General features: G+C 46.1%; 1 protein-coding gene across 1 annotated transcript; it reads left to right on the forward strand.

Annotated features, from left to right (window-relative positions):
• Positions 1–8,874: 8,874 nt before the first annotated feature.
• On the forward strand, positions 8,875–51,761 carry TAPT1 (transmembrane anterior posterior transformation 1). Its single transcript, XM_066573256.1, has 14 exons — positions 8,875–9,105; positions 14,198–14,328; positions 29,577–29,695; positions 30,604–30,766; positions 31,686–31,821; positions 33,433–33,530; positions 33,908–33,977; positions 35,207–35,287; positions 38,525–38,634; positions 41,473–41,532; positions 41,772–41,840; positions 42,462–42,538; positions 49,966–50,126; positions 51,265–51,761. The coding sequence occupies exons 1-14, from the start codon at positions 8,955–8,957 to the stop codon at positions 51,486–51,488; spliced, it is 1,650 nt and encodes a 549-aa protein (XP_066429353.1). The 5' UTR covers positions 8,875–8,954; the 3' UTR covers positions 51,489–51,761.
• Positions 51,762–72,089: the final 20,328 nt, after the last annotated feature.

Here is a 72,089-nt window from a genome sequence, read left to right on the forward strand (position 1 = left end):
TGTTATATTAGCTGAGTTGAGCTATTTAAATTGTTCTTGATTGGTATTTTGCAAACAGCTGAAAGCTTGTACATTTAGCAAATAAACCCAATTTGCAATGCTGCTGAATAATTTTGATAGTAACTATAGGTAATAAGTAACTCCAGAATACGTTGGCGCTAGACAAATAAAGGTTATTATTATTATTATCTTCCTTTAATTTGGCCAATCTGGTTTGCTAGACTGATGCCTGTTCATTGTTAATACTGCTATCAGGGATTCCCCTAGCCTTTCTGCTGCCTCAGGTGACTAGCAAAATGGCGCATATGTATTAAAGCAATCATTAATACTAGAACAGTGCATTACATAAATACCGCACTAGCACCAAGCTCAGTACATGAATACAGCACCAGAACCGAGCTCAGTACATAGATACAGTGCCAGAACCAAGATCAAGAAAAGGATAAGCTGAAAAGTGAAAACAACCCCTGCCATTTAATTTTGTACTTCCCAATACGACCTAAAAAATGGCAACGTGTAATGTGAGTTGTCAGTAAACAAACAAGAATGCTACTATCCATCATCACTCTACAGGCCATACATTCACTGCAGGACTGATCAGAGGCAGCCAGTAACTGAATAAACAACCATATTGTGACTCACACATGACATCATATCTAATAAGCATTGTTGTTTTCTTCTCCATCCAGTCCAGATTGACATAGTAATATAGTATGTTAGGCTGAAGGGAGACAATGTCCATCTAGTTCAGCCTGTTTCCACCTCCCTTGTTGATCCAGAGGAAGGCAAGAAAAAAAACAATGAGGCAGAAGCCAATTTAGCCTATTTGGGAAAAAAATTTCTTCCCAACTACATGATGGCAGTCAGAATAATCCCTGGATCCATATTTTGAAAGTTCCTACCTGACTGTAAGACCTGGATTAATAACCCTGCTGGTTATGTAATATCTATATCCTATATCTAGTCCCCTCTTAAACCACTCTATGGATTTTGCCATCACCACTTCCTCAGGCAGAGAGTTCCACAGTCTAACTGCTCTTACAGTAAGGAACCCCCTTCTGTGTTGGTGATGAAACCTGCTTTCTTCTAGACGTAGAGGATGCCCTCTTGTTACTGTCGCAGTCCTGGGTATAAACAGATCATGGGAGAGATCCTTGTATTGTTCCCTCATGTATTTACAGATAGTTATTTGGTCGCCCCTCAGCCGTCTTATTTCCAGGGTGAATAATCCACCTCTCTGGGTATTGCAGTCCTCCCATTCCGTTTATTAATTTAGTTGCCCTTCTTTGAACCCGCTCCAGCACTGCAACATCTTTCCTGAGCACCGGTGACCAGAACTGTATACAGTATTCCACGTGAGGCCTGACAAGTCCCTTATATAGTAGAACAATAATGTTCTCGTCCCTCGCCCCTATACCTCTTTTAATGCACCCCAAGACTTTATTAGCTTTTGCAGCTGCTGACTGGTATTGATTGCTATAGTTAAGTCTACAATCCACTAGTACCCCCAGGTCTTTTCCATCTCACCTTTCCCTAGCAGTACCCCATTTAGTGTATATTGGTGACATCCATTTCTCCTGCCCATGTGCATAACCTTACATTTATCAACATTGAACTTCATTTGCCATTTTTCTACCCAAGCCCCCAGTTTATCTAAGTCCATGTGCTGTACATTGTTCTCCGTTGTATTGTCTCTACTAAAGTTTAGGTTTTTTGTCGCTCCCTGATAAGGCTACCTATTGAATGACAACTGGAAACTAATTATATTGTGGTCACTATTTCCCAAGTGTCCTTGAACCTGCACCTCCATGATCCTGTCTGATGTGTTAGTTAATAATAAGTTCAGAATGTCCCTCCCTCTAGTTGGCTCACACTCAAGTTGAGTAAGGTAGTTATCTTTAATTGTTCTCCAGAATTTGCAGGTTTCATCTTCCCATATTATATCTGGATAATTAAAGTCTCCCATAATAATTACTTCATTGCGATTTAACAGTTCTTCTATTCGTCTTATTAATAAGTTTTCAGTTTCTTCTTTTATCTTCTTTTATAGAAAACCCCTATCAGGATTTTGTTATTTTTCCCTCCCTGTATTTCTACCCACAGAGATTCCACATGTTCATTACCTACACCTATATCTTCTCGTAGCCTCGGCATTAAGTAAGATTTAACGTACAGACATACCCCTCCCCCTTTCTGGTTCCCATTGTCTTTTTCTGAAGAGATTATAACCCTGTAAATTCACTGCCTAATCGCACTTATCATCAAGCCATGTTTCCGTTATTCCTACTATGTCATAATTTTCTTTAGACATTCTCGATTCAAGCTCGCCCACTTTGATGATCAGACTTCTTGCATATTGCCGTTCAATTTATGTGGTTGTTGTTATTCTTTATATTCATTTTGCTACTAATGGTCCTATTATATGTCCTGTCAGTTCTAACTGCACTAACCCCACCTCCTCGCTTGACCTTCATTCCCAATACTTCGTCCCAGGTTACTGCCTACACTGTCTTACCCCCTATTTCTCTTTTTCTCCTCCCCCAGTCCCTAGTTTAAACAGTCCTCCAACCTTCTAGCCATCTTTTCCCCCAGCACAGCTGCACCCTACCCATTGAGATGCAGCCCATCCCTACTGTAGGGCCTGTAGCTGACAGCTAAGTCAGCCCAGTTCTCCAAGAACCTGAGGTCCTCCTTCTTACACCAACTCTGGAGCCACTTCTTTACCTCCCTAAGCTCCCGTAATGCAATGCTCACTCAGTGCTCAGGGAATGTAAGTGAGCAGGATAAACAATAAAATAGCTCATTAAGGGGTCAGTTATAGTTCATTGTGGCTTACACCTAGGCAAGGTAATTGCCCCAAAAAGGGTGGCCCCATTTGGGAACCTGGCCCTTATAAAGACTAAAAAACCATAACAAAGACAGGTTCCCATGAAAAACTGGCATACCATTCTTTGTTCAAGGCAGTGTTCCTAGGCAAAATTTTGAGTGAGCCCACTCCCTTGGATGAAAAGCAACCCAACACATGAATGGTCTTAGGATGCTTTACTGTTGGCATGATACAGGACTCATTGTAGCACTCAAGCAGTCCCCCCTTCCCTCCCACTCAGCTGCTTTCTGCCTGCGTTTGCAATGAGAGGGGGCGGGGCACAGCTGGGGCGGAGCTAGACTGTATTAACAGTCAAGAGAAAAACTAAGTACACCTTCTTATGGTTTTGAGTATCAGGGTATAATAAAAAAAGCATGTGGTACTTAGAGGGTCCTAAAATTAAATAAATAGAACCTCAGATAAACAGCAACACATGACAAATTATGCTGTCATTATTTCTTTTACGAAAACTGGGCCAAAAAAAACAGTATGTTAAAAATTAAGTACAGTACACTTCTATTGCTTCCATAGGAATAAGGAGGGTCAGTAGCAGCCAGATACTGCTAATCAACTTCCTTTTATTAATTGATCATCAGCAAGTGTGACTACTTCTAAAAAAGCAGACGTTTTGTCAGTTTGCTGGTTTGGAGCATTCAGGCATGTAAGAGGAATGCAGAGGAAGAAAGACATCAGCAATGATCTTAGATAAGCAATTGTTGTTGCCAATGCATCTTGGAAGGGTTATAAGATCATTTCCAAATAGTTTGGAGTCCATCATTCTACAGTGAGAAAAATTATTCACAAGTGGAAAAATTCAAGACAGTTGACAATCATCAAGAAGTGGATGCCCCAGCAAATTCCCCCCAAGGTCATATTGTATAGAGAAATTGCAAGAAACCCAAGAGCTAGATCTCAGGCTCTAAAGGCCTCAGTCAGAATGTAAAATGTTCAAATGCCTGATAGTGCCATTATAAAAAGACTGAACAAGTATGGTTTGTTTTGAAGAGTTACCTTATTTCTAAATAGAACATGGCAACACGGCTAAAGTCTGCAAAGTTGCATCTGAACGAACCAGAAGACTTCTGGGACAATGTCCAGCGTCAGCCAATCACAGCCAGCGCTTCCAGGAGGTGGGGATTTTCCAATCCCCGGCCAGAAGATGATGCAGAGAAACAATGCCGGGACCCGGGGAGAAGACACGGCCAGGCTAACAGCACTTCTAAGGTGATGTATGTGTATTTTTTAAATTTTTTTCCTGCAGCTAGGGCTTAGATTAGAGCTTTGACAATAGGATTTCCTACTGTCAAAGTTGCATCGCACCGCGCGACAATGACGTTCTCGTGCGATGCAACAGAGAAGGCTCCATAGAGAAACATGGGCTACAAAACCTCACGAATTGCGGGCATATCGCCAGACCCGCAAAGTTTTTGTTTTGGGTTGTTGCATGCTACAGAACATCGCACCTGTGAAGGAACCCATAGAAAGCATGGGCTTCACATACCTGTGATTTGTAGCATTGTAGCAGCGCGACAAAATCGCCCGTGTGAAGGAGGCCTTAGGCCGGCTGCACACGGCTGTGACGGGCTCCGCCGCGGAATATTCCGCAGCGAAGCCCGTCACGGCGCCCCCCAGAGACTCCATACTTACCAGCGGATCCGGCGTTCTCGCTCCCGCATCACGCTTCCCCGCCCACCGCCGCCGCGTCATGTAACACGCCGGCCGCGTCACATGACGCGCCCACCGCGTCACATGACGCGGCCGGCCATGTCATGTGACGCGCCTGCCGCGTCATATGACGCGGCGGCGGTAGGCGGGGATTCGTTTTCACGCTAACTTCGGAAGATAGCGTTAACGGACGGCTTCCATTGACTGCAATGGGAGCCGGCCGCGCGTAAACCCGTGGCAAATAGAGCATGCTGCGGGTGAGGACGGGTGAATTCACGGTGCGGAATTCCGCGGTAGAATTCCGCACCGTGTGTCCTGAGCTATTAGGTTCAATAGAACCTAATAGCAGCGGGCAACGCAGCGGATTTGCGCCGCGAATTACATGGCGGAAATCCGTTCGTGGGAAGGAGGCCTAAAGGTTCAGATTTGACCACGTTTTCACGTGCAGAACAGCTGTGGAAAGTCCATCCTTGTACTTTAAAGGCTGAATTCCACAGCACGATTCCATAGCATAAGTAGACATGTTGCAGAATTACAATTCGCAGTTTTTTATAAAAACACTGCAAAGTCGTTGCAGAAATTCCCTGCATCACGTGAGGGGGATTTTTAAAAATCCCTTACACATGACTTGTACTGTAAACGCTAGCAGAAATTTTGCAGCAGATCCTGCCCGTGTGAAGGCGGCCATGAGGTCCAAGACCCCACTCTGGCCAGGGATTTTGTGCATAAAAGAGCCGGTATCCAGATATAGACCTCTCCATAGTACTTGGTCTTTTACAGTCTTTACCATGCTGATGATCCAGCAGCACAATCTAAGTCGCTGACATTTAAAATGGGGTATAATGGAACAAACAGCAATTCTGCCATTGTGTTATGAGTTTTGTTCTTATGACATTCACTGAGCGATAAAAAAAACATGTTATCTTTATTCTCCGGCTCAATACCAAATTTATATAGCTTTTCTATATTTAACTAGCAAAATAAAGCTTTGTAATCCATGTGGTAAGGTTAGCAAAAGGTTCATTGAGCTCCTTAGAAAGTATGAATATACCGTTTAGGCTCAGCTGCCAATGATTGTCCGCGGTATGAGTTGTAGACATCAGTGTGCTGCGCTCCTTCAGCTAACATGTGGGGTTTACTGAGACATGAAAAGGCTTTTTGGCAGCAGAAAAACAGGGAAGCTATTTGGGAATCATTGTGGTCCATTGAGGAGTGGGCCCCCTGAATCTATTGAGGAGTAGGCCCCCTGAATCTACTAAGGAGTGGTCCTCCTGAATCCATTGAGGATGGGCCCCCTGAATTCATTGAGGAGTGATCTCCCTGAATCCATTGAGGAGCAGGCCCCCTGAATCCATTGAGGAGTGGGCCCCCTGAATCCATTGAGGAGTGCCCCCTGAATCCATTGAGGAGTGGGCCCCCTGAATCTATTGAGAAGTAGACCCCCTGAATCCATTGATAGTGGGCCCCCTGAATCCATTGAGGAGTGGGCACCCTGAATCCATTGAGAAGTGGGCCCCCTGAATCCATTGAGAAGTGAGCCCCCTGAATCCATTGAGGAGTAGGCCCCTTGAATCTATTGGGAGTGGGCCCCCTAAATCTATTATGGAGTAGGCCCCCTGAATCCATTGAGGAGTAGGCCCCCATGAATCCATTGAGGAGTGTGCCTCCTGAATCCATTGAGGAATGGGCTCCCTGAATCCATGGAGGAGTGGGCCCCCTGAATCCATTGAGGAGTGGGCCCTCTGAATCCATTGAGAAGTGAGCCCCCCTGAATCCATTGAGGAGTGAGCCCCCTGAATCTACTAAGGAGTGGTCCTCCTGAATCCATTGAGGATGCCCCCCCTGATTTCATTGAGTAGGTCCCCTGAATCCATTAAGAAGTAGGCCCCCTGATCCCATTGAGGAGTGAGCCCCCTGAATCTATTAAGGAGTGCCCCCCCCCCCTGAATCCATTAAGAAGTAGACCCCCTGAATCCATTGAGTAGGCCCCCTGAATCCATTGAGAGTGGGTCCCCTGAATCCATTGAGGAGTGGGCCACCTGAATCCATTGAGGAGTGGGCCACCTGAATCCATTGAGGAATGGGCCCCCTGAATCCATTGAGGAGTGGAGCACAGAGGAGCCAATATTACTTGGGGGAGGCACAGAGGAACCGCTGTTACTTGGTGTCAGACGCACAGCAAGACCACTATTTCAACTATCATCTGTCAGCGCTCCCCGACACCTGGAAGTGAGCACAGCACCGCTGGTCAGGAGATGTGGAAGGGGTATCACCTGACGAGCAGTGCTGCACTTATTTCGGGCCACCAGGGAGCTCTGACAGCCTGTGGACTCCCCAGGCTTAGCAGCCCAATTGCACATGCAACCCTGGCGACTCCTATAGCGACACCACTACTTTAAGTCCCTGTGACCGAGCTATAACTATACAAGACCCTGGAAAGCACTACTACTTTGTTTATTCCCCACCCAGATGCCATAGTCAGTAGTGACCATGGCATCTAGGTGGTTGGAAAGAGAGAGGGAATTTTTTTCACCTCCCTCGTGCCCTGGGATGTCGGTTTGCTATGGCAACTAAAAGTCGATCTGCCATGGCTACATGCCGATTAGGCCATGCCAAACACACACCCTTATACATTGCCTGTCGGATTTTTTTCTGTAAATAGGGGCATGTTCTGACTGGCAGTCTAAAAGGGCTCCATCTGATTTATAGATGGGGTATCATGATTCATCACTCCATAGAACGTTCTTCTATTGCCCAACTGTCCAATGACGACGCTCCTTGTGTCAGAGGCAATAGAGCGCTGCAGGTATATTTTTGTGTCCCAAATCACGGTTAGTACGAGCTGCTCAGAGAATCACAGGTCACACAGCGTTTGTATAAATGATTCAGTTTATTTGTTAACCAGCCATAGACTTTATAGTGCTTTAAGACAAATACACTGAGAGCGAGACTAATGGTCACTCGGTTTATCATAGGTAGAACTTGTTACACCTCTTTATTACTGATTAGTAAACTTAGCATGTGCACTGACGTCGGTCTCTGGGGAAACCTCTCGTTGCGTGCTGTCTGAGATCGTTAATTGGTAATCTATAAGTATTTCTAAGCTTAGTTAAGGTTTATATATGTATAGGAGATCTAATAAAGTAAAACAGATGATAGAGTTGTATTTGCTAGTACATTTCTAAGACAAAGTCCATATCTAGTCAGCTGTCTGGCTACACATTTGTGTGAGCGAAGGTCAATCGAGGCTTTTTCTTCTTCTTCAGGTCTTGCAATCTTCTGAACAAAAATATCTAAATAGTGTGTCAAATAAGAAAGAAAATGGAAGGAAAACAAGATGGTGTTCAACAAACACTATGGTTTATCTCACACTTCCACTATTGTAGACGGGCCGATGCCTTGTGCTTTTATGATGGATGGCTTATGTGCGGTGACACAACCCATAAATCCAATAGCGTGCAGTTCCTGCCACACCTGTAGGTGACATCTCCAGGAATCTGCATCTTAGGCCTCTTTCACACGAGCGTTACTTTAACTCTATGTTAGTCGTGTCAAAAAACTGCGACCATCAGAGCAACAAATTGCATGAACGAAGAATAGCCGTGACCAACTCACGGCTGTTATTCGTGATTTTATTGTCCATCTATATAGCTGTGAAATAACACCGTAGTCCCGAAATCCCGCTGTCGGCAGAACTACTTTAAATAACTTTTAAATGCCTCAACTAGAGACACCTGTCAGTGTTTAGCAGCGCTCGTCACTGCTAGACTCCCTCGCCCTCTCTTTCTCGGACGGCTCCCATAGACTCCCATAGGCGTCTATAGAGCCTCCTGTGTTCTGCGGTTCTAAGATAGGATAAGACCTATCTTTTACTGCACAAGGAAATTTCAGGCGTTGAAATAACACGCACATGTCCTTATTTTGCAGTGTGTTTTTTTTTTGGGCGCGTCAAAAAAAACATCCGTCTGAAGGACATTGGTTCTAATGGACGTGATTTTTTGACGCGCCTTCTTAGCGTCAAAATGACACTTGTGTGAACACGTAACGTGCTAATAAGGCAGGATCCATCTACTGATAAGGGGTCCGAATACTTTTGGGAGGATAGCATACCTCAAGCTTAGATATTTCTGGTTAGACTTTTTGTAACAACTTGACAGAACACCGACCAAAAAATGTTGTCACACACATAATGAGGCCATTTTGGTCAGAACCCAATTTCCCCAATGAGGTTTTTGCCCTGAGAATAGACAAAACCTTTTACCCTTGAGGGCATTCTACCCTCATCCAAGATGGCGCCGGCGTCCTCCAGGCTCCACCCGCCTTCTAAGCGCAGTCATCACTCTCCCCGGCGGTGTCGCCTGGTGATGACGTGAGGTGTTTGGTGAGACGCTCAGTTCGGGGCTACTGGCCGCCGCGGCAGGGGATGGCGGACGCGGCGGCTATCAGTGGAGAAGAGAAGGAGGAGGATGGAGGGAAGAAGACGACGAGCGGCGCTGCGGGCCCAGCCGAGACACTGGGCTTCTATGAGAGGAGCGACAACCCGCGGCCGGAGGGGAAGAAGCGCGACCTGTCAGGTGACCGGGGGGAATGGACGGGCGGCTGACAGATGGGGGGGGATGACTGACACCTGGAGGGGGGTTAACCCTCTACTGCCCGGCAGTGTAACAGCCGCTGTTGTCCTCCAAGGGAGTGGCGGTTGCACCTGCCAGCCTGTGCCCGGAGCTGCCAGCCTGTGCCCGGGGGCCTCATTGACCGCACCACAGCCAGCAGCAGCTTGTGTGCAGCTCTAGGTGTGAGTGGAGTCAGACCTGTTATTCCCATAGGTAACCTTGTATAACTAGTGCCTCCCCAGCTGAGCTGTGCCCACGGTGGGTGAGGTGCCCACTCGGGGCACAAGAGCTGGCAGTTGGCGGGGTTCTGTCACAGCTGCCTGCTCTTGTAACCATAAGCAGCAGCTGGCACCCCCAATATAGTAGCAGGCCGTAAGAGGTGGCAGCGCAGCCCTGGCATGGGGGCACGGGAAATGCCCAGTCCATGCCACTTTATTTTTTTTTCTCACTACATCATTACACATTAAAAAATAAAATAAAACCTCGGCGCGCGCCACGTAGGAGCGCAAGCGTGTCTGCACGCACCTCAGCGCTGTTTTTGCGGGCTGAACAATATTTTTTGCACCCGTATCGCAGTAATTCGCCGTACCTCGCGCCCCAGAAGGCGGCCCGAAACACACCGACAGGAACGGCTGGTGACCTCCAGATGTGTTCTTTTTCCCAGTTCTGCAACGTTTCGCGCATCTCCTTGCGCACATTTATGCCCCCTCATTGACTTCTATCGGCACCTTAGGTGCGCAATTGTGCAGAAAAATAGTGTTTTTGTTTTTCTTTTTCCATGGGTTCTATTTTTTTCGGATGTGGATTTCAAATCCTCGTGCAAAACAATCTGAGTGGCGTGCAGAGTGCGGTGCTTCCTGCCGCTGACTGTAACGGGACGCGGGCGGCCGCAGACTCTGTCCCACGGGGCCGGCTGCTCTTAGGCCGTGTTCACACCCGACAGACTTGCTGCAGTTATTCCGTGCAGAAAATGTGCACCAAATCTGCGGTTACTATTGCGCCCGTGCGGCATGCTTTGGTGCCTGTATTGTAGTGGCCACGCTCCGCTGGTATAGCCGGCGCGCTGCACATCCCAATGTCTGCAGCAGATTTTCACTGCAGCTGGTAGACGAAATTGTGACAATCCCCTCTGCGCTGCTGCAGATGCTGCCAATTCTGCCTGTTGAAAATCTTGTGCAAATCCGCCTTGTGTGAACATGGCGCTAGAGATCCCCCGGACACAAGTAACATATGTACACTGGCATGACTTTAGTGGTGTATATACCCGGATGGCGCCCATATGACCAAGGTTATGGGACGCTCTAATTCTAGAAACAGCGCCCCTCTCGTCCGTGGGCTATGCCTGGTATTGTAGCCCAGTGTAACGGGTCCTGTAGAGGCCGGTATACAACCTGTCCTCGGTGCTGAGGGGGAGAGTCGACTTTTTGTTTCCTCTGGAGGGTCCAAGGTGCCGCCTCTGATTCTGAGAGCAGTCGGGGTAAATAGACCTGCGGCTCCGATATCAAATCTGCGCCGGTTTGTACTGCAGACGTCTCCCTTTGTTACACATTTGGAGAATTCCTCAGCAATTCCCATGCAGCACATGCAAAATTTCCGCTGTGTAAAATAGATCCCCGTGTGCAGATACCGGGCTGTATACGATACCCCACATACCGCACATGTATGATATGCCATGACATCACAGATGGCGGCCGTGCTTGGCTCTTGGATGGAAGGCGCCTCTCTCGTCTTAACATATAGACCCTGGAGGCAGCATAATGTGGGACCCTCCTCTATGATGTCTGTATGGACACGGGCCGTCTTCATTCTGGACTGATGAAACCAGTGCAGATACATCTTTGAGACCGGTCTCTCTTTATTTCAGGGGTGATAAACCCCTTTTTTCCCCAAAGATCTGAACTTGAGACGAATCTACGCGGCTGGATATTCTCCTGGGGCGACTTGCATGGCACAGAATACGGATACCCTGTCCGTGTTCAGTGCGATCTGTGGGCCACCGCACGTTTGCATGTACTATTCTGATGAGAGACTCGCACAAAGATAGGGCATGCTGGGATTGTTCCATCTCCCAGCACCGCTGCAAGAAAAGAATCAGCCCATCACAAACTATGGGGTCTATTATCGCTCACATAAAGATGGCCGCAGACCACCTGACACACCCTGGGCATTAGTACGGATCATTGGTCTACATGCCGGCCAGTCAGATCAGCATGTAGTGTCTTTGGCCTGAGGAAGGACCCTGCGTTGGTTCTAAAGCTCACTATAACATCATGTGTTTTTGTTAGCCATTAAAAGCTATCATATCTACAAGGTTACTTGGTTTCTCTTGCTGGGATCAATCACACTTGAGACTACTGACTGATAAATACTAATGCACAGTGTGCTTCAGGTTATCAGAGAAGCAATGTGGCCATCTTTGCTTGTCCAGGACCAGAGGGCCACCGTGGTCATCCTCATTACTGGAAAAACAGGTACGTGGGGTGACCGGCCAGGCTCACAGCTGGAATCCGCTGCGGGTCTCCCACCCCAATGCGAAATCTGTCGAGCCTGGCCTAAGGACGGGTAGAGGGGGATAAAGACCTCGCGTGACCTAGACTCTATGCTTCTCATAATACATCCCAGAATTGTGTTTCCTTTTTTTTTTTGCTTTTGCATCACACTGTTGACTCATGTTCAGTCTGTGATTTATTAGTATACCCAAACTACTATGATACAGGGTTGTATTGTAAGCAGTTTCGTAACACACATCAGAATAAGGCTGCCTATCCACAGGCATAGCGGTATCCTGCGGCAGTTCTCCGCCGGAGGAGCCACCGCCCGGGAGCAGGACCCGTCAGACAGATCTCCGCGGTCAGCCTTATCTGATAGGCTGACTGCGGAGAACCACAGCAAATCGCAGCTTTGCCAGCCACGAGCGGAGAATCGCAATGATTCTCTGCTCGTGGACAGGGGGGAAGCGCTCTCCATAGCAACACTAATGGAGAGCTTGAACTGTTATGGCATCCTGGGCGCTCCGTAGTTTATAATGCAGGCCTGTAGCTTGCGCTATAATATCCTCTTATTCCTACCGATGTGTCGCCATTGATTGTCTGCAGAGGCCGTTGCATTATTCCAGATGATGACTCTCATGAGGTCGCAGCCTTCACTTTGACACCTATATACAGTCCGCCGTGATTCATGTGCTGCTGGACACGCGCCCGCGAGTATTATTACTCAGCGCCACTTCTCAGCGCTTTAATGAATGGCGTTACTAAATAAGCTGCAAGAGGTGACATTGAACTCTTTCCACTATTTGCCAAGAACGTGATAGTAATGCGTAATAACTTGTAGTCTTACTGCAAAACAATGATAATGAGATGGAGCGACGGCGAACAGAGGATCGCACTACCGTTAGTACAAGGTGCCTAAAGCGGTCAATAGGACCCGTCGGCTCCTGACCGCTCTGTGTTAGGAAATATTTGCATTCCCTGTATAGATGCAATGCTAAAGCATCTTTTCTTCTAACGCTGCATTATGTTGTCCCTCTGTTATTCCTCCTGGAAATTTGTGAATAGGGCAATGTAAAAACACTCCCACAACTGGTAACGCTCAGCTATCAATTTTCGTAAAACCTCTTTGGAAAAAAAACTATTTTCTGCCGTCATTACTTATTTTTAATTTTTCCGTCGACCTAGTTGTGCGAGCGCTCGTTTTTTTGCAGGACATCGTGTAGTATTGTGTTGGTACCATATCGGGGTACTTTTTTTTTTTTTTTTTAACGTTTTCTCTTTGAGACGGGGTGACCAAAAAAAAAACCTGCAGTTCTGACTTTTTTTTTTTCTTCTGACAATGCCAGCGTTCCTTTTAAAGATGAGTTATCATACTCGCTAAGGGCAATTACTCGAGCGAGCATTGCCCTTAGCAAGTACCTGCCCGCTCGGAGGAAAAAGATTCGGGTGCCGGCGGGGAGTTGCGGGGGGGAGGAGGGACGGAGGGGAGATCTCTCTCCCCCCTGCTCACTCCCGCAACTCACCGCTTACCCGCGCTGGCACCCAAGTAATTCCCCTTAGCGAGTATGCTCGCTCTACTTACTTTGGTAGATCTGACTTTTAAGGCTGGGTTCACACGGGGCGGATTTGCCGCGGAACTTCCATCTGGAATTTTGCCGCGGCAAATTTGCCTGCGGTCGCTAACCCCGGGATTGGCCCGGCCGCAGCATGTTCATTTTTTACTTCTTCCTCTGCTGCCGCGCTCTCCTCTATGGGAGCGCCGGCCGCAGCGGAAGAGCAAGCGGCCAGGCCGCTTCAAAACCCACGGGTTTTGAAGCAGCGCTTCTCCTGGTGGAAATCTCGCGTTTTTTTCGCTGCGGCCAAACCATGAGATTTCCGCTGGGAATCCGCCTCGTGTGAACCCAGCCTTACAGATACAGCAAAATCAAAGGTTTTGTTTTTTTACTTATTAGAGATGGGAAGTGTTTATTATTTTTTTTTTTACTTATTAGCTTTTATTCTACTTATTAATAAAACCTTTTTTAACAATTTTTTTTTTTTTTTTTTTTTTTAAGTCTTAAACTTTCGATTAAACAGTATAATGTAATCCCATAGTATTACATTATACTCTGATGTGACAGGCAGTCTATCAAGCCACCCCATGGGCATGGCTTCAGTCTCCTGCTGCCATCCCTACCAAATAGTACCCTGCAGTCTTATCAGAGGAGAAAGGGGTTGTGCCATTGGAGAACTGGCAGAGGCGTTTAGCACTCACACTGATAGCGGCCTTTAATCAAGGTTGTTGCAGCCAACACCCGCATTGTATGGAGCAGGATTGACCCCTGACCTCTAGTACAGAACTGTATGTCATGCAGTGTTAAATACTCCTCATCCCTAATTAACTGCTTGACTAGGAAAATTTCCCTTCTGGAGGAGCAAAATTTAAAAAAATAAATAAATTCCGGCCCATTGACTCTTATGTCTTTTTTTTCTTTTGGTTGATTTAACTGTATATAACGTTACATGAGACCTTGCTCTTTCTCGGCAGAGCTGTAGTTTCACCTTCCATGCACTCTTTTGTATTTCAGACCTGTCGTTATTTAGGTTCATCGGTGCAGAGCTCACCCGGGGATATTTCCTGGAACATAATGAGGCGAAGTACAAGGAGAGGCGAGAGCGGGTATATACCTGCTTACGGATACCCCGAGAGCTGGAGAAGGTTAGTGATGGCTTTCATACGATATTCCAATCACTATTCCGGTCTGTGGTTCTAGATGACCCGCATGCGAACAAAGGATTGGACACGTTGGGCTGCTCCCATACACTTCAGATGGGTGGCCGACTTTCCTCTTATGTATTTGGCCATTTTACCCGCATTCACACTTTAGGTCAGTATTTGGCATCTGGATTTGTAAGCCAATATCAGGAGTGGGCTGAAAATATAGAAGAGGTGCAATACTGTCCATCGTAGCTTTTTCCTCTATCTTCTCCTCCTAATACGCAAGTGTGAATGAGGCGTGATCGATCAGATGCTGCCCTCGGACCAGGCAGAAATATTTGCCTCACCGGGACAGTTTAAAGAAATATTACAGTTTCAGCAAATTTGTTATTCACTCTTCTAAAACCATTATGCCGTGGGCAACCTTTATTTGTTGAAACCAGACTTTACCCTTAAATCATGCTTTCTGTCTTGAATCATGACCATGGGATTACAAAGATGGTGTTATCTTCTGTACATATAAAACCTAATTTGACCATTCTGTATGTGCATGTAATTGGAGGGGTATCTGGGCTGGTAGCTGTTGTGTTAAGGCCCTTTTACACGCAACGCTCATCGCTCTAAATTTATTCAAATGGCCGAAAATAAGCGATAGTGGTTACATGTAAATGCGGGCATTGTGCAGTGTTTGAACAATGGATTTTCGCTTCGCATAAAATCCAGCGTTCAGTAGCTGAAAGACTGAGCACATACATCCCATTTGAATGCATTTCACTCATCTTTCAAAAGACTGCATGATACGCAGTGTACTTGTATTTTGCTTAGCATACATAATAAGTACACTGTGTACTCTGCCAGGAGGAGAACAATACACACTGCTGGCAGATGTTTACACGACTCAGCGTGTGTTTAAACATATGCTCAGCAAACAACCCCTGGAGGAAAAAGATTATGATTAAAGGTCATTTTAAATGCAAATGAAGATGATTAAAGTGTTAAATGCCATTAAATCCATTAATACTTTATGCAAGTAAATCACTAAATCTTGCCATTGAAAGATCATCTTTGCAGGTAAAAGGACCTTTAAAGTGACCCTGCAGTTAGGAGCTCCAAATGGACGTGTTGGTCGGTACGTGCAGGGGGGGATTACCTGCGATTTCTTGTCCTTGGCTGCCTTTTAGATCAGCTCTCTTAGGACCGAGCTGTGATATGCAACTATAGTTTCCTACAGAGCCTGATCTGAGGTAGTCTTTGCATCTGTAGCTAAACAGTAGTCACAGATCACAGCTCTGTCTTACTAGATCTGAGCTTTAATGATGGTTGGTTGCCATCTGTCGTGTGTCCGTGGCGCCGTCATCCCTACGATAACGCTGCTTTTAGTTTTTGATAAACCTATATTGGACTTGTAATGGATGTCATTATTTCAGCGTCAGCCCAAACTACGTGACACCAGATTAATGTCTGACTTTGTGATTGAAAAATAATAAAAGCAGGATGGTCCTATCCAAGGTCATATAGCTGCTAAGAAAAAAAATCATACGTTTTTTGAGAGCCTCTGATTGTATTGAGAAAATGTACAGAATAATGTAACTCCAGACACAAATAAAAATATCCCTGTTTCTGAGTTCTCACATGCAGTTTGCCATATGGAAGATGTTTATTGAAGGGTTCCTTACTAATTCTTTGGTTCCCAAAATAGGGCCTTACATCTCACTGCTTCCATCGTCCCTCTGTACCAGTCAGATTAAGTTGCTACTAGTTTTCACACCATAGAAGTACAGAACTTCTAAACCATGTGTAAGGCCCTGGAAGGGCTCGGACTGTGCTGAACTGTGACAAAACTGTGTGTAGGGCCCTGGAAGGGTTTGGACTGTGACACAACTGTGTTTAAGGACCGGAAGGGCTCGGACTCTGCTGAACTGTGGCGCAACTGTATGTAAGGCCCTGGAAAGGCTTGCACTGTGGTGCAACTGTGTGTAAGGCCCTGGAAGGGCTCGGACTCTGCTGAACTGTGGCGCAACTGTGTGTAAGGCCCGGGAAGGGCTCGGACAGTGCTGAACTGTGGCGCAACTGTGTGTAAGGCCCTGGAAGGGCTTGGACTGTGCTGAACTGTGGCGCAACTGTGTGTAAGGCCCCGGAAGGGCTCGGACTGTGCTGAACTGTGGCGCAACTGTGTGTAAGGCCCCGGAAGGGCTCGGACTGTGCTGAACTGTGGCGCAACTGTGTGTAAGGCCCTGGAAGGGCTCGGACTTTGCTGAACTGTGGCGCAACTGTGTGTAAGGCCCCGGAAGGGCTCGGACTGTGCTGAACTGTGGTGCAACTGTGTGTAAGGCCCGGAAGAGCTCGGACTGTGCTGCACTGTGGTGCAACTGTGTGTAAGGCCCCGGAAGGGCTCGGACTGTGCTGAACTGTGGTGCAACTGTGTCTAAGGCCCCGGAAGAGCTCGGACTGTGGTGCAACTGTGTCTAAGGCCCCGGAAGGGCTCGGACTGTGGTGCAACTGTGTCTAAGGCCCCGGAAGGGCTCGGACTGTGGTGCAGCCGTGTGTGTAAGGCCCCGGAAGGGCTCGGACTGTGGTGCAGCCGTGTGTGTAAGGCCCCGGAAGGGCTCGGACTGTGGTGCAGCCGTGTGTGTAAGGCCCCGGAAGGGCTCGGACTGTGGTGCAGCCGTGTGTGTAAGGCCCCGGAAGGGCTCGGACTGTGGTGCAGCCGTGTGTGTAAGGCCCCGGAAGGGCTCGGACTGTGGTGCAGCCGTGTGTGTAAGGCCCCGGAAGGGCTCGGACTGTGGTGCAGCCGTGTGTGTAAGGCCCCGGAAGGGCTCGGACTGTGGTGCAGCCGTGTGTGTAAGGCCCCGGAAGGGCTCGGACTGTGGTGCAGCCGTGTGTGTAAGGCCCCGGAAGGGCTCGGACTGTGGTGCAGCCGTGTGTGTAAGGCCCCGGAAGGGCTCGGACTGTGGTGCAGCCGTGTGTGTAAGGCCCCGGAAGGGCTCGGACTGTGGTGCAGCCGTGTGTGTAAGGCCCCGGAAGGGCTCGGACTGTGGTGCAGCCGTGTGTGTAAGGCCCCGGAAGGGCTCGGACTGTGGTGCAGCCGTGTGTGTAAGGCCCCGGAAGGGCTCGGACTGTGGTGCAGCCGTGTGTGTAAGGCCCCGGAAGGGCTCGGACTGTGGTGCAGCCGTGTGTGTAAGGCCCCGGAAGGGCTCGGACTGTGGTGCAGCCGTGTGTGTAAGGCCCCGGAAGGGCTCGGACTGTGGTGCAGCCGTGTGTGTAAGGCCCCGGAAGGGCTCGGACTGTGGTGCAGCCGTGTGTGTAAGGCCCCGGAAGGGCTCGGACTGTGGTGCAGCCGTGTGTGTAAGGCCCCGGAAGGGCTCGGACTGTGGTGCAGCCGTGTGTGTAAGGCCCCGGAAGGGCTCGGACTGTGGTGCAGCCGTGTGTGTAAGGCCCCGGAAGGGCTCGGACTGTGGTGCAGCCGTGTGTGTAAGGCCCCGGAAGGGCTCGGACTGTGGTGCAGCCGTGTGTGTAAGGCCCCGGAAGGGCTCGGACTGTGGTGCAGCCGTGTGTGTAAGGCCCCGGAAGGGCTCGGACTGTGGTGCAGCCGTGTGTGTAAGGCCCCGGAAGGGCTCGGACTGTGGTGCAGCCGTGTGTGTAAGGCCCCGGAAGGGCTCGGACTGTGGTGCAGCCGTGTGTGTAAGGCCCCGGAAGGGCTCGGACTGTGGTGCAGCCGTGTGTGTAAGGCCCCGGAAGGGCTCGGACTGTGGTGCAGCCGTGTGTGTAAGGCCCCGGAAGGGCTCGGACTGTGGTGCAGCCGTGTGTGTAAGGCCCCGGAAGGGCTCGGACTGTGGTGCAGCCGTGTGTGTAAGGCCCCGGAAGGGCTCGGACTGTGGTGCAGCCGTGTGTGTAAGGCCCCGGAAGGGCTCGGACTGTGGTGCAGCCGTGTGTGTAAGGCCCCGGAAGGGCTCGGACTGTGGTGCAGCCGTGTGTGTAAGGCCCCGGAAGGGCTCGGACTGTGGTGCAGCCGTGTGTGTAAGGCCCCGGAAGGGCTCGGACTGTGGTGCAGCCGTGTGTGTAAGGCCCCGGAAGGGCTCGGACTGTGGTGCAGCCGTGTGTGTAAGGCCCCGGAAGGGCTCGGACTGTGGTGCAGCCGTGTGTGTAAGGCCCCGGAAGGGCTCGGACTGTGGTGCAGCCGTGTGTGTAAGGCCCCGGAAGGGCTCGGACTGTGCTGCAGCCGTGTGTGTAAGGCCCCGGAAGGGCTCGGACTGTGGCGAACTGTGGCGCAACTGTGTGTAACCGGGGACTAGACTGAGAAGTACAGTGACTACAAAATTCAACCTGACTTCTACTGGAAATTAAAAGGGTGCTATTATCACCATTGAGACCCATAAACTAAACTACATTATGTGTGCACACCACCCGTATAGTGAATGGGAGATGTGCGTGCAGAGAGTCAGGATGCTGGTGCTCGCTGACTTCATGGAGACACAGCTCTGGAATAGGGTGCTCGCTGAGTATGAATCACACTTCCCTGGAGTAACTTCCCCGTTCCTCACCTTTTTTGAGCCCACAGGGTAGTTTTTGGGACTCAAAGGTGATGAAAGTGTTCCTTTATAAACCAGCAACAGATGTGTCTTGCGGTGTAAGGGCCCTTTTTTCAGAGGTGCTGGAAGGTACACCGCTATGGTGCTATGAGCTTGCTCAGCTACACACCCAGGAAAGGACAATGTCGCCTACTTCGAGCGACTGATTCAGTGCCAGCTTGGACCTGTTCCGCCCTGCTCCGTGCCCGTTATCTCTAGGTGTGGCATTTCTCTTGTTCAGCAACCCTTCTAGACCATTTATGTACACTCAACTCATCGTCGCCTTCTCTGCATCAGTCATAACTATGTCTAAGGTCCCGGTAGGGCTGTAGTGCTTGGTGTAGTGTCTGCAGTTCATGGGCCCTTGATCAAATTCACACAGGTCTAGTTAAGGGGGTGCTTATTTTGTAGTAGCAGACAACTTCCTTGCAAATGGATTGGCAGCCTTTTAAAACATGGTCCCATCAAGTTTGCTGTAACTCAAGGGGAGTGTTGAATGGGGGGGACCAAGTCCATGCTGGCTTATGCCCTAAAACCTTCTTTGAAGGCACTTGTGGCACATATTTTATTGCTATGCTATTATTTATTAGTCACCATAAGCCTACTTTTAGTACTGTCTGATTTGGGGATCCCACGGGCATTCAAGTTGCATACGTGTGCGATCTCTCTTTAATATTGGAACCGCATGTAATTTGCATCAGATTTCTATCAGTTTTTCACAAACCTTTTTTTTTTCCACAAACACAGTCCGTTTTCCACTAACCTACATTGCACTTGCTGTGTGACTACCCCAGAATACAGCCATTTACTGCTAATACCGGGTGTAAATGGGGAAAAAACCACAAATAGATTCATTCAAGATAGTAACTCGGAGTATTGGCAAAGTTCCTCCAACTGTTTGGGTGATGTGCACTATGGGATGTGTGTTCCTTTAAGACTATCACACTGCGGTGTAGAAGTGACATCCTTGGCAGATAGTGTTACCACAGTGACAAGTGACGTCGGAGGCAGCCGAGGAAGGGAGGATCTCTTCTGCGTATATTCACACACTTGTGTTATCTCTCTACAGCACATGGACTCATGGATAGAAAGGGGCATCTAATAGCCCAAAAACAAGCACCATCACCAAACTTCACTGTGTATGTTTATTGCACAACATTTACAATCCAAGTAGATAACGGAGCGCACCAGTAAGTCCGGCTACTGGGCTAAAGGGCACAAAATATTGGCTAATGAGGTGCATCAAGTTCTAAGGTCTAATTTAAAAAAAAAAAAAAAAAAAACTTCTTACCCCACAAAGATGAAGGCTTTGTCACTTCTTTACATAATCTCCCTCTCGATGGACACATTTTTCACAATATCAACATCGTGATTGCGTGCCTGCCGCTGAGAACACTACTTTACGGGTCTGCTTTGCCACACTGATGCAAAAGCACCACACCTGGGAAACCTGTGACCACCGAGAACGTCCTCCACCCAAGTCTCATCCATGACCATTAATGAAGGTACCATTCCTGCTGTCATTACGTGTCAAGATTGTCCCATGAGCAGCCTTGTGTTGTCAGTCAACATTCGTGGCACCCACGTGGAGGAAGCTTTCCACCTCTTCAGGTCTTCACGAAGCAGGGTGTGCACAGATCCTGCAGACTGCTGACTTTGCGACAATCTGTTCCACAGTAAATCCATATAACGCCTTGCTACGCTCACACTATCCGGTTGTCGGACCAGTTGGTGTGTGGCCGAGAGTTTTTTGGTCCATTCTTTGATGTTTGGCCTTCTTTGAGCTGTTGCACCCATGACGCACATCTTTCATTTACTGGTGCCTTCGCCGCATGTTTTGCTTAACTGATGAATGTCGATGGGTGTCGTTCCACGCAAGTGAAGATAAATCAGACCATTACATTCTGTTCTTTGAATGTGAATGTTGACATTTTAAGTATTGAAAACTTTTTTTTTACTCCAACTGCTATCACATGGGTTTTGTGCACTGGACAATGCCACCATCGATGAGCACCTCAAGGAGAACAAGGGAATAACTCCTTACCAGCATGGAAGGGTCGCTCATGTCGGACGAATCTGATCAGCTTGTACGATGAAGTAAGCTCTAAGCTGGACCTGGGAGAGTCTATTGATCTCGTATATCTGGACTTCTCTAAAGCCTTTGACACTGTGCCACATAATAGGCTAATATACAAAATGAGGCAGCTCGGATTGGGTGAATATGTGTGTACGTGGGTAAAAAATTGGCTCAACGATAGAAAGCAGAGGGTGGTAATAAATGGCTCATGCTCTGATTGGGCCACAGTCGCTAGCGGGGTGCCACAGGGTTCAGTATTAGGCCCCATTCTGTTCAATATATTTATCAACGACCTGGTAGAGGGGCTGCACAGTAAAATATCAATATTTGCAGATAACACAAAATTATACAATATAATTAATGCAATGGAGGACAATGTACGGCTACAAACGGACCTGGATAAGCTGGGGGCTTGGGCAGAAAAATGGCAAATGAAGTTCAATGTTGAAAAATGTAAGGTTATGCACATGGGCAGCAAGAATGGATGTCACCAATATACACTTAATGGGGTACCGCTAGGGAAAAGTGAGATGGAAAAAGACCTGGGGGTACTAGTGGATTGTAGACTAAACTGGAGCAACCAATGCCAGTCAGCTGCTGCAAAGGCAAATAAAGTCTTGGGATGCATTAAAAGAGGTATAGGGGCGAAGGACGAGAACATTATCCTTCCACTATATAAGGCACTTGTCAGGCCTCACATGGAATACTGCGTACAGTTCTGGACACTGGTGCTCAGGAAAGATGTCACAGTGCTTGAGGGGATTCAAAGAAGGGCAACTAAATTAATACATGGAATGAAGGGACTGGAATACCCAGAGAGGCTATCCAAATTGGGATTATTTACTCTAGAAAAGAGAAGGTTAAGAGGCGACCAAATAACCATGTATAAGTACATGAGGGGACAATACAAGGATCTCTCCCAGGATCTGTTTATACCCAGGACGGTAACAAGAGGGCATCCGCTACGTTTAGAGGAAAGTAGGTTTCATCACCAAAATAGAAACGGTTTCTTTACTGTAAGAGCAGTTAGACTGTGGAACTCTCTGCCTGAGGACGTGGTGATGGCAAAATCCATAGAGGAGTTTAAAAGGGGACTTGATGTCTTTCTGGAGAGGAAGGATATTACAGGATATAAATCTAAGGTTATTTGTTAATCTGGGTATACAGGCAGGTAGGAACTATTAGGGGTTGATCCAGGGAACAGTCTGACTGCCATTACGGAGTCGGGAAGGAATTTTTTCCCAAAAGGGCTAATTGGCTTCTGCTCTTGGGATTTTTTTTGCCTTCCTCTGGATCAACAAAACAGGAGGCTAAACAGGCTGGACTAGATGGACATTGTCTTCATTCAGCCTTACGAACTATGTTACTATGTTACCATCGGTCTCACTTGTCCCAGAAGAATGCCCGCCTCTTCTAAAATTTGCCCATTCTTCTATCTGCTCCTCTTCCCAAGAAACACACACACTTTAAAAAAGAGCCAACACAGTCTTTTTTTGCCCCTAAAAGCCCCTGTTTTGTCATAGTTCTGATTTAATTTTCGGATGAAGTGGCATCGGGGGACATTTGAAGGAGCCAAGTCACTTGTAAAGTAACAGACTAGTGGGGCAGAAGCCCCTCAGTGTAATGTTACCTGGCGGAGGGCCATGCTTGTGGTTGGAGCTTGGAGACTCCCTCGACACAACTGCTTGTTCCTTCCTCGGTCTGCAGCATCCTCCAGGCTGTCACTGAGGTGTCTCTTGGTAGCATCGATTATATCTATAATCTGATTAGTGCTGGGAGATTAGGATATCCCTTCAGCAAGCAGCCAGATAACGGTAATCCTGTCATCTACCATTCCCTTTACTCTAAAGGAGGCCATACATATTCAATAGCTGCCTGCTGAACAAGACCGCTTATCCTACGTACATATGGCGCTCAGCTCAACCAAGCGTGCGCAAGTTCTCATTGGGGTGATCTGAATAAACTGCTGCCAGACCCCTCCGGTATAGACTTAGCATATCTCCTTTGGGAACAAAGCATAGGGCATGTTGAAATGAAGCATGCTCGATCCTTTTTTTTTTTTTCCACAACGGTGGTTGAACATTTAAAGCGACCTACTGGTTTTAGAACCAAATTCTATCCCGGAAACACAGGGTGGAGTGCGGATATTATATGTCCTCTTTAGGCAGCCAAGATGGCCTCCACTGTGTTTGGGCTACCTAATCATCCATAGTGCACTGGAAGTGTTAAGTCCTGGCCAATCACAGAGTAGTAGATAGTGCAATCAGAAAATCGTGGAGGCTAGCTTGGCCACCTAAAATGGTCCCTGGAACGTGGAACCAAACGACAGCCAATACCAACTACAGGTTATATACCCCTTCCATCCTCAGTGAATGGGCCCAAAAACATGAGATATTGGGGTGACGCACGCTGCACTACCCCAAGCCAAAAGTGCGGGTGATTGGCAAATGAGTTGCATGGACCGCCTCTTGATTTCCACCATACGTTTTGTGACTGTGTGATGATTATTAAAGGGGTTTTCATTACAAATGCTATTGATGATCTGTCCTTAGGATAGGTCATCAGTAGTTGGTCAGCTGGGGTCTGCCTTTTGAGACCCTGGCTGATCAGCTTTTTCTCTGGCCACTCAGGACCCCGGCTGATTTATCTATTGATGACCTATGCTCAGGATAAAACATCAATAATAAGTGCGAAAGCCACTGTATATGTTTTGCAGGTTCTTCGGTTGTGGTTGGTGGTGGTTGTGTGTTTTTTTTTTTGTTGTTGTTTTGTGTGTGGGGCTTTCTAACTTCTTTTGGTGTTACTAATTCATAAGACTTCTCTGGTACTGGTGTATCTTGTCTCCACCAGAAGAATGGGTGGAGACAAAATGCACACCCACAACCAACGCCCACAACTTGATTGGCTGGGCAGGAGAATGGGTGCCAATCCTCTTGCCTCGTGTCATTCACCCTTCCACCACTCTCCCTTATCCCCTTCCCATCTCCTGCGCTGTCAGTCTCCTCGCTGTCGTCACATATTGCAGCCATTCTGCAAGGCTGGTTGGCGAGGAGACTGACAGCAGCTGACCGACTGCGCCGGAGCAGGGAGGGGAGAAAGCAGCGCTGGGGCCAGTGACAGGTGAGGGGATAGAAGTCTATAAGCGGCGGACACAAGAAAAGTCACTTACAGGGTCGCCAGTAGCGAGAGCGCACATGGCACCCCGGCGGAGGGAGAGTGACAGGGTTGGCAGCAGCGGAGATGGAATGTCGCAGCTGGGGAGATAATGGGCACCCATCCTCCTACCAAGCCAATCAACTTGTGGGTGTTTGTTGTGGGCGTGCAGTTGGTCTCCACCCATTCTTCTGGTGGAGACAAGATACATCAGTACCAACTTCTCCCGTATCTGTGGTTTGATTCATGTCAGTGCAATTTTATGCCATCAATTTATAGGAGCGTATACATGATTTAGAAATGGCCCACTCTGTTTACATGGGCCCTAGTTGGCCCCCAATTTCAATAGAAAAAGTTATACAGGACAGTTGCTCACTGCAGGATCTGTAACATTAGAGAAGAGGCCACATGTGTTACATCCACTCTCCTACAAAAGATAAACAAGAGGTGTAGTGCAGCAGCAGGTGAGCGGTCAGCACCCCCTCATGACATCAAATTCAGGACATATTTTTTATCTGTCCCATTCAAAAACTGCAATTCTTGTACAGGTCAGTGGCTTCCAGCCTCTTCTACAGAATTGTGGTTGCTATGCTTGAACCTTTATCTCCTGTTTTGGTGCGTTTTCTTGTTACATACTGTAAAATAATTGTGTTATGTCTACATTTGTGACTTGGTTAAAGGTGTCGTCTTATCGGAGCCAACTCATTTCAGAATGCTTCTGCCTGGTGACCCATTCCTGGCCATCCCCGCCCTCCCCCAACAAACGGCTGATTTTGCCAGGGGAAGCCATGGTCAGCCAGGCATTCTCCTGACCGCTTCTGCAAGAACGGGAGTGGCTCTTTTTTTGTTTTTCTGTCTTAGAGGAGGGTCCCTAATGGAGCCCCCTATATGCATGGCATACGGGCCTGAAAATGAAAAGTACGCCCAACACACAGAGCTAATTCTTTTGCCGTCCTGCACATTCAGCCCTCTCGTGGTCTACGGGGTTTGAATTACTCTCGCCGATATATATATATTTTTTAACCCATGCTACTCAGAATTCTGCCCAGCCCCCCATCTGCCGTCATTTCTTTTCCTTTTAACGTCCTAGAGAAGTATTGTGAGTGGCTTTTAGTTTTTTTTTCCCCCTCCTTTTCAAATGCTGCAGATCTCATGTTTCCATCAAAAACCCCTTGAGCAGGTGTTGTAGAGAGGGCACGTGACCCTCTGTCAGCGAAGTGCTGTTCTACAAGAGGGCAGCGCCATCTGAACTGTAATTTTAGAAAGCCGTAATCTTGGCACAGATCATAGCGAGCGCAGACTGCTAAATGTGGCAGTAAGATTTCCCAGGAGGAGATGTGATGACTGACTGTCTGGCGACCACTGCAGAGAATTGCAGCATTTCATGCTGAAAATCTGAAGTAAGAGGCTCTAGAGCAGCCTGGCAGGAGGGTGGCACGCTGTGCTGGGTCTGCATGCCTGGCTTAATCGCCAGGCATTCAGTCAACGTGCAGCATTTGGCCGAACCGGCACAACATGATTTGTTCTTACATTTGATAGCCTTACCTTAACAGTGTTTCCCAACCTGTTCAGCCTTGGGGCACCATTACGAAAAAGGGCACGTGGCTAGGTGTGTAGTCTATCGAAACATATCATTTTACCCCCTATTTCAGTAACCCCTATAGTAATAGTACCCCATCTCTGTTGGCCCCAGTAGTAATAGTGCCTCCCTCGCCTCGTATGCTCCTATAGTACCTTAGATGCCCTTGAAGGGCCCCAACTTCAGTTTGTGGTGTCACTGCCACCCCCTCCCACAATATGTGGCTTCACTATACTCCTCCCCACCCCTATCCCAAACACGCAGCTCCACTGCCCTCCATAGTGTAATATAGATATGCTATACACATTGGATGCAGTTGTAGTATGGCACTGGATTACAGAGAGATCTATCTATCATTAGAGAAACTAGGAATGGTCTTATCCTATAAGGCCTCATGCCCACGGCCGTGTCTGACTCCACCAGCGAAATATCGCAGCAGAGTCCGACTCGGCGCACCACAAAGACCCCATACTCTCCTCTCTGGATCTGCTGCACGAGTCCCGTCCGGTGCGCATGCGCAGTGCATAATGCATCGGCGGTAATGCGTAATCACACAATACTTCCGCTGTGCTCACAGCAGAAGTATTGCATGATGGATGGCTTCCATTGACTACAATGGAGGCGGGCTGTTCGTTTTTCTCGGCAATTAGGACATACCGCAATTTCTTTCACGCTGTAGAATTCCGCAGCATGAACATTGGAAAGGCAGAAACCTATTAGGTTCAACAGAACCTAATAGTCGCGGGATACCGCTGCGTGAAACGTGGCAGAGATCTGCCCGTGGGTATTAGTCCTTAAAGGGGTTGTCCCGCGCCGAAACGGGTTTTTTTTTTTCAATAGCCCCCCCCCCGGTTCGGTGCGAGACAAACCCGATGCAGGGGTTTAAAAAAAAAAAACAGATAGTACTTACCCGAATCCCCGCGCTCCGGTGACTTCTTACTTGCCTTGCAAAGATGGCCGCCGGGATCTTCACCCACGGTGGACCGCAGGTCTTCTCCCATGGTGCACCGTGGGCTCTGTGCGTTCCATTGCCGATTCCAGCCTCCTGATTGGCGGCAATCGGCACATGTGACGAGGCGGAGCTACGAGGAGCAGCTCTCCGGCACGAGCGGCCCCATTCAGAAGGGAGAAGACCGGACTGCGCAAGCGCGTCTAATCGGGCGATTAGACGCTGAAAATTAGACGGCACCATGGAGACGGGGACGCTAGCAACGGAACAGGTAAGTGAATAACTTCTGTATGGCTCATAATTAATGCACAATGTACATTACAAACTGCATTAATATGGCCATACAGAAGTGCTGAACCCCACTTGCTTTCGCGGGACAACCCCTTTAATGTTTGTAATATCAATATACATATATTTACAGGATTATTACAAATGATCTTCCGGATGTGAAACGCTCATATGTCACATGGTATTTTTCAAAAAATTGCTAACAAATCATCATGACATCATTTTTGTGTTTCTGCTGTAATTCCATGGAAGTCACAATGCGCTTCCCCACCCAAAGTAAATAGGAGGTCCTCGTGTGGCGCAGAGTGTTAAGGCAGCCCGTATGCAGGCCTAAGCTCTCGCTCACGACCTGAAGGTTGCAGGCTCAATCCACGCGTGGTTCAGGTAGCGGCTCATGGTCGACTCGGCCTTCCATCCTTTCGAGGTTGGTAAAATGAGTATCCAGCTTGCTGAGGGGGTGATAAATTACCTGAAAGCGCTGTCGAATAATGCTGCGATAATCCAGCCGCGGGGAACGCAGTTAACGCTTTCCATAGCGACTTCCTTTTCCCCCTTCCTTCTCCCCTTCACATTTACAGAAATGTCACTTTTATTGTTCCAATCCAGTGCTCAGAAATCCAAATAATCTGCCTTCATTTCTGTCTTGTACTTTATATTGTACCTTGCTGAAGATCAGTGCCAGGAGTGATACTGAGGAGGCCGGCTACGGGGATTGCAGCCAACTAACCTGAATTCTCCATCCAGATCCTTTTACTAGTTTCTGTATGTCTTACTTTCCCCTGCCCCTCCCTGTAAATGATCACCTGTGTAACCTATTATTACACCTGGTGTATTGGTACACAGGCTGTACTGTTGCTGCACGTACCTGTATGTATAGAACAGGCGCAGCCTTAGGCCTCGTTCACACGCTGGGATTTGCCATGAACTTGCATCATGCGAGTCATTAATGGCCGTGAATGTAAATTCATCGGTTTTCTGCTGCAGATCATGTGGCAGACCCACGTCGGATTTCTCTACAAGTGTGTATAAGTGAAGAACAAGCACCTCTGGGATGTCCTCCTGCATGGTGTATACACAGGGATTTGTGTCCTGGAAGTGCATTGTACAATACAGGTAAAGTGGATGAGATTAAGGTTTAGGACTACCCATCACCTTGGGCCATCACCCATGTCACACGGCTAAACATTGCAGTATAGCCTTGCCATATCCCCAACTAATGGAAGGGAGTGCGGATGCATTGGGACTTTGCATTTCTTGTTATGACCAGGTCATGGTTCTGGTAACTTGCAAGTCGCATTCACTTCTGTTAGTTTGCGATATTGCAGTGTTATACTGCAATCTTTGGCCAACTTACATAGGTTGTGGCCAAAATTGCCTTGTATCCCCGGCCTTAAATGGGTTGTCCCACTTTAATTTTTAACTTTTTTTGAACTGCTGGCCATGACTTAAAATAACAAAAAAGTAGCAGTAGGCTGCCTGTCCACGCGGGTGGGTTTTCATTGCGTTCCCCGCGGCAATAATCCGTCCGCAGGGAACGCATTGACCGCTTTCCATAGCATTGCCATGGAGAGCGCACCCCTCCTGTCCACGAGCAGAGAGGCATTGCGATTCTCCACTCGCGTCCGGCAAATCGCAGCTTTTGTCAGGCTGACCAGCGAAGATCCGGCTCCTGCGGTAGAGATCCGCTGCAGGATACCACAACACCGTGGACAAGCAGCCGTACTCCTCTCCTTTTACCCACCCTGGCAAGCAGTGCAACAGCTCCCATGCTTTATACTTTGTGTCCAGGATGATGGTGCTAATGCCTGGAGAACGGACCATAATACTGAGGCCTCCAATTGGCTGACCCGTGTAAGCACAGACTGGAAGAGTCGTGGGAGTCATTTTGCTGCGTGCCGGGAGGAGACGAGAAAAGTACTGCTGCTTTTTGTTTTATGGCCAGCTATTTAAAAACAAAGTGGGATAACTCCTTTAAGGCCGTTATCACACGGGTGTCAAAGCCACGCGATTTGTATCGCGATGGCACAGCACTGCAAGTCACATGTATGTGAAGCCCATGCTTTCCAATGAGTTCCTTCACATTAGTGATGTTCTGTAGGCTGCTACGTGGTGAGAAAAAAAATCACAGCATGCTCTATACAGCCACGATTTACGATGTTTTATAGCCCATGTTTCCCTATGGAGCCTTCCTTTGTGTTGCATCACATGAAATTGCGTTTTTTGTGTGGTGCAATGCAACTGTTACAGTAGTAAGTCCTACGGTTTGTCCCTAAAATAAGCCCTAGCTGCATAAAAAAAAATAAAAAACATTACATAATGGGCGCTGTCTGCTCTGCCGCACTTCTCCTCCAGCAGTTTCGTGGCACTTGTCCAGTGCTTCCTGGTCAGGGTATCTATAAATCCCGCCTATAGGAAGCGCTGGCTCTGATTGGCTGAGCTACGGCGCTCGAGAACCAATCACAGCCATCGCATTGAATGTTTGCCTTCAAAATATGCAGCAGAAATTGACCTGCGGTGGAAAATCCACCGGATGCGGCTACAGTCTTAACAAACATGAAAACTGCAGCTGATGTCGGTGTGTTGGAGACCAGGGTCAGATTAGGAGACTGATGGACTTCTGGCTTTGTCTTGCAGCTGATGATCTTCGGGTTCTTCCTGTGCCTGGATGCCTTCCTGTACGTCTTCACACTTCTCCCACTGAGGGTTCTCCTGGCCTTCGTCAGGTTCTTCACTCTTCCTTGTTGTGGCTTGGGGTAAGATGCAACTAGATTGGTAAATATTTGCAAAGTTTTCTCCTTTTAATCCCTTAATCATTTACGTCATGGAAGTTTGTGGAGGGGAGTCGGGGAGTCGAGCTGTTAACCCTTTAAATGCCCCGATCGATGTTCAGGGGTCCTGCACGGCCCCTTCCCACGATGAGATAGCGGGTGCCATGCAGTTGCCCTGGCAGTCAGGGGCCCTCTGACAGCTACCTTGATGGCTAAACATGATTTTTTAAAAGTGGGGAGGTAAAAAAAAAAAAAAGAGGGCAGTAATTAAGGGGTTAAAACGGACGTGCGGTCTAGCTCTGCTGTTTATAATTTTTAATGCTTTTTCAACTAAAACATAACCTTCTCTATATGTTAGTAAATATGGAGCCATGGTGATGGAAATAGACTTAAAGGGATTGTCACATGGTTACAAGTTATCCCCTACCCACAGGATAGGGGGTAACTTGCTGAGTGGTTGGGGGAGACCCCCATTGTTTCCCTTTCTGCCTGTCACTGGGATTCTACGTTCATGGCCCACATTGAAGCCCCGCCACCTTATCGATCCAGCACCTGACACAGTGACATCTGTGCCCATGCGGCTTAGTCCGCTACTGCAGAATTAAAGGGGATTAAGACACGGCAACAGGGATGCACCTAGTGCAGTATAGACACAGAACTAGAGGGTCTGCACAGCTACCCCTTTATACTGCTTGCCGCTGGAGTTCATAGAGTGGGACACGTTGATTACCGATCTGAAGAGAAAAGAATCGATGTAAAATCTCTTTAATCAAAGATGTATAGAATGCCTTATGATTCACGTGTATCACTGCAGAACGCCACTAGATGGCAGTGTTTTCTACCTTGATTCAGCAGTGTCTTCATTCCTGACTTTGCTCTTCCGTTTTTTTCAGCGGTGGTCGTATTCTTCAGCCCGCACAAGTCTGTGACATTCTGAAGGGGGTCATACTAGTGATATGTTATTTTATGATGCACTATGTGGACTACTCCATGATGTACCATCTGATCCGAGGACAGTCCGTCATCAAGCTTTATATTATTTATAACATGCTGGAGGTAAGTACTACAAAAGTGGAAAGATGTCTTGGGGGTGTCGCCATCATACTGATGTGATTTATAAGAAAAAACAAGTAGATCCAAGTATAAAGGCCAGAAACAGCGAAAAGAGAAGAGATGTGACAGGGCCTATGAAGCCTAGGTGACTCTAACTCTGTACCAGCAAAACATGTGCTTAAAGGGGTTGTACCACAGGATATGGGATAACTTGCTGATCAGAGGGGTCTCCTCGTTGGGACACTCATCCAGAAAATAGGGGCTCCTGGGTTGCTTCACCCGCCACAGTGATGTCCGGATGAATGGAGCGCTGACTGAGCACGTGCAGCTGCCGCTAAATTCATTCAATAGGGCTGACTGAAATGCCCGCTCTTGCCACTCAGCTATCTCTAACAGTCCCATTGGAAATGAATGGAGCGGCAACGTACTTGCGTAACCAGCACTCCATTCAGTCTTCTCCTTGGACCCCCGTTCTTGGGATTGTTGGGGTTCTCAGCAGTGAGATCCCTGTTAATCAGCAAGTTATTCCCTATCCTGTGGATGTAGGTGGGCTATGATTCTGGTACAGCCCTTTAACAAGATGCCAGTCAGCTATGGCCTGATGAATAACGGTTATCATATGAACCGGTGCCTGTGTCTGACAATGTTAAATACTTGTGGGGGATCAGACAAAACTAATCATCTCCTATCTGTCCCAAGGACAAATCCCGAGATCCAATATAGATCTTCTGAGACCCGGCTTGGCGGACATCGCCAGTTATGTTATAAGGCTCTTTAATGGGTTTGAAATTGACTTCTGGAGTAGAGCGAACTTGTATACATTGCCACAGAAAGTAACTCCTGTACAACCAATGCAGCACACAAGATGGCTTTGATGTGATCCTCAATCACCGCTATTAACCCATCGTACTTTTCCCTCCAGGTTGCTGATCGGCTGTTTTCCTCCTTTGGACAAGACATCTTGGACGCTTTGTACTGGACAGCTACAGAACCCAAGGAGAGGAAAAGAGCCCACCTGGGTGTTATCCCTCACTTCTTCATGGGTGTCTTATATGTCTGTATCCTTGACTAAAGGCTTTCACAAAGGATTTTTAAAGCTGGCAGGTTTTCTGCCTGAAACAAGTCCTGATCAACATTTTTGCAAGTCACTCAGTATCCTGCTGCTCCGTTTATATGGAGCAATCAACAAACTTGTTGGGACGATCGTACGCACACACACAGCTCCATTGTTGTCAGCAGCACATCCCCCACTTACGCGGCGTAATGTGCTCTCAACAACCCATGATTTTTGGTGCCAGGTAAAAGATGCACCCCCTACCACTACCACCACGAAAGAGCGTTTGCCCACTTGTTTGCTTGCCAGCAGCTCCACACAGGCAGATGATCGAGTGAGCAAACGTGATAAATTCTATTAAAGAATCGGCACATACTGAATATATTCCCATTAGTTCTCTACCTCCATTTGCTGTCCTATTAGATGCATGTGAAATCGCCATGCGTTTGTCTCCTTCAGCAGCTAGCCCGTAGTGTTTGACTCATGAGGGTACTTTTTTTTTTTTTTGCCAGACACATCTGAGGCTGCGGCACATATTGTCCTGCAACAGCTGTGGAGGGGTCAACTCACGGGTATAGGTTGAACTAACAGGCCGATCTCAGACATGCGTTCACAAATACTGCGTCCAAAACGGTGGCATTTTACCTCGATTTCGTGCAGCGTTTTCCAAAGCAGTTTTTAGTGCACCCCATCCTTATGATGAGGTACATTAACAAGCGCTCAAATGCAGAAAAATGGAGCATACCGCACTCGCAAATCGCAGCTTTGGAGCGCTAGTCTGTAAAGCCACATTGAAATCAATGGAGGCATTCTACCGCGGTTAGCGCAGCGTTTCAAACGTCACGCTAATGGCGGTAAAAATGGGCAGTGTGATGAGAGCAGCCCAAGTATGCCCGCTTTATATAGTCCTATTGCCTTGATCTTTACCCCTGCTTGGTGCTACATAAACAGTAATGGAAGCACTATCTTAAGAGTTTATTTCCGTCATCTTGGATACAATGCATTCATGTATTGCATGTTAATAATGTCCCATATTTGTACATTGTATCACTAAGATAATCTGATACTGTAACCTCTTTAGGTTTTTGGATTTTTTTTTATGTTCCTTTTAAAAAAAAATAAAATAAAATAAATTCATTCTAAATAATAAGTTGAGACTCTGTGTAGTAGGGCCGGGCGATTTAGACCAATTCTACTCATTTGCTGTTTTACTGATACATTGCTTTTGAATTTTGTAAGTAAAATAAAACCAATATCACCCCTGCCCCATGAGGTCGTGGCCAATGTCGGGATAAGGGGAAGTGAAGGAAACGACTGGTGTGTACGACTCCCTGTAGTGGACCTTGAGGAGTCGGAAGACAGCCTAGGAATCAAGCGTAGTACCGATTGGCCGAGCCTCAGCCTTGTGAGCCTCTTGGGGTACTTTTACACAGGCCTATCATCACTCCTATGCTTTCACACAGGAGCGATGATCACTCATAGAGGTGAAGCGCGTTCTAGACTGTAAGTGGTTACTAATCGGCCCATGTGCCTACCAAATAGACTTCATAACCTTTCAGGGCTATGTTCACAACATTAGCTAAGTGGTTATTTTCCTTATGGGTTACGTCTCCAGTCTTACATGCCATCCTTATATTAGTGCAAGCGACCACCCTGAATGTTGCCTTCAACTCCCACAACAAGTCCCTTCTCACCATCATGATGTCCAATAACGTAAGTACTGTCTAGAACCCATGTATGTAGGTGAATGCCAAACTAGGTGTTATGTGCATTTGCCATCTTCATCTGAGTTTTGATCGGGTGTGTATGCATAACTCCAAACATATAGCTGATTCCTATAGAGACGAGCTCTTGGGTAACTGCAAACTGCAGCCTATTCTCCATGGATTTTAATGGCTGACGGCTGCTTTGACTTGTGGCAGCGGGGTCATGGGACCGCACCAATCAAGCACTTATGGCATATGTTGTGGATAGTTGCTCAGAATGACCCATGTTTTAGGCCAACAATGTAGTGCCGGAGTTTCTGGTGATTGCTTGCCTTCTCTGAAGGAACCTCCGTTACATCTCTGCTCTCTATTTTTACTCTGCAGTTTGTGGAAATAAAAGGGAGCGTCTTCAAGAAGTTTGAGAAAAACAATTTGTTCCAAATGTCCAACAGCGGTAAGTATCTGATGTACTTACTGTAATCTTTGTAATGTGATTTGGAAGGACTTTGGATTTTTTAACTACTGAGTTGACTTTTAGTTTTGTTGTCAGTCAGTAGTTTAAAGGGGTGTTCCCATCTTAACTTTTCAAGGCCAAGATGGGTAAAAACCCAGCCCTCTGTTTTCAACTACCTGTTGGGAACAGCCCTATGAAGAGCCAAGATGGGAATACTCCTTTAACCAAATAAAAGTTAACTTCTGTGCAGCAATGGATCAATATACTTTTAAAGGGGATGGCTCATTACGACAATTTTCAGGACGGCTGTTTGGACATTAGGACATCAAAAAACTGGGTCCTCCATTCGGGGACCTCTGTTTTATTAAGCAGAGTATCAACCTGACCGTCTCGGCTCATTCGTGTATTGCCATTCATTTGTGGACCCTGTAGATGAAGGCCACATGCCTTGTTTTGGTTGCTGTCGACTGCTGTGAATGGAGTCCTGCTAATTTGCCATGACGTGATAAAGCACCACGTGTTCATATCCATGTTTCTGGACAGGTACGCGTGGTCCGTGTGTCAGGCCGGTAACCCTGCTTACCTGTGCGGATCCTTCTTTATTCTGTACTGCGGATGCACCGGCCAGCGCACATGAACAGTACAGATGACGCAGATCCGGCGGCTTTTCCACTGTGATTGTGGAAGGGCCACGGGTCGGACAGCTTCCATTGAATTCAATGGAAGTTGCCCTCACAGAATCCACCTAGAAATAGAGTATGCTGCGATCCTTTTTTTTTTTTTTCCTCCCCCAGCAGAAAATTGCAATTGATTTCCGCTCATGGGCAGGAAAAAGCACGTTTCCAAAGCTTGCTGCAGGCAAGCCTTAAAGGCATTTTCTCTGTGGGCCACCATAACCTGTTGAGAAACTCTGCTGCTACAGATGTACCAAACTTTAGCCCAGTGCAACAGGGTATCCTAGCACAAGAAATTGAAAAGGAAAGAAAAAGTTCTGTGTTAACGTGTCAAATTAAACTTTGCTCCATCTGTACACGGTGAAAATGATCTGGAAGCTGAACATCACTTGTTGCTTCCTTTTCTACTGTTATATCAGGGCTCCTCGCCAGAAATAAAGCTCTTAGGTGCCAAACCTACCCTGAAACCTGCGACTGTTCAGTAAGACCTGTTCTGCTGCCATGGAGGCTGCCTGATCGTATGCATTATTTTCTAACTCTTCTATGTTTTTGCAGATATCAAAGAGAGATTCACAAACTATGTGCTACTACTGATTGTATGTCTGAGGAACATGGAGCAGTTCTCCTGGAATCCAGGTCATTATGTCACCTTTTTGTTTGGTTTTCCCATATAGATATATAATAAGAGGGGTTGCGCCCATTGGACAGCCATTTATCTCTGGGGAACGTCCATTTATAATCGTATTGCACTAGTGATGGAGTATATTGGGGATGCAATGACCAAGCTGGTTGTGTTGGCATATGTGGTATTCTAAATGCCAGAAAATGCTGAAAAATGTATCTAAAAGTACTGACCGCTATCTCAGTAGGGTAAGAATAGAAGCGGCCAGCAGGTGAGTAAAGTGCACAACATACAACAGGGCGATCCCTCTCTACAATAACCATGCTCTGTATAATAAGACTGTGCAAAACCAGATTTGTAGCATTTGTAGTAAAAGTGAAAAAACACACTTTGACTTTGCACAGCTGAGCTCCAGGTCCAAAGGTGGCCACACTGAGCTCCCCCTGCCCGCAGCATCAAGGGTGACAGCTGCTCTCCCTGCTTGTGTGCAGAGAGGGCAGTCAGTCTTGATGATATGACAGAAGAGTTTGGCATTGCCCACCTCTTTGACTTGGAGCTCTGTCCGGTCAAATTTCTAAGTGTGTCTTTTCTGAAATGCTGTGGCATACATGAGCTAAACGGACAGCAGGAACCCGTGACAGGTTCACTTTTAAGAAGCACTCCTTTTTTTTAATTGATTTTCGCCAACTTAGTTTGCAAGTGTTACAACGGAATTATGTTACCCGGCGCTTTATTAACCCCTTGTCGCCACAGGATGTAAATGTATGTAATGACTGCGGAGTACTTAATGCAACAAGGTGACAGTTTCGTCCTGTGGATAGCGCAAGATGAGAAGAGATCCCACGCTATCCGGCAGCGGGAGCTGGCTGTCGCTGATAGCCGGCCTCCCACTGCAACAGCTAGGTGCATCCAGAGAGCAACCCCCACTGTTAACACCTTCCCAGTCGCGATCTATGTAGATTGCAGCATGTAAAAGGGTTCACAGAGGGAGCGCACTCCCTCTGTGACGTCATTGGACTCTCACGATATCGCAGAGAGCCGGACGCGCTGCCATGGCAACAGGACGTCAGATACTGGCGTCCTGCATTGCCATTGCCTATGATCGCTGTAACAGGCGATAAGGCATTGCAGGGCAGACATCCTGCAATGCCGTATCATAGCGATTAGAGCTGGTATGATGCAAGTCCCCCACAGGCACATCAATGGTAGAAAAATGTAAAAAAAAAACTTTTTTTGTGCTTTTTCCCATATAAGCATTTTTTTATTTTAATTAAAACCCCACATATTTGGTATTGTCGTGTCCGTAACGATGCGTTCAATAAATTGAACACGCTTTTTATCTTGCACGACAAAAAGCGTTATACCCCCAAAAAACTGAGGCAATATGCTTATTTTTTTCATTTTGCCTCACAAAAAAACGAAATAAAAGTGATCAAAAAATCTGTATGTAGCTAAATATGGCACCAATAAACACTACAGCTCGTCTTGCAAAAAATAAGCCCTCCCAGAGCTCCGTCTATTGAGAAATAAAAATGTTATAGGACTCTGAATGCGGCGATATACAAAAAAAATAATTTCCAAAAAAAAGTTTTTATTGTGGAAAAGTGGAAAACCTAAGAAAAAAATAAGCATTTTGGTATCGTAATCGTACCGACACGCAGAAAAAATGGATTGTCGTTTATGCTGCATGATTAACGCTGTTAAAAAAATAAAATAAAAAATCTATGGCAGAATTGATGCGTTTTCTCTTCCTGCTATCATAAAAAAATTAATAAAAGCTTTACAATATAGTCTATGTACCCAAAAGTGTCACCAATAAAAACTACATGCAAAAAAACAAGCCCTCATACGTCCGCGTCAACGAAAAAATAAAAAGGTTATAGCTTTTGAAAAATGGAGGTGGAGATCCACTAAAAATCATTGTGTCCTTAAAGGGGTTGTCCCGCACCGAACCGGGTTTTTTTTTTTCAATAGCCCCCCCGTTCGGCGCGAGACAAACCCGATGCAGGAATAAAAAAACAAAAACCGGCCAGTACTTACCCAAATCCCCGCGCTCCGGCGACTTTTTACTTACCTAAGTGAGATGGCCGCCGGGATCTTCACCCACGGTGCACCATGCGGTGCACCGTGCGGTCCATTGCCGATTCCAGCCTCCTGATTGGCTGGAATCGGCACACGTGACGGGGCGGAGCTACGAGGAGCCGCTCTCCGGCACGAGCGGCCCCATTCAGAAAGGAAGAAGACCGGACTGCGCAAGCGCGTCTAATCGGGCGATTAGACGCTGAAAATTAGACGGTACCATGGAGACGAGGACGCTAGCAACGGAACAGGTAAGTGAATAACTTCTGTATGGCTCATAATTAATGCACGATGTATATTACAAAGTGCATTAATATGGCCATACAGAAGTGTATAGACCCAACTTTGTTTCGCGGGACAACCCCTTTAAGCCCAAAATAGGCCATGTCATTAAGGGGGTTAAAGAGCAATCTACTCTACTCCTGGCAGCCCGTACATCACGCACCTCTCAGTAATCTTTGGAACTGGATCTGCTGTGTTGACCGGAAGTAAGCTTCTCTATGCAAGTCTAGGATACTCAAATAAAATGAGTCATGGACTTGGAAAGAGAGGCTTACCTCCGGTCTGCACTGGGGGCAGCCTGTGAGGGAGTTAGGTGATGTACAGGCAGCCGGGAGCAGATTCCTCTTCAGTGATGCACTGGAGTAAGACAGTTCCTGGCCCTTCACCTTCCATTATGACACTTGGAAATTGAGGGGGAATATTTTTTTAAAAAGTACTTTTGTCTCAATTTCACACTGAGACTTTAAAAAAAATAAAAAATAAAATTTTTTTTTTTTTCAAAATCCTCATTTTGGTCATGCAGGGCATAAGTGCTGGGAGTTTACTGTGGAACATCTGCAGCATTTATAGTACGAGCTATGTGGACCAGATTTTAAAAAAATGTCATGCACTTGGTGTGGAAAAATTCAGCGCATAATCTGCGTCGTTATTGAAATCCACAGCGGATTGTAAATCTGCAGGATAATTCTGCTGCTGAGGCTGACGGCACATTTTAGCTTTGCAATGCAAAATCCGCACCATTAGGTATTCTCTGCAGCCGTAGAAGGCCTGCAGCACATCCGTCATTCCGCGCTGCATGGAGGACTATATAGCTGTACAGGACTCTGTGCTACTTTACAGCCTCAGTATATACTGAACTGTACTCTAACTTGTTATTTCCCCCTCTACAGATCACCTCTGGGTTTTATTCCCTGACGTGTGCATGGTCATTGCATCCGAGATTGCAGTGGATGTCGTGAAACACGCCTTTATAACCAAATTCAATGACATCACTGCAGATGTAAGTAGCCATTTCATCCTCTTCTGTGTCACTGTTTCAATAGAACTGGGGTAAAGATCTGATCACTTATGTTCATACTATGCAAGTGGCAACACGGTCTGTATCACTTCATTGGGTAATCCAGTTCTCTGATGTTCCTACCGACCCCTCGGCAGAATACAAGCTGCCTTGTACAGCAGCAAATAGTCTATAAAGGGATATATACAGCCATACAACAGCATTGAGTTTGCTGGGGAATCTAAGTTAGAACTTCTCACAGCCTGCACCAATATATGATTAATAACCTACTAGAGGAGGTGGCAGAGCACAGCATGGCGGTCCCATAGAGTTCAGCGAAGCAGCAGCAGTCATGCAGGACTATTTACACAGGTGGGGCTTAGAACCCCTGTTCTTGTAACTGATTAGGGGTCTCAGACACTTTTCCCCTATCCACACAAACTATCATATGAAGATGTCTGATCCAGCTCCATTCTGGGCCCCTTGGTTTTCAGTGGTGCCAAGGTTAATGCAAAGAGTGGTAAAAGGGTTGTACTGGCATTACAAGTTATAGAATAGGGGATAACTTACTGATTAGTGGAATGTCTAACCACTGAGACCCCCCTCCGATCCTGAGAATTGGGGGTCCTGTGTCCCTTTCTTCTCATCACTGTGGGGATGCACATTTACACTGATGTCACACTAAATGGAGCGAAGGTCAAGCATGCATGGTCAGCGCTCTATTCATTTCAATGGGCTGTTGAAATACCCGAGTGCTTGTCGCTCAGCTATCTCTACAGTCCCATTGAGAAGGAATGGAGCGGCAGCACGCTTGCATGACCATCGCTCCGTTCATTCTCCTCCTCACTGTGGGGGCGCAGTAAGCCTGCAATGAGAAGGGGAGACACAGATGTTCTCTTAGACTTGCACAATAGTCAGCACTCCTTTTTATAAACCGCCCGGCTCTGTCTGTCTTTTTTGCTTTCTGTGAAGTCTTAATGACTAATATTACGTGTTTTGGATTATGTAATGGTAGCTTTCATCTATACCCTGAGACCGTATCCTATAATATGTACTGCACCTCCTTGTAGGAGGTAATTGCACATATAGGGTATGTGATGCTTTGCAGCACGGTGCATATTTCATCCATACTAGCGTTTTTCTGTTTCCAATCACTACAGTATTGGTAGAATGACAGCGCCAGAATCTGAGCCACTGCCGCACTGCTTGCTACCCGTCCTCCCAATCTGATGTGCAGAGACTAAACCTTACAGGAGGCCATCGTGCGCCAACTATTGTGTGCAAGAAGAACAACCACCATGCCCAATACATGCTGGCCTCGGCAAACTTACTGCTCAACATGCAGCGGAGTCTTTCTATGCCAGATGTCCAATCGGGTATCAAGTGGTGGCATATTACATGGATATGTGATCCCTTACTACTAGTGGAGGTCCGGCTGCCACAGTCCCCACCATTGTTCAGTAGGAGGAGCTGCAGTTGCCTTCTGTGGCTTTTTTTATCTATTTTGGGGTGCGTTCACATGAGCAGGTTTCTCGCGTTGAAAGATGCACAAAATAGACCCACATTGTTTGCAGCGGGTCTATTTCCACGTGCGATGTATCTCTTACAGCGATGCTGTGACATAGAAAAGTCGCAGCTTGTTTTATTTTTCTGTGAGTCCCATTTTTTGTTTCCAATGCGTGAAGAAAAGAACCCATCACCCTTGCGTGTACACGCCAGTTTTACGCGAGTGCGACTTTTAATTTTTCTCATTGAAAATGTATTTGATTTTCATGCTTATGAAAAACGCATGCTCAGCAATGCGATTTTCCTGCAAATTGCAACGCACTCGCTGTGAACATTGCAATTTTGCAAACGCGATATCGGTTTTAGTTTCTTGGACTGATATCACACTTGTCTGTGTGAGTGCACCCATACTTGCACATTGAACTCCCTGGCCACCCGCTGTGCAGGACACGTACAGCATGCACCCAGCGGTATGCCAGACCGTCTGAGCGTTAGTGTACTATATGCAGAAGAGCTCCGACGTCGTAGCTCTATTCTGTATAGTGTTAGAAACGTGTCGGATCTCACCCGAAATGGGAGCTAAGCAGGGAAATCTCAATGAAGACCAGGGCTGACACTGGATTGGAAAGAGTTAACACTTAGCAAAAAAATATGCAGTAAAAGGAGTTTTTTGTTTTTTTTTTGCAGATCTGTAGCATATTTCACACTTTTAATTGAATACAAATTGAAGGGGTGAAATCTGCTGGAGATCTGTAACAGATGCGATGTGTGAACGCGGCCTAAAAGTGGTTTTCTGGGTCAAACAGTGTTTCCCTAATCTCAGGATAGGCTAACCATATTTGACGGGTGTGGGTCTGACCTACAGGGGACACCTGCTAATCAACACAGTGATGCAGCCACAAGCACTGCAGCCCCTTGATCCAAACAGAAACAACTTCCTATCTACAAACTGTCCTCTGCCCTGTTCATTTAAATGGGGCTGAGCTGACCTATTGGGCACAGACGCCCATATGGATGTGCCTATGCAACCAGTGGAGGGGTCTGCTGAAGGGCAGAGGTCCTGGGAGTCAGATCATCGATCAAGCATTAATACCCTTACCTAGGAATAAAGGAAACCCTATTGATACAGGACCCCACATGTCTGAACGTTCTATATATCTCTATAGTTACTGTGAGGAGCACTGTAATGGGAGTGTAGTAACTTAGTATCACCGCTATCGGTGGCTCTTCTAATGAATGCTGGGACTAGTATAGCGATATCTGTATTCAGCATATTATGTGATCCTGCTATGTTCCTGTAACTTGTGAGCTGATGTCTCATTGTGTTTTCGGAAGGTGTACAGTGAATACAGAGCCAGCCTTGCCTTTGAACTCGTGAGCAGCCGTCAAAAAAATGTACGTACTTGAAAAGCCTCTTGTTCCATAATTAATGATCCCCCATCCTGTTCTGCATGGCCATACGCCTGCCAGACCTGAAGAGATTCCCTATACACATGTGTAGCTTACAGCCCAATGGAGGCGCTATGACCCCCTCAATCCTTGCCCAGTGTGACCCACTTTTCCAACTTCTGCCCCTCGTTCATTGCAGCAGGGTTAAACCATCTCGGCGTCATCGTCTTTATTTTTCGTTTCAGGCTTACACAGACTACAGCGACTCTGTCTCCCGGCGGATGGGGTTCATTCCTCTCCCGCTCGCCGTGCTTGTAAGTGTATATGTGTGACACTGCTGTATTGTTCAAACCGGTCATTAGCAAACATTAGATTCAAAGCTAATCATGCCAGCAGCAAAGGAAGAGCAGATGAGATGGAACAGTTGGGAAACCAGATAATGAGAATGGATGGGTGGTACGGCCCATACTGGCTAGACAGTAACCAAGAACCTCAGCTAAGTAACGGGGCTGCTGTAAATTACTGAATTAGTCGTTAAATGAAATCAGAATGGAAGTTTATGAATATTAATATCAAATGCAGCACAAAGAGAAAGGCACTTGGTGCATTGTAGAGAGTTACAGAGAAGTGCAAAACCCACGACCCGAAGAACCATAGGTCACCCGGAAGCAGGATCGATGAGGGAGAACATGCCAGTATATTGGGGCATAGAGGGCAACGGATCGGGCAATATTTATGGTTTCTGCTTGTCGGGAAGCCATTGCTTGGTCAGAGGATGATAAACTATAGGTCATTTCTTCCCTGCAGTGCTTAACCCTTGTGCACATATTGGCAGATACATCACTTGATCTACATATGATCATTTTGACATGACTATTACTGTTTGTCCTATGCAAATTTCAATTATGCAAACAAATCTTGTGTTTCCCCTACAGCTGATCAGAGTGGTGACCAGTTCGGTTAAAGTACAGGGAGTCTTGGCGTACGCCTGTGTCGTGCTCTTCTACTTTGGGTGAGCTCTACAGACTGGTTCGCTCAGAAAGTTCTTTCTTCGCGTGTTAGACTTTCAGGACTAATTGGGCACAGCCTAAAGCCTCATCAAATCCACTACCATTCCTGGCATCTTATACCCCATCCACAGGCTCTGCACTGCGGAAAAAGTCATCTGTGGGAATAATGAGTGTGTTCGTTCTTCTCATGGATTCCACATGGAGAGGCGATGGATTAGCTCCATTGAATGATAATGGTCTTAATCTTCATGTGGCTCTGTAGCACATCTGTGGTGGAACGCCAAATTTGGGTGTAAAACTTCTTCCCCGGATCATACTTGAATTGTCATATGCAAATAATCGTCTGAATCATATTGTTGGTGATGAGCGGTGTTGCCTCTTAAGGAGAGCACCCAAAAAGTGTGTGGGGAAAACTAGGGGGTGAGTGGGTCGGTGGATGATAGAGTCTCTCCCCAAGGAGAGCACCCAGAAGGGGGGTGGGGACACCTAGAAGGTGAGTGAGGAGACTTTTATAAGGCCATGCATGCTCCCCTGGGTAATTTATGCAAATAAGGAAGCTGGAACAATACCTCTGCAGCGCCACCTATTGGATGGCAGCATTCCTTCAAATCAATGTGACTTTCTAACAAATCTTAACAATGATTGGGAATAGGAAACCAAGGCAGAAAACCATACACAGACAGCGGTTTCTGGGTGTTTGCCCCTTATTAGTGTGCAGCAGGTTTCTGCCTCAGCTGATAAGAGGCCTGAGACGTGGGTCAGGAGGGTTGTTGTGTCTCCCTAAGGAGAGGACCGAAAAAGTGTGTGGGGACAACTAGGGGGGTGAGTGGGTCAGGGATTGTATAGTCTCTCTCCAAGGAAAGCACCCAATAAGTCTGTGGGGACACCTAGAGGGTGAGTGGGTCAGGGGATTGTATAGTCTCTCCCCAAGGAGAGCACCCAAAAAGTGTGTGGGGACACCTAGAGGATGACTGGGTCAGGGGATGGCATCGTGTCTCCCCAAGGAGAGCACCCAAAAGGATGCTCCCCTTGGGGAGAGCATATTGTTTTCACATGCAGACATATTGTACCCCAAAGTTATTGTAAGTCCTGAATTTTGTGCTAAAGTGACTCCAGACACCTCCCCTGGCCTGTGGATAGGCGATAAGTTGCTATGGTAGGACAACACTTTAACTATGATCTATATCATAAAATAAAAACATGTAAAATATAAAGTTTTAAGAGTACCATTGCCACTCCTACAAATCTTTGGGTAGCGATGTCAATTAAGACGTCCCCTTACATGGCCATAGAGGCCAAACGGCACAGCCTCCTCAGTTGCATCCTTTACATCTAATGCAGTAGCAGTTTTCTGAAGTCCACCTGAATCTCAGAAACTCCATCTACGCGTTTCTATTTTTATTAAAACGACCCTACGGATCAGGACAGATTTCTGTCCCTGGACTGAAGGGGGAAGAATATATATTCCTGCTGCCATTCTTCCTTGCCGATGCTCCTCCGATCCACTGGTTCTGGATCAAAGATGGCCACTGCAACTTTTTAGCTACATAATGCACTCTGTCCATTGCTCTCTCATTGGCCAGCACTGCTCACATGATCAGCACTGGCCAATTAAAGAGCAGGTATAGTGCATTAGAAGTTCAACACTTCCAACGCACTGTTGGCGTTGGATAGTCTAAAGATTGTGTCAGCCATCTTGGACAACTGAAAACCCGACCCAGAGCTGGCAGATAAGAGGGGCATCAGCACAGAAGACCAACAGCAGGTAATATAACTGCCCCCTGCAGGCCCAGGACAAAATGTCTGTATAAATAGCACCAAGTGGTACAACTGGCATCAAGAGTAGGTGGCATACACAAACTGGCATAATATATATGTTGGTGGCATATTTCGGAAAAGCGTACGCTCTTCTTTTGAAGGTGAATTCCATTTAATTGTGAAGCTGTAGCGGGCACCCTGTGGACTCCAGCTTACTGTATGTTCCCTCACATTCACAGCTCTTTGTTGTTCCTCTGGCACAATTACCATTTTAATAGCGGTGTCTGTACCGCGCCTACAGAGCCGTCTAGTACTGTACTCCATTTTTCATAGACTATCAAAACACAAGTGCTGTTCTGATTTCCACCATACTCCTCGTCCTGGAAGTGGATATGATAGATTAACGGCTACACATCTATTTTGATTCTTTGGCGCAAGAATATTTTAGTGTAGCTTTATCTCAGTAATACAGATACAAGTGTCATGGAGATAACAATATCTGTTACATTACCAAGGCCGGTTGACAGTAGCAGAGCAGGCACTATATGTTTTCAGGTTCATGCCTTAAAGGAGTTTTTCAAGGCCGAAGCCAAATTCCAGAATAATCCTAAATCATCACATAATACTGTAGGAAGTCCATCCAATACCTTCCCTCTTGATTTTCTGCTCTTCTTTCAGAGAAATCCAACTGTGCACTGTTTGCATCCTGTTCAGACTTCCTGTCTGCTGATGGTACTACATTTCCCAGAATCCCCTTGACTGCATCTCAGACACTATAGGATTCTCCTCCCATATCACATGACTGCTAAACCCCACCCACTACGCATAATCAGCCTGCTCTGTTTTCACTCTAGTTTATGATAGCAGGAGGTTTCTTTGCAGAAGTGACCATAGACCCATTTAACATAATGATTGCCACTCAAAACTTCTTCAAGCAAACGAAAGTGCACGATAATCATTACGTCTAAAGGGGAGCCATTGTGTGCGCTTCGTTCACTTTTTGTTTGTCGCTCAGTTTCAGCCTGCACAGGAATAATCGATGATTCGCTCACTTCTCGTTACGTCTAAACGCTCCCCGCTCAGTGTTTCACATAGGAATATGAAGCGCTGAGCGAGAAGTGAGAGATTCTCAATGATGATCTGCCTGTGTAAACATCCTGCACAAGTGTGAACCGCTGCGAATGAATTAATGGTGACGTCACTCACTCGTGCGCTCTTTCAAATGAGAATCGTCCTGTGTACAAGGCGAAAAACTCCTGGTGTGAAATCAGATGAGGTTTCCCCCACCACCCTGATTGTGTCCTAAAAACTGTATCTCACATGTTACCGCATTGCTGTGTTCCCCCTTGCTCCGCTGCCTGCCCCTGTACCTTCTGTTATCATCCCACCCCTACTGTCTCTAAATAATTGAATACCACATGTAACTTCTGTAATTTTCGTATTGTATGTGTTCCCCATGTGCCTACAATGCGCTGCTGAATAAGTTGGCGCTATACAAATAAAGATTATTATTAGTTCTCAGTGGTAATGGAATATTGCTTGCTGTTACCAGGGTTTGTAAACCTCGCCTCCAGCAAGCGATTGCTCTAATTGGCTGAGCCGTGGCGCTCAAGAACCAATCACTGCAGCGCTCGAACCAATCGCAGCCATTCTTCGAGCACCGCAGTGATTGGCTGAGCCGTGCGTTTGAAAACCAATCAGAGCTATCGCTTGCTGGAGGCGGGGTTTTCAAACCCGGTTACCAGCAAGCAATCTTCTGTCGGTGCCAAGAACTGCAAGGAAGCCTGCTGTAACTGCAGACACCAGCGGGAGGGACCCAGACGGTGCCTGCTAGGTAAGTAGTCTTACCTTGGATTGTGAGCAGGCTCTCTCCCGAATTTTTGCTTTGATTTAAGAGCAAAAACTTAGGAAACAAGCCTGTTTCCGCATTCCACCGCAGATGGGTGACATCTGTACTGTTGTATCTTGTCTACACCGGAAGTGATGGGTAGAGACAAGGGATAGTCTGCTTGACAGCCAAGTGACTCCCCCAGTTCCTGATTGGTTGCAGGAGCTCTCACTTTAACCAATAGCTTTTCATGCAGCTGTGCTGCCAGTGTGTCCTGCCAGGCTGCGCCGCGTGATGAGCGCTGCCAACTCCGCCTTACTGAGTCCTCCGCCGCTGTGCCTATGTGCGCTGCTATCTCCGGCCCTTGGCATGTCGTTCCTCAGTCCCATGCAATGGTGGGCAGCCGTGGTGCAGTGTGAGAGCGCTGACAGAACCACAGTGTCGAGGCCACCAGGGACTGGACTGTCCTCAATGCTATGCATTAGGCCTTATGCAAATGGCCGTGACGGTCTCTGCAAGCAGAATACCGCAGCAGAGTCCGTCACGGCACCCCCCCCCCTCCAAAGACCCCATACTTCCGGATTTGCTGCGCGAAGTCCCGCAAGACGCTCCGGCGCGCATGCGCAGTACAGCGTCATATGACGCGCCGGCGGTGTCACATGCCCCGCCGGCAGTGTCATATGGCGCGACCAGCAGTGGGCGGGAGGCGTATTCACGCTATACTTCCGCTGTGCTACCGCGGAAGTATAGCGTGACGGGCGGCTTCCATTGACTGCGGTCTGTTACTCGCTGCACAAGCCTCTCAGCTCTGTTACTGCACTCGGGCACTCAGCGTGTCTAATAGGCTTGAGAGTGCAGCAGTCGTGGGCCGGTTTGTTGTGTATTACCCTCCTGGTCATTACTCTTCCTCTTCTGAGTTTATTCCTTCTCAGTCTGGGATGCCTTACAAACAATCTCCCATGTTGCAAAAAAAAGTCTCCTGGAATACCCCTATCCCATGAAAATTATTTATCACCTATCTACAGGATAGGTCAAAATAATTGATAGCCGTGCGTCCAATTGTTGGGCTACCCTGCAATCATGAGAATGGTGCACCTTGAGTCCTCTGGGTGAATGGAGCAGTCATGCATATGTGTGACCACCAACACATTCACTGGCTAGCTCTGCACTCTACTATCTCCATCAGCCCCATAGAAGTGAATAGAGCGGTAGTCGCACATACACATAGAATCATAGACTCCATCAGCTGAGTGGGCACCACTGCTCCTTTAACCCAGCAGACCTGAGGTGCACTGTTCTTATGATTGATGGGAGGAGGGTGGTTGGAACGGCCAGACCCCCATTGATTAGTCATCTGTCTTTTAACATCCATAGATGTTAAGTGATTTTTGTGGTATTACCACTTTTAATGCAAACAGCATTATGGAGTTCTTATTGCTTACATCACAATTGTGAAAAAATACCCTTCCTAACACTAAAAACAGTCATTCTTGGCTATTTCTCCCTACACCCCCATGCACACTCAGGTGAATGTGTCTGTGCTCTCAATAGAGAGAGGGCAGTAAGCCACTCATGTTGAAACAAAAGGATTGAACATGTTGAAATTCAGTATGCCCAATCCTTGTTTGTCCTGATGTCTGCCATTGAGGGACAGTTTGGATGCCTCCATACACATTAGATTGCACGGTGCAATAAAAGCCAATCCTCTTGCCAAAAAATACAAATATTGGCAAATGGAATTTTTTTTTTTCTGATTTGGGAAAATTTTGAAATTCTACTTAAATTGATACATTTTTATATACATACAGCCTGAAAATTTGCATACAACGGGATAAAACTGGAGCTTTTGAGTCAGTGCATGCAACAAGCAGAGCTTGATAACTTACACATTCATTGTCCAACATAGTGGAAAAATTTAGTGTGAAGGTCTGATTGCTCCATTGCAGTGAGGACATGGAGACTTCTCACCAGTTTCTTGGAACCAAGAAGTGTAGAAGTGCTTGTTTTTTATGCCCTTAAATAGGGTTTTCTCACCTTTAGTCTTTATGACACATCCATGGGATATAGATGGGGTTTTATCTTTAAGACCCCATGTATTGGGAGAATGGGAATTCTACAACCCCCATTCACTGATTCAAAGCAGTTACAGGGATTTTCCAGGGAACTCCTCAGGATAGATCATCAACAGTTGATTGGCTGGGGTTTGCCGCTCTGCATCCTGGTTGATCAGCTGCGTGGGCACCCCCTGTTAGCGCCGCCACACACGGGACGGAGCAGAAGCTGTTGCTCTGCCCCAATGTAGAAGCCAGTGCTTGTAACTGCCGGTATAGCTCCCCTGCCGTTACAAGTGCTGGCCGCTACACCATGGTTGGAGCAGCAGCTTCCGCTCCGTCCCCTGTGTGTAGCGGCGCTGTATGATAAACCTCTCCATTGATTTCAGTAAGAGAAGTAATCCAGCAGCCAATATTTGGATCCCCATTATCCTGATCAATTCAGGTCCCAATTTTGAGCTATTTCTGACATACACCCTATGCATATGCCAACCAAAGGTGGGAATACCCCTTTAAATCCCTTGTTTGAATACTTAAGACTTTGAGATCTGCAATCCAGAAATCCAATTATTGAGAATTGAACTAATAAGACGCAGTCCCACTGTCATCGCCAATTGTGTTACAAGTGTGTGGGAAGGGAAATAATGTGTTTCCGATAGTCATTATGTCCCCCGTCAGATCTGTGTTTGCTTTCTCACCCAACCCTCAGGCTGATTGTCACCGTAGTAAATTGTCTTCTTTATAGCAGAGATTCCGGTAATGTGTTTAATACATCAGTTTTGCTCTTCGTATGCTAAATTGAAGTCGTTGCTCTGCCAGCTTACACAGCAGGGTTGTCCCGCAGCGGCCCATTTCTGGAGGACAACATTCTCTTGTACATATAGAATTAGACAAGCGGATCATTTTCTTCCTTCCCAGCGCACCTCCAAGCCACAAGCTGTGAAGATTTCACATACTGTGTAACACAGGGAAATGCAAAGGCAGTCGGACGAGTCTTCTGTACGTTCTCACCGGGTTGAATAAATACTAGGATTGTTAAGTGATAGCACTGGTTTTTTTTTCTCCTGCGGGCTGGCTTACTATCATCATTGGAGGGGATCTCCTAGTAAAGTGCTCAAATTAAAGGGGATCTTGACAGGAAGGCGATGACAGAATACAACTCTTATGGGAAAGTCTTGTGGGCATGCTCTGTGACCTGTGCAGAGGGAGGAGGAGATGTTTCCACCATCAAGGAGTTGACTGCCTCCGTCTTTTAACTAGATGACCTTTCCCCATTGTATACAGCACAAGCTAAAAAGCGATCCCACTAAAGGGATCTTTACACGGACTGATTGCCCGAATTTGCCGTCTTGAGCTATTTGGGTTATTAGTCGTCCTGTGTACACGCAGCCACCAATAGGACACTGAGCGATAAATTGCTCACCTAAAAATCAAGCGACTATAGGCTCGTGTATACAGGTGGCAGTTCATCTTTGAAAGACTGCAGTGAGTGAAGGCTGGAAGGTCTCCGGCCCACTTCGCCTCCATTCTCTGAACGACGATCACTCCTGTGTGAAAAGCACAGGAGCAATTAGTCTGTGAGATGGGTTTTGGGCGCCTATGCACCCAACGGTCATCCCTTGTGACGTAATCGGCCATGCAGATTACAGCTGATGGTGTCCACAGGACTGGGGCACATTAAGAGGACAGAAAACTTAAATTCTCAGATGACCTTACAGACTTTCATTGAAGATATTCAAATAGCTATATAAAATGTAGAAGTGACTACTTCTGTATTTTTCCCTCTTTCCAGGCTGATAACACTGAAGGTTCTTAACAGCATCATACTGCTTGGGAAGTCCTGCCAGTATGTCAAAGATGCCAAAATGGAAGAGAAATTATTTCAGCCACCACCTACATGTACGCCGGGGAAAACGCCGAAGCAAGCCCCAAGCAAAAACAAATCGAGTCAAGGTGAGCTCTTCCACATACTCGTGACCGTTAATTCTCCATTGGTTTCCAATGGTTACGTCCTGTAGGCTCCTCTGTTTTACTGGTCAGGCATGCTCAGTGTCTTCATGTTCTGTAAGGACAGTTTGTACAGTTGTGAAAGTGCCCTCGTCAGCAATTGTTGAGAAGTCATTGTGGGAGCCAAACATTCATGTGTATATAAGAGCTAGGGAAAAAACACTCAACACTTGATATGTTTGGCTAAGAGTTGTGGAAGGTGGCCACTAAACATTAGATGTAGATCGGTCTATCCCACCAATCATCTGATGTGTATGGGGGCTTCCCAACTCTTCCATGACGGCATATTTCATGACGATCAAGTGGTTGAATTTCAACAGTTTGATCCTTTTGTTCAGGAGAGAAGCCGCTGCCAATAGCTATCAAAAATGTATGGCTAGCCTTAAAGGAAACGCGTCGCCTTGGAACATTTATCTTTAAACTAAATTATGATGGTGTTTGGGAATGCTACAGTGAGCCGGATGGTGCAATTTTTTTATACTCACCCGTTCCTGCTGTGTTCTCTGGTAAAGAGCATGCGAGGTCTCAAAATTTGACTCCTCAGCCCGCTCTGCAAGCACTCTCATAGACTTCTATAGAAGAGCAGTCTGAAAGCTCAGATTTTCAGACTGAGGGGGTGCGGATGAGTGTAAAAAGTATATATCCCGTGGCTCCATGTCGCCTTGCTGAAGAGCACCATAATTTACTTTATGATGCTGCTCCCAGTCGACCAGTTCCCTTTCAAAAACATTACTCTAGATCAGTGTTCCCCAACTCCAGTCCTCAGGGACTGCCAACAGGTCAGGTCTTCAGGATTTCCACAGTATTGCACAGGTGATGTAATTATTGTCGGTGCCTCAGACATTGCCACAGGTGTTCTTATCATAGGATATCCTGAAAACATGACCTGTTGGTGGTCCCTGAGGACTGGAGTTGGGGACCCCTGCTCTAGATATATAACCTCCATCCCTACAAAACCGAGCCATAATACATTTATAAAGGAAGCCCTATGCTGTATTAAAATCATTGTTGTACCCCCAGAATAGCTCATTCAGCCTTCATAAAAAAAAAATGTCAGAAACTAATACTATCTTTTTACCGCCAGGAACTCCTGCAGATGACAACGTCAATGCTTCAGTCACCAGCCAGCCTGCCCGCCAGATCTCCACCGCTCCGCTTCTTGTCCAGAGCAGCTCCGACCAGTTCCTGACCACCCCAGACGGAGATGAGAAAGACATTACACAGGATAACCCTGAACTCAAATCCCGATCAGCTAAGGATCTGCTGGACATTGACCGCTTCACCATCTGCGGAAACAGAATTGACTAGTCTGACTTCTAGGAGGAACAGAAACAACTCGCTGGAGACTTCTCGGCACTTAAATATTTATTTTTGTTTAAATTATTTCCACAGGCAAAGTCTCTTCCCCTTTCACAGCTCCGGATCGTCATTGGCGCAGGCTCAAGGAGGTGATCTATCGTTAATATGTACTAGATATTGGGAGGACTTTGCTTGGCAGAGCTGAGCTTTGTACATGATCCTTGATTTTAGTTTAGAGAACATCGGACGGTCTTGGGAAGAATAAAAAAACCTCATCAGTCATTGCCACTTATCGTAATACAGGTTAGTTCACTAGGCCAAGATCAAATGCCTTAACGTTTTCATACAAGCAGAACCACGGAATATAGTAGGTGGAGACGGATTCCTTCCCTTCACCTCTGTGTTATAAGGTTACTTAGAGCCCTTCTCACATCTGTGTAGATCCTCTTTGTATTTTAGAAGCCTTAATGTAGAAGCTTTTCTTTTTTTGTACATAGATATAGTTATTTTCCAGAGTTAAAAAAAAAATAAAATGTATTTTAACAGGTACTAGTAAACCAACAAATCTCACTCACTGAGATGCATCTCTCATAGTCTACAGGGGTGCGGACAAGCTGTGCTGGAAGCAGACCATGTGTGCGTCTGATGTGGGATGTAGTCATGTGACTCCCATTTAAAAATTTCTTTTAATGCACCAGGTAAGTTGATGACGCCCTTTTTTTTTGCCATGACACTGATGTATCGTGCCGCATGCTAAGAACCTTTACGTACCATCAGGACTGCAAAGAGAACGGGAAAACTGTGTGTTACATTGCTGAGATGAATCAACAGATCTACTTTAAAGGGTTATTCCAGAGACGGGGCGAAAATTTTCAAAGTTTCCCCAATGTTTCCACCTACTGCCATTATTCCAAACCTCCATCTTAATCATCAAATTGAACTCCAGTCTCTTTTTTTTTTTTTGCTGACCTGTGCCACCGCTGCGTTCCAGCCAGCTTCAGATTTACGCATTATTTAAAATGGCCGCTGCGAAGTGCAAAAACTACACTTCCCACAATGCATCATTTCCAGTTACTGAGGAATATACATTCACAACCGCACATCGTGTAATGTTGACAGTTTTTATAGAGGCACTGAGCATGCCTGACCAGTAAAACAGCCAAGCATACGGATCGTAACCATTGGATGCCAATGGAGAACTTAGCGAGGGGGTGGGGAGGGGTAAAGCAATACGTCTGCATCTTTGTAGAACAAGATATAACCTTATATTGTAAAATTAAATGTTATCACCATATGAAGCTTTCACATTGAATCGCCCGATAGGGGTACATTCAGGGCTGCAAAAAAGTTAACCCGGAGAGGCTATTAGGTGAAACATCAGGACTATGGACTCTGAATTTACATGCAATAAAGTGTTAATAAGTCATCTAGTCTCTAGTAGGCAGCCATTTATAAAGTGAAGTTCTGAGAAGCCATTTTTTTATTGCTAGTACTGCCTCAGCAATTTCTACAAGCTGCTTGTACAGCTTTATGTATATGGGTCCTGTATGCAAAGAGGCTGCAGATGATGACAGGGTTGCTTGGAGGGTACGGCCACATAAGGCGTCAACATTGGGGATTTTCCGCAGCTTTTAGAGTAGCAGCAGAGTAGATGAGATTTACTAAATCTCATCCACGCGCTGCAAATCCTCCACGGTATGTTCTCTGATCTGACAGCCTATTCCCTTCCATCCCTTCCCTTTTGGGCCCTTTTACACTGAACGATAATCATTCCGATTCTTGCTGGAATCTGAACGCCAATCGTGCAATGTAAATGCCGGCAGTGACTGACCGATGAATGGAAATTTGCTCGGTGTTCAATTTCTGCAGGCATAAAAATCAAAAGCCGATCAGCCTTTGTAGACAGACAGTCCTTCATCTATGAGCGACTGCCTGTTTACTGTGAATGGAGGCAGGCGGCCGGAACGATCTCTGGCCTGCTCAGCATCCATTCATTGGGTGATCCTCACTCCTGTGTGATTGTCTGACAGTCGTCCCGTCTAAAGGGATCCTAATTCTTACTAATCTATCTAATTGTAAACTAGTTGTGTCTAGGACAAACCGAGAGCTTGAGTCTTGCCAGGCTGCTGGTGATTTTCTGTGGACTCTAGCACAGCTGTTAGCACCTTGGGTTTAGAAACTCTGCCCGGACGACCACTTCTGGACACTACAGGTATCTTGGGCTAAAGTCTAGATGACTGCCACCAAGATGGCCAACTGGTATGACCATAGCACCAAAAAGTTTTCCTTCAACCATCTAACTGTTCTAAAAGTTTCCTACTTGTATCTCATTTTGTGCAGAAGATATTCTGGGTGGCCCTGACTTCAGAATCACCCTGTATATTAGTAAGTTGAAAGGAATGTGACTGCAGATCTGTACATAAAACTTGTAATCTGTTACCATAGAGCTGTAGACACAAATTGAAAAGTTTGCAAAGTTTTCTCATTTATCATTTTAATGCATTGAGTGACTATAAAAACTAATGTGAGGGTGCACCTTCCCTCCTAAGGAGGATCTGTCACGGCTGGGGAGGTTGCATATAATTTGGAACTCTGGACTTTTTAGGGTATTACCACAGTATTTACAGTAGCGCTGAAGTGAATGAGAGTTACACAAATTTCATCTACCCTCTGTACAAAAAAATCCATAGCATACATTGATATACTATGGATTTTGAACACAGAGTTTTGCAACACGATTTGTGACAAAAATGGCCCAACTTCTTGCATTTTTTTGGCTTTTTTTTTTTTTTGCCCCATCCGAGTTTCAGGAGATTTAATGCCAATTTTCCTTAGTTGAAAATCCAGTGGACACGTCTTGTGTGGTCATGACCGGTCTGTTGTGTCGGACTATTGTTGGTTAGTTACTGTGAATACCGAGCAGTGAAGCAAATGGCCAACACTTCTAGAGATGAGAAGTTTTTACATATACAGTAGGGCGGGGAAACCTCTCGTCAAGTGTCCCTCCATGACGACCCTCTTTACGTAAGATGCTTTTGCTTGTAGCCTACAGAGTGGCTTCAGGAGTCGCTGTCCCAGCTGTAACTGTATATTAACCTGTTTTTGTCCATATTGTATACACTCTCCAAACAAATGGAGCCGTCACCCCTCATATACCAGTGTGTGTATATATACAAGTGCATGGCTTTGGATTCAGTGTGAACCCTTGGTATGTGCAGTAGTCTCTCCTGTCATCCTTGTTCCTTTAGCAGAATGCACTGTTTTGTCATAGGATGGTTATTGGGGTATGTATAGGAAGAGACATGTTAGTCCGCTTTCCCCCAGGAACATCACCACTTTGGTCTCTGGTGTTGCAGCTCAAGTGAATTTGGGGCCCTCTTACACAGCATGTGAATGATCATTAGATCGAGTGGTTTGTAGGATAATTGTTAGGTGTAAACGCATGCAGCGACCGAACGATTGGCGATAAACTGTTACATTATCACGGATTGGATCTTTCATGCAAAACTAAAGATCATTGTTTGCTACAAATGCTTTTGGCATAAGCAGGATCATTTGCTGAAAAGAAAGCGGTGCCAGAATGGTTGAGTACAGCTGCGCTTATGATCCAATGAACGATTACAGCTACCCAATTCAGTGTAAATGCATGCCCAGTGACCGATTTATGATCGCTTCTTCACCTCTGGTCGTAGACTCGTTCCAATTTATCTTGCAGTGTAAAAATACCCTTAGGCTAAACCGCAATACCAATAGGGGAAAAAAAATTCCTAATGTTGGACGACCCCTTTCTAGGCAATCTGTCAGAAGCTTTGCGGCTGTTATGCAATAGGGGTTTAGCTTTTAGCATGCACATTGGCCAGTGAGTTCAGTGTTGGAGGCTGATGTTGAGCTTTATCTACAGAGTTACAAATTGATCAGGTATGGGTACTTTACGCAGGCCGAATATTGGCTAAAATAATCACAAAAATGAGATCACCAGTGATAGTCGTCCCATGTAAAGGTAAAGTCCCCTGCTGCAAGCGCCGAGTCATGACTGACTCCTAGGGTGACCTCCCATTGTGATGTTTTCTTGATGGGCCCGCATTTGCATCGTGGTTTGCCATTGCCTTTCCCAGTCATCTTTTACCCCCCAGCAAGCTGAGTACTCCTTTTCCCGACCTCGGAAGGATGGAAGGCTGAGTCATCCTTGAACCGGCTACCTGAACCAAGCAGGGATTGAACCCCTATTTCTGCTGCCCTAACACTCTGCGCCACATGAGGCTCTTTCCATGTAAACAAGGGACTCGACAGGGTACTGGGTGAGAATTCGCTCATTAGACGCAAGTTGCTTCATTTCGTCTCACTGAAACAAAATGGCTAATGAGCAAGTTCTGACTCAGTGTAAACAGGCAGTAGTCCTTCCTTGAACGACTGCCTGTTTACTGTGAATTGGAGGCAGGTGCCTGTCCAGAAGAGGTCTTAGACACTTTGCCTCCATTTAGTGAGCGACAATCACTCCTGTGTGAAAGCCGGGAGCAATAATCGCTGGGACAACTCCTTGGACACTTAAGCATCCGACAGTTGGCCTGAGTAACCTTAGACCACACCAGATCACAGAAATCAGTCGGCTTTACTACATCATTGCCCAATATATTTTGATACTTTGCAAATGCAAAACCTTTACACAGCTATCTCAGTAGGGTACCTTTACACAGGATAATTAATGCCCACATCGTTGCTGGAACCGCTATTCGGGCGTTGGTCGTCCCATATACATGTGGCCACCAACAGGGCACTGAGGGAGAAATTGCTTACTTGTCGGAATTGCTTGTTTTTTAGCTCGCCTAAAAACCAAGCAACTATCAGCCCGTTTTAAAACAGGCAGTCGTCCCGTGTAAAGGTTCCTTCAGGCTTTTCCGAGTGTTAGGTACTGCATCACTTGTGTTACTGCCAATCTGTGGTTTTGCAGTTCTCTGGGTTTTGGGGGGTGGGGGATGGGTTGTTTTGCTATACATAAAGTTTATTGAAATACAATGGCTCTACATAAAAAAAAAAAAAAAATTAATATGGGTTCTATAGTAATTCAGTCTCCAGAGGAGATCTAGTAAACCGTGGCTACCCAAACCTCAGTATTTACGTGTTCAATGTACGAAGAGTTCACATACCTCCTGTATAGATGCAGTGGATGTAAACCTGACAGTCTGGATTGCAGTAGTCGTCAAGATCCAGTGCTCATATCAATAAATTGGGGAAAAATGCTCCAAAGTTTGAATAACACTTCTAAAACTAGACACGTGATATAAGACTCATTGGTGGAAGACGTCCATTTCGAGGCATACTGGTACTGGTTCTCATTGAAGAGACCCTGTGCATGTATGGAGGCTTATTTTCAAGCAATGTCAGCCCAACTATTTCTGGGTTCTTGGCCTGATCAATAGAGGATAGCTTAAACTCTGTCTACAGTTGGGCCACTCTTCCATATGACAGTCGGTGATTTAGCTGACATGAGTGTGTTTTCCTTCTGTATAGGCAAACACCGTAAGCATTTAGACCTTCCACTGGGCTTTGTAAGGAAATACAAGTACGTTTGCTTTCAATTTGGTTAGATCTGCCTCTTGGAGTAGAAGTGGAGATGTATATCACATCCATCACCATAATAGAGTAGAAAATTAGGGCTACACAGTGGTAAAATCACGTTAACTGTTCACTGTCGAAAAAAGTTACAGATGACCTTATGATGGTTGCAAAAATACATGGTCACGTGCAACTTCACTTCCTATTACAAATGATTGAAGTTAAATTGCCACCATGTTTTGCTGTGATTTGCAAGCAATATCTTGCTGCCTCATAGATCTAGCTGAAGTTCAGAGAAGTATCATCAGATGAGGTCAGTGAGTTATCAAAGGGGGGTCAGTGCATTAATGGTTGGCTCTTGCTCATCAAAGTATACTTCCTGGGGTAATTAAATAGTCATCCAAATTGGTACCTATTGTGCTTTTTTTCATCTAAACCATGAAAACCTCAATTTGAAGGAGAACCCCTGGTGCATAAAATACAAGGTTTTATTTATTTTTTCCTCTTAATGAGGTAGTCTGAAATCAGAAAAGTCTTCCAGGAGCAGCGCCACTCCTGACCATGTATTGTGTTGGTATTATAGCTCAGCCCATTCAGTTGACCATGGCTGAGCTCTTCAAACGCGACCCATGGATAGGCGTGGAGCTTGTTGGGGAAAATAAACCATAGCTATGACTATTCTGTCTCTGTTGCTTCCTCCCTTGACACGTTTTCTGTTCTGTGCTCTGTGTAGGGTTATTGTATTATCACAGAGATGCCATGTAGAGCTTCATCAATATCCACATAGTTGTCCATGTTGCTACCACCCAAGTCTGTTTTGATGTTGACTTGAACACCTTCTTTCTGAGCTAAGGCTGAGGAAGACTAGGGCAAAGAGTAGGAAATGTTGTGGGGACCCCATAGCGAATTGGTTGTCATTATTGTAGGACCAGTAACTTGAGGCTATTCATGATTCTAGTGGTTCTCCTTCAAAGTGACCCTCTGGTTTTGGGACAAAATTGTGGGTTTATATTACCTGTAGTTGATGATCTGTTTCTCTGTTCCATTGGTTTGGGCTCCTGTTTTCGGGTGGCCAATATACACTGTGTACTGCTCTGTGATTGGCCAGTGCTGTCACATAAACAGCACTGGCCTAAAGATTGCGTCGGCCACCTTGAATGGGCAGAGAAGAATGGGACATAAGTAACCTTGATTATATGCTATTGGCAATATTAATCGTGTGGTGGACGTCCGATAGAAATTCAAGTATATTTAGTGCTTCATTTGAATGAAATCGGGTGTTCTTGGCCCAAAGGAAGTTTTGGCATCGGGTCTTGAGTTTATATAAGTAGTTTCTCTTCTAGAATAGTGTGACGTGTGCTCCATAATTTGAACCATGTTTGTATAAGCTCTTTGTTGTGGAACTAACATTCAAGAATCCCATATGATAAAGGAAAGACTGAATTTTGGGTTAAATATTGAGAAATTTCAAAATTAAATAATACAATTGCTGCAAGTGAAATGAGAATGTGCTAATAAACGTGTGATCTCCCCCTTCCCCACATGAATTGATTTGTACAGTGCTCTGAGATGATATTTTGGTTATCTGCTTATTTATGAAGGAAAGGAAATGAGTTTTTTCTTCTGTTGGAAATCATATTGTGTACAAGTTTTATAAGTGCATCTTGTAAAACTCAGCAAAATAAATTTTGTAATCTTTTATAATCTGTGTGAATTGTGATTTTAATGTGGTTCAACTCATTACAAATGGGTGCTGTTCCAGTAAACAGTAGTTCATGGTGTTCGGTGAACTCATCGGGGGTCATGTACACTCATTGTCAAAAATACCCTCCCCTGGAAGGAGTTGGAATCAAATTAAACTTTGTGTGATTGTAACGTTGATTTAAGTAAGTGATTACAATATCAGAGCAAAAGATTATATATTGTGGATAACTGACGCTTTGAAGGCAGGCTCTAGTACCCTGTTGTACCGCCTCCAGCTTGGATACAAGATGTGATACAGGTGGGCATGGAAGCTCTAGTACCCTGTTGTATCGCCTCTAGCTTGGATACAAGATATGATACGGGTGGGCATGGAGGTTCTAATACCCTGTTGTACCACCTCTAGCTTGGATACAAGATATGATACAGGTGGGTATGGAGACTCTAGTACCCTGTTGTACCACCTCCAGCTTGGATGCAAGATATGATACAAGCAGGCATGGAGGCATACAGGTCCTGTAGGGTATCCTGCATCATATCACTCAGCCTCTAGATCGTGCAGACTAGTAGGCAGTTGAAATTGGTGTCCCAAGTTGTTCATATATGTTGTATTGGTGATAAATCTGGCTACCGGGCAGGCATGGAAGTGTGACAATATTGTGGAGACATTCCTGTGACACCCTTGCTGTGTGCAGCTAAGGTCTCCTGCACACCGGCGGAAATTGTGCTGCGGGATTTCCCGCAGAATTTCCGCCTGTGCCCACTGCCATAGGATTGCATTAGATATTGCAATCCTATGCAGACAGCCGCGATTTGACTGCGTGAAAAGTCGCACGGTAAACAAATAACGGCAAACGCTATTGCCCCGGCAGCTGGGCGGCAGCTTGCACATAGCAAAGTGGAGAAGACGTTAGGAGGAGGTGAGCCGTGGTAGTCACTGCAGGGGCATGGCTCGCATCCCGCTGCGAGAATTCTCGCAGCGGGATTCAACCTGGCCATCTGCAGGAGGCCGTATTCTTATCCTTCTAGAAAATGCCTCTTCGAAGTCGCCATGAGAGGAACACATGTGGATGCAGGATGTCCTGGACATATTCCTGAGCTGTCATTGTCCCTCGTACCACTACTAGGGGAGACCGACTGTTGTATGTGATGGCCCCCTAGATCATCATGCCAACCGTGGCAGCAGTGTGCCATTCCACACCAAATGCAGGATTGAGGCGCTCATCCCGATGTCTGCAGACACAAACCCAGCCATCCTCCGTGCCCAAACTAAACCTGGATTCATCGCGGAAGATGAACCTGTTGCACTCCATAGTAGTCTAGTTTTGTCATTCACGACACCACTGCAAATGGAGGTTATGGTGGGTGTCAAAGGAAGTACATATAATGGGCGCCGTGAGGCCAAATGTCCTTCAGCCCAATGACTTGAAATTGTTCTGGCAGACACAAGACCCTGTAATCATGGTGCCAACTGTCTCTGAATGGTGAAAAGCTAAACAGTTGGTGCTTGTTGGACAATCCAGTCGCCTTATGTGTGTTCCCTCACACATCCACTGGTCCCAACCCCTTCTAACAGTCCTGTTTGAATGGCCCAGGTAGCGGGCAATTCATCAATATGACCATCCAGCTTCTCGCATTCTAATACTGCGCCCCTCTCACCCTCTGTTAATCGGCAGCAATCTCTTCTTTGCGTCGTAGAGACGTCTAGTGGGGGTCAAGCTCTACACAAGTGGAAGAGGTGGTCCCTACACACAAGGAGCCTCTGAGAGCCTTTTATAGGCCAATAGGGGAACCACTATTAGGGACTCGGGTAACAAGACCCTTTATCTAATCACACCAACTCTAATCATTTGTATATCAGCCTGAGATGGAACTGCATGCCGAGTTCAATGGGATTTAAGAGAAGGGAAAGCTTTCAATTTGCTTCTGTTCTTCAACAGTGAAAGGGGAGAAAAAAAACACGTCCCAGAGGCAAATTGGCATCTAGCACATAATGAAGACTGCATTAGGGTGTATTTACACGGGGGTGTTGCAAGTTGTGTCAGAGATTCTCGCATGCAACTCGCAGGACACCGCCCAATTCATGTCCTATTCTTGTGCAAAACTCGCATAAGAATAGGACATGCAGTGACTTTTTAAACTTGGACCATTGGCCTGAGTGAAAAATCGCTTTTGTGAATGAACCCATTCAAATGACTTCTATGTATTGAGGAGCTCAGACAGAGTTTGGGTCTGTATGGGAGCCTTACCTCCTAAGCTTGAGCCTTCTGGCTCTTTTTTTTCATGAAGTCAGCGGAGGCTCAGTCATTGCTCTTAGTTTGGGGAAGGCTCTAGACAGGCAAGACTGCTGGGTCAAAGTCAATACTCCGTAACTGGACACTCAAGTCTGCATGAAGTTTGGTAAGACTGGTGAGAGGCTAGTCAATGGGAGTCATACTATTGGCAATCCACTTGGGTCTGTGTTTCTGCTATGCCTTAAAGGGGTGCTCTCACTACATGTTTTTACCTGGCATGCAGACAACCAAGCCGTGGCTCATCCCAAACTATATGGCAGCAGATGATCATACGTTCGCAGCATTGCTCTATCTACCACCTTTCACCAAGCTCGGCTTTTTGGACAGTTAGAGCTACTGCCTCTATTGGTTAAGACTGTGTAGAGTTCTTATTTAATCTTTACCCTTTTCTTTTGTTTTAAAGGGTCACTTTGGCGAAAACACATCTTTCAATGCTTGGCCCCGCACCTAAATGTCTGTCTACTCTGTAAGTCTCCCCTGTTTAGTCCAGTCACTACCCTGCAGTATAGCCCCCTATCTAATGCTCATCGGACACCATCTTGTGTGAGATTTTTTTTACACTCCATTTATCCCATGCTGCCTCAGCCCAGCATCAGTTAAGATTATACCGTTTCCCTGGTCGTCATCACGGCCGCCCCATTACATTTGGAGGATGCCCTCTGACCTCTGTAGGGACAGGAGGAGCCTTTAAAAGCACCTTCCCTCCACCATCTCCTCAGTGTCTTCCTGTCCCTATGGTGGCCAGATGAAGTCAGCTCCGGGGGATAATACAGAGGCACTCCGTGCCGAAGATCCCCTGGAGCAGTGTTCCCCAACTCCAGTCCTTCGGACCACCAACAGGTCATGTTTTCTGGATTCCCTCAGTGTTGCACAGGTGATGTAATTATTGTCGGTGCCTCAGACATTACCACAGGTGTTCTTACCATAGGATATCCTGAAAACATGACCTGTTGGTGGTCCCCGAGGACTGAAGTTGGGGACCCCTGCCGTGGAGGGAAGAGGCTAGGTCTGCACACTGCTGGGTCCCTGCAGCCCTGGGCTGCACTGCCATGCAGCTGTCAGCCGCCGTACAGCGCGGGTGGCATCTCGGCTGGGAGATACAACCCGGTGATGTCACGCACACACATGACGCGGGGAGTGTGGTTACCAGGGACCCGGAAATGGCGCCAAAATTCTGCCTCCACTGCCAAGCTCTACTCCTGCTGGAGGTTATCCTACAGTTAGAGGAAGTGCTCCAGCATGTCATTGAGAGACAGCTCAGCGGAACATGAAGTAGAGGCAGACCCCCTGCATAGATGGGCAATGTCACTGTTGATTTAGATGCATACTTTTTCCTTTCCCCCATTCTTTGCATATGTTTTTCAGACTGATAAAGAGGGTCTGAAGGTTAAAAGGGACCCAAAAAAAAAAGGGCCAGAAAATGCGCTATCTGCAATAAAAGATTGTACGATAGGTGCAAAAAGTCATTATGTGAAGAATGCACAGGGAAAAGTTTGGCAGAAGAAAGAGCGGCCTGTAAGCCGGACATTGAGTATGATAAAGGAGGAATTACAAGTCTCCATGGAATCCCTCCCCCATACGCAGCTTGGTCCGTCAAGACCCTCTAAACGGTCGAGGACAGCACAGTCACTGAGTTCAATTCTGAAGAATTCCTGAAACCCCTGTCAGAAGGGGAATTAGAGGATCAATTGCCACAAGTTAAAGATGATAAAAAAAAAATATTATTTCTCTTCTGACGCTGTGGAACATCTCAAAGCAGTGAGAGAGACAATGCAAGTCGCAGAGGACCGCCCACTAAGAACCATCCAGGATGAGACTTCGGCCCAAAAGGAAAACTATTTTTCCAATAAATGAAACTCTAAAGCAAGTAATCTCAGATCAATGGCAAGATCCAGAGAAAAGGCTTGTAGCCTCAAAAGAAATCAAAAACAGACTGGCATTTGTGCCAGAGGATGTCTGCATACATAGGGAAACCCTGAAAGGGGATATGCAAATAGCCAAAGTAGCTTAAAGAAACCTTCTGCCCTTTGAGAACGCATCACAACTTTCAGACCCCATGGATAAGAAGGTTGATGGGTTGCTAAAAAAAAATCGTGGGAAGTGACTTCCTTTACTATAGCCAGATCCATGGTTCTGTGGCTAAATCAAATGGAGGCCTCAATAAAAGAGGGGGTTCCCAGAGGGAAAATAGCACGCTGTCTTCCCCTCCTAAAGATGGCTACGGGGTTCCTAGTAGATGCTTCAGTGGAATTAGTGAATTCACCTTTTTAGTAGTTTTGTGTTGTGTAAACAGAGGAGTCTAGCACCGAAAGAAGACTGCATTAGGGTGTATTTACAGGTGTTGCAAGTTCCGTTCGATATTCTGTATCATGAAGACTACAAACATGTGCCGGAGAAGTGCGGCGGAGCGGACAGCGCCTGTTAGTTAATGTATTGCTTTTTTTGTTTTTATGCAGCTAGGGCTTCATTTAGGGACAGACAGTAGGATTTCCTACTGTAAAAGTTGAATTACACCGCATGAAAACCGTGATTTAATGCAATGCAATGCAACACAAAGGAAGGCTCCATAGGGAAACATGGGCTATAAAACATCGCAAATTGCGGGAATATTCAGCATGCCATGATTTTTTTCTCTTCCTGTAGCCTACAAAGCATCGCTAATGTGAAGGAACCCATTGCAGAGCATGGGCTTCTCATACAGGCGCTGTGTAGCACTGTCTTAGCGTGAGAAAATGCGCAATTTTGTCGCTGACATGAAAACGGTCTAAAAGTCATTCTGAGGACTTTATATTCACGCACCGATCATTTCAATAACAATGGGTTAATAAAATGATGAGTAAGGATCACAGGGCACAGATGCGCAGCAGGTTGTCCCACAGACTATCCCTCCTGTACTTTTACACAGGAACAATCTTCACTCAGTGAATGGAGGCGAAGTTGCCAGGAATCGTTTCCTATTGATTTCAATGGGGAACATCACATCACATTCGCATGCACATTGCACAACATGCAATGTGGTTGACAGTACCATTCGAAACAATGGCTAGGTGTTCCGGTGGACATGAAAAATAGGACAGGCAGCGATTGTTTACCTTGTAGCATCGGTGTGAGCGGAAAAAAAAATAAAAAATTGCTCATGTGCTTGACTCCATTCAAAATACATAATGGTGTTTATATCCGCACAAGTTTGTGCGTCTCGCAACGCCGCAACATTCTCACGAGATTCACGCGCGTGTGAATGTAGCCTTATCAGTCCGTGTAAAAGGATCCTAAAGAATGCTTGTCAGTCATCTTGTGGCAATATTAACAATACGTGTTTATACTCAAGGGCAAACAATTGCTCTACAGTCACCGCAAGTGCCAGAATGATGGATACAACAGTTACAAGGAGATATTCACTTTCCTGTCAGGTTTCATCTTGTGTGGTGTCTCTAAGTGGAAGCGATCATAGGGGAATATGCGAACAACTGCAGTGCGGACATATTTACAAGATGTATTAATAAAAGTTATTTCCTTTACTGCCACCCCATCCGCTGATGTATATCATGTCGGGGGGCTTTACATCATGAACAGATTTTTGCATATTTTCAACCAAGAAAATCATTTTACAGTTTAAATAGAATTTACATAACTGAGTTACAAGAAATCAAGTAATCTTGTAGTTACAATACCTTTTAATGGCTAGAGCACAGACATTGTGATTAAGAGCACCTAGATAAATACCAGGGAGGGGTGAGCATAACAGTAAACATTTAACACTATAGATTACTTAAAGGGTTGTGCTAGAATATCAAGTTATCCCCCAATTTGCTGATCGGTTGGGGTCTCACTTTCGCTGATCTCCAGAACGGGGGTTCTGTGACCTTGTCTTCTTCACTGTGAGGTCCCTGCAGTGAGAAAGAGACTGAATAGAGAGAAGGTCACGCAAGTGCTCTAGGATTCCCTTTACTTTCAATGGAACTTACAAACTGGTTTGGGTATTTCTATTACTCCCATTGAACTGAACGGAGCGCTGACCACGCATTCGCAACCAGCACTCCATTTAGCGGGATGTCCCTGCTGGGGAAAAAGTGATCCCTACAGTGACAGGATCTGTTTTACAGATCGGCAGGGGTCTCAGCAAGCTATTTCCTATCCTGCAGATAGGGAATAACTTGATATTCTGGTACACCCCCTTTAAGCTGTCTGTACACCTTCCACAACTGTTGGCTGAATTCATCAGGCAGCTCTTTCTTTCGGCTGCTCCATACACATGACTGTGCAGCTACGCTGGAACGTTTGTGTGTTTTAGGCAGAAAGCCATAGCCACAAAGCTCTGGTGCCGGCTTATCTCCTGGGGGGGGGGGGGGGGAGGAGGAGGATGCAACATTGAAATTCAACATTCTCTATCTCTATCTCCACCCCTTCACCCCAACATCATCTGTTGGGGAAAAGTTGAGCTGTCCCCATACACATTACATTATTGGTGGGCTTGGATGACTAAAGTCCAATGTGTATAAGGAACCTGAATCACCCAGTAACCTCTCCTAGCTCAGAGGCTGAAGAGTTTTCTGTAATGATTTGCATTCTGAGAACTAGGACTATATACTAATCTGATGTAGTTACATATATAAATGTGTAGCAGTGCTTATCTGTATTGTCACAGCTCACTGTAGTTGGAGCATTCCTACTTTATTTGCATAGCTTGGCAGTCAATAGAAGACAATGGACTGAGCAAATAGCAATGAGAGTTTGGCGCATTAAACAGATGTAGCACGCAGAACATTTGTTTGGCGCCTGCTCATCCTTATCTGTAGGGAGGAGGTAAAAGGCTGCAGTAACAGTAAATGAAATTAAAGGGGTTGTCTCACCAAAGTGTTTAGATATATATTAGAGCCAGTGTTTCCCAAAGTGTGGGGTACTAAAGTATGCGCACCTCTGCTCCATTCTCTTTAATGGGACTGTCAGAGTTCAAGCACACTGCCATCTCATGCGGTCCTATTGAAAAGAATGGAGCAGAAGTGCATCCTCTGCTGCCCCCACACTCTGGGACGCTTCAGGGCTGCATTATAGCTAGATACTTTCATGAAACAACCCTTTTAAAGGGAAATTGCCATCAGTTTTGGGGGTATAAAAGCACCTGCAAGATGCTACTCCACTTGTAAACACCATCCGCGACATGTTTTTCTTAAAATTGCTGCATCCTATATCACCCCAAAAAATGAATTGTGCCCCGCCAATGCAAATTGTTAGTTTTTAATAATCTGAGCAGGCACCATTGTTACGTCCGTGCAGGCTGTGGGAACAATGACCTACACAAATACTACCTGAATATGGCCTGGAAAAGAAAAAAAGAGTATGGACACACAAAAGTTCATAAACCTAATGTGCATACAAACCACAACCTTGCACTAGATGGTAACAGGCTAGAACACCAAACAAAGGAAATATACACTGAAGCAGTACAGTTCACACCAAGTGACTGCAACATAAACGGAACACCACAAAGTACAAGACTGCTCACACCAAGTTTAGTCAACACCTTCGGGCATACACTAAAGCCTGCTCTCCTCACAGAACTTCATGCATGCAAAGATAAAACAGGAGCTAGTTTAATTGTCAACACACCAAGAAGGAGGAAAGAGAGTCACTCAACAATCTGACATAAGAGGAACATGTTGCCAGATATCACCTACCTGACAACATATAGGACATCAGATGCCTGGAGACCGCATCTGAAAAAAGGAAAGGGAGAAGCGGCCGCAGACAGGCAGATCAGGTGTCCAGACCGTCTTCAGGGAAGGTGGGAAAAGCACTCAAAAGGTATGCATAACATTGAGTGGGAAAGGAATGATGAATAAATGACCAGGACCCTATAATAAGAGGGGCTGGCATTTATATGCAGCAAACCTATGGTGATTGGCTGGCAGGAAAACTCCCCACCATCGGCCAGCCAAATCAACCACACTGGCAGCAGTGTGCTCCTGGAAACCCAGAGAACTACAGGTCCGAAAAACACAACGTGATAACCATGGTGTAACGTCTGCAAAGGACGTGTTGGACCAGAACCTGCAGATGTGCACAATAATTGCTCACAGTGCAGTGGCCAAAACAAACCAACAAATAATAAATGGGAAGTCTTTCCCTAAATATGTAACGAACAAGGGAGAGTGCATTTAGCTTTGGTAGAATAAGCCGCAGCACACAGAACTATCCAGAGTAAGGAACAGTGGACACCACGCTATCCATGGGAGCCACTAACCGCCAACTCAGACAGTGAACAAATGACAGTTTACAGCACTTTAGCTTCCTATTCATCCCAGCTAAATAGCCAGCTAATCATCCACAGATATGAGCACATTGCGTCACACCTACTAAGCAAGAAGGTGCAGAGCCATGTCTAAAACCCGCACCGGACTCCGTAAATCTGGCAGCGATCTCAGCACTGCTGCAACAGTACCTCCTCTTCGACAAGGGGCCCCAGGACCCTTAGGACCAGGTTACTTAGCATTCAGCTTGTGTAAATTTTTCACTAATTGGTCCACGATGAAACATGGCCAGAGTCCACAAACTTTTTCAACAGAGATTTATGAAAAACATTATGGATTCTCAATGAACTAGGAAAAAAGACACTGGATTAATTTTTTCCAAGATTTTAAACGGACCGATAAATCGTGGACCTAACTTGAATGACTGCTTGATTTTTATGTTCTTAGTAAACAACCAAACCAAGTCCCCCACCAAGAAGTTAGTTCCCTCAGAAAGTCTGTTATCTTCCACCCGCTTAAAATTTTTAGCCGTCTTCTGAAGATTCTTCTGAATCTCTTCCCACACCTTCTCGATGTTAGAGGAGAACTCATTCTCCTCAGGCACCTCTGATACTTCCTAGGAAAAGGGACCAAAGCACGGGTGGAAACCATAATTACAGAAGAAGGCCGACGTCCCCGTAGAATACAGCAGCCTATTGTTTAGCGCAAATACAGCTAAAGGCAAGGACTCTGACCAATCCTCCTATCTCCCTGAGACACTACACCGCAGATATTGTTCCAGACTTTGGTTGCATCTTTCTGTTTGGCCATTAGTCTGAGGAATGATAGGCCAAAGAAAATGAGAGCTCAATATCCAAGTAAGAGCAAACAAAACGTTAGAATTTAGACATAAATTGGATCTCCTGATCAGAGACAATATTAACTGGTAACCTGTGTAATCTCACAATATAAGTGACGAACAATTTGGACAAAGTTCTAGCATTGGGAATACCGGGGAGTGACACAATATTGCACATCTTGCTAAACTGATCTACCACTACCCAGATGACCGTATTACCTCCAGAAAGAGGCAAATCTGTAATGAAATCCATCGACAAGTGAGTCCAAGGTTTCCTGGGTATCCGCAAAGGAATTAACCTTCCAGCAAGAGAATTACGAGGCGACTTAGTCTTGGCACAAACCTCACAGGATGAGATAAAACTGAACACATCACGTCGCAAAGATGGCCACCAAAACCTCCTTGTGAGTAACTTCCGGGTATTATTGATTCCTGGATGCCCAGCCAATATGGAATTGGGCAATTTACAGTCTGGAATGAGTTCAATAGAACAGTCCCCTTTTCTGTGAGGCGGTAATTTGTCTGCCCCTTCTTGTGAAAACACATCAGCAAAGTCAGACAAAATATTCAGCTAACTCAGCTTGCGCAGAAGACACTTCTACTGAAATGCAGCAATCATTACAGTAGGGGGCTCCACTTAACAGTGTCTCCCTTCTCCCAATCTACCACAGGATCATGCAGCCGCAACCAGGGCAAACCCAAGACTATTTGCACCGGAAGGGATTCCATCACATAAAAGATGATAACTTCAGTGTGAAATAATCCAATCTTTAGACAAAGGTTTGGAAAACAAAACCTCAGACACCTCTGGAACAATGGAGAGGCATCAATAGCATAGATGGGGATGGGGTAATCCAGAGGTTTTACCTCTAACCCACAACACTTGACCGTCTCTTGATAAATAAGATTGACACCAGCTCCACAATCCAAGAAGACCTTGATTGCATAAATACCACCCTCAGTGAGAATCTCCACAGGAAGAACCAGCCTGGAGGATGACATCCAAGTAATTATTGGACCTAGAGGGGTCCCCCCTCTAACCTACAGACTACCTAGTCTTCCTAGCTGAGAGTTATGGCGAGGACAATTTTGCAGGAAATGTCCAGTCTGGTTGCAGTGAAAACACTTCCCTCTGCCTTGACCTCCTCAATAGGAGAATCTCCCTGATGTAAGCCTCTGAGCTTCCCCTCTGCCAGTGAGACCCTATCGGGATCATCATAAATCAAACCCAAGGCCTCAAAAAACTGATCCACAGAGGACAAAGCTTTATAGGAGGGGAGCAAGGAAAATGACCATGCCTGGGGGGCACCCTGCCACCTAGAAATAATGATTCCCACCCTCTAAAGCTCGTCACCCGAGGACAGAGGGCGTAACCTGAAATAAAGTTTGCAGAACTCTTTGAAGCAAACAAATTTTATCCTATCTCCAGAAAAACAATCCGAAAGATTGATCTCAGGCTCCTTAACAGAAGCCCTCAGAATGGGTTGCTGCTGTTTTATTTCAGCAAACTCCACTGTCAGCGCCATCAGCTGACTAGTTAACACCTTAGTGGGATTCATCTTAACATAGGCACACTGAGTAAGTACGGCTGTAAATTCTGTTACTTCTGCAAAGGACGTTCTGACAAGCACCTGCAGACGTATACAATAATTGCTCACAGTGTGGCGGCCAAAACAAACCAACAAATAATAAATGGGAAGTCTTTCCCTAAATACGTAACGAAAGAGGGAAAGGGCCCTGCCTAACTTGGCAGACTGATCGTGTCGATAGATGCGGACCTGCAGTCGTTCCTGGGATGTAAGTAACGCTACTTGGCCAAACCGATAAAGGACAAAACAAAATAAAATACAGCACTTAGCTTTGGTAGAATAAGCTGCAGCACACAGAGTAAGGAACAATGGACACAATGCTGTCCACAGGAGCCACTAACTGCCAGCTCAGGCAGCGAGCAACTGACAATTTACAGCACTTTAGCTTTCTATCCATCCCAGCTAAATAGCCAGCTAATTGTCCACAGATGTGAGCACATTGCGTCACAACTACTAAGCTAGAAGGTGCAGAACCATGTCTAAAAACCCGCTCCGGACTCTGTTAACCCAGCAGCGATCCCAGCCCTGCTGCAACACATGGCCTCCTGAGTCACTGCCTTTTTTCTCCTAGTCTGGCTAGATTGTCCACCCCCCCTGCTCTTAACATCAGCACCATTCTCTTTGTAATCCCATGCGAGCTCCGTGAGCCACCACTTCCCCATCTAGGGCACTCATGGGTAGTGAGTGCGCCCAGGTGTGTACACCTCGACTTCACAGAGAACAGAGTATCTTTACAGAGCAGAAGGAAATGGGAGCAAATTCTGGCACAGGTGAAGTCAAGGTGTATATACACTACCGTTCAAAAGTTTGGGGTCACCCAAACAATTTTGTGTTTTCCATGAAAAGTCACACTTATTCACCACCATGCGTTGTGAAATGAATAGACAATAGAGCCAAGACATTGACAAGGTTAGAAATAATGATTTGTATTTGAAATAACATTGTTTTTACATCAAACTTTGCTTTCGTCAAAGAATCCTCCTTTTGCAGCAATTCCAGCATTGCACACCTTTGACATTCTAGCTGTTAATTTGTTGAGGTAAGCTTGAGAAATTGCACCCCACGCTTCTAGAAGCATCTCCCACAAGTTGGATTGGTTGGATGGGCACTTCTGGCGTACCATACGGTCAAGCTGCTCCCACAACAGCTCAATGGGGTTCAGATCTGGTGACTGCACTGGCCACTCCATTACCGATAGAATACCAGCTGCCTGCTTCTGCTGTAAATAGTTCTTGCACAATTTGGAGGTGTGTTTAGGGTCATTGTCCTGTTGTAGGATGAAATTGGTTCCAATCAAGCGCTGTCCACTGGGTATGGCATGGCGTTGCAAAATGGAGTGATAGCCTTCCTTATTCAGAATCCCTTTTACCCTGTACAAATCTCCCACCTTACCAGCACCAAAGCAACCCCAGACCATCACATTACCTCCACCATGCTTAACAGATGGCGTCAGGCATTCTTCCAGCATCTTTTCATTTGTTCTGCGTCTCACAAACGTTCTTCTTTGTGATCCAAACACCTCAAACTTGGATTCATCCGTCCACAACACTTTTTTCCAGTCTTCCTCTGTCCAATGTCTGTGTTCTTTTGCCCATCTTAATCTTTTTCTTTTATTGGCCAGTCTCAGATATGGCTTTTTCTTTGCCACTCTGCCCTGAAGCCCAAAATCCCGCAGCCGCCTCTTCACTGTAGATGTTGACACTGGTGTTTTGCGGGTACTATTTAATGAAGATGCCAGTTGGGTACCTGTGAGGCGTCTGTTTCTCAAACTAGAGACTCTAATGTGCTTATCTTCTTGCTTAGTTGTGCAACGCGGCCTCCCACTTCTTTTTCTACTCTGGTTAGAGCCTGTTTGTGCTGTCCTCTGAAGGGAGTAGTACACACCGTTGTAGGAAATCTTCAATTTCTTAGCAATTTCTCGCATGGAATAGCCTTCATTTCTAAGAACAAGAATAGACTGTCGAGTTTCAGATGAAAGTTCTCTTTTTCTGGCCATTTTGAGCGTTTAATTGACCCCACAAATGTGATGCTCCAGAAACTCAATCTGCTCACAGGAAGGTCAGTTTTGTAGCTTCTGTAACGAGCTAGACTGTTTTCAGATGTGTGAACATGATTGCACAAGGGTTTTCTAATCATCAATTAGCCTTCTGAGCCAATGAGCAAACACATTGTACCATTAGAACACTGGAGTGATAGTTGCTGGAAATGGGCCTCTATACACCTTTGTAGATATTGCACAAAAAAACAGACATTTGCAGCTAGAATAGTCATTTACTACATTAGCAATGTATAGAGTGCATTTGTTTAAAGTTAGGACTAGTTTAAAGTTATCTTCATTGAAAAGTACAGTGCTTTTCCTTCAAAAATAAGGACATTTCAATGTGACC

The sequence above is a fragment of the Eleutherodactylus coqui genome, chromosome 7 (assembly GCF_035609145.1).
Source record: "Eleutherodactylus coqui strain aEleCoq1 chromosome 7, aEleCoq1.hap1, whole genome shotgun sequence".
NCBI classification, from domain to species: Eukaryota; Metazoa; Chordata; class Amphibia; order Anura; family Eleutherodactylidae; genus Eleutherodactylus; species Eleutherodactylus coqui.

Bases quoted from the DNA above. Each gene is read 5' to 3' on its own strand.
- TAPT1 (XM_066573256.1), top strand. From the start codon at position 8,955: ATGGCGGACGCGGCGGCTATCAGTGGAGAAGAGAAGGAGGAGGATGGA. The intron at 41,841-42,461 runs GTAAGTGTATAT...TTTCCCCTACAG, and splicing joins CTCTCCCGCTCGCCGTGCTT to CTGATCAGAGTGGTGACCAG. The intron at 50,127-51,264 runs GTGAGCTCTTCC...TTTTACCGCCAG, and splicing joins CAAAAACAAATCGAGTCAAG to GAACTCCTGCAGATGACAAC.